The sequence below is a fragment of the Triturus cristatus genome, chromosome 12, assembly GCF_964204655.1.
Source record: "Triturus cristatus chromosome 12, aTriCri1.1, whole genome shotgun sequence".
Classification (NCBI taxonomy): domain Eukaryota; kingdom Metazoa; phylum Chordata; class Amphibia; order Caudata; family Salamandridae; genus Triturus; species Triturus cristatus.
In genome coordinates this window covers 854062629-854134717 of record NC_140595.1, presented here as the reverse complement: position 1 = coordinate 854134717, position 72089 = coordinate 854062629, and the positions used below count along the sequence as shown (strand labels likewise).

The following is a 72089-nucleotide window of genomic DNA, read 5'->3' as shown; positions in this document are numbered from 1 at the left end:
GTGTCGATCCAACTGTTTACCTCGGTGGCATGGAAAAAATGGGTCTAACTGATGTCAGCACGCCCATGAGGTCCTCTTATGGCTCCTATGATGTCATATGGTGTCGCAAACGGAGCCGTGCTATTATGACATAGTCATCGACGTGGGAGAGCTAGGAAAGAATTTCCACGGAATGCTGGCTCAGGGGATATTCACCTAAGTGATCAGGCTAGTCCTTTGGAAGCAACTGTTTATGTTGCCACTCCAGAAACCGAAACCAGTGACCCGAGGGCAAAGGCCCTGCAGATGGCACATGAGGTGTGGAGCCCAGTCATTTGCCCTGGCGGGGCAGTGAAGTGACAAGCACCACTACCCACAGAAAAGGTAACGAGGACACTGAATAACACAGGATCTTCTCTTTGTATCTGGCAGGAACAACAAGGTTAAAATGCCCTAGTTCCAAAATGTAGAATTAGTGCTACAACTGTCTTCAAGAGGATCTGCGATGGATGTCGCTTCTGCCTTCTGTGAACTGGAGGCGGCACATGGGTCACGCGGTACGGTCATACTGCGGTGGGATGCACACTCGTTGACCTCTCATAGCACTGCTCCACACTTCGGGGACAACGCTTTCCATTAGCTGTGTTTTCTGATGACGTGTCGCGCCTTCTCCGTCCAACAGCAGAACCCCTTTAGATCCAAACAGACTCTTCCACTCTCTTACCGGAAGTGAAACCAGGCCACACGGACATTTTCACAATACAACAGTCAGGAATGCACTTTTCGGTAAAAAAACACACATTCCTTCCTCCTAATTTATCAAATAAACGACTCACTGAAGAACAGGGGCCAGCTTCGATCGGTAAACAGCCGTTACAATCACTTTTTTACTTCGCGATACCATTACAACACATGCATTACCACGCATGCGTTGTACATCGCGAAGTCATTACTACGCATTATTTTAGAACACATGGTCATTTACCACGCATGTCTTTACAACAAATTTTGTTGTAAAGGTATGTATGGTAAATGACCATGAGTGCTAAAAAAATGTAGACGATCCACGTCGTTGTAAGGAAACAGAGACTGTTCCGTTTCCTCACAATGACATGCACCGCCCCTCAGAGACAACACGAAGCAGGAACCACAAGGAGAGGGGAACCACAAGGAGTGAGAGGTAAGGGGGATTGGGCATGGGGTGATTGTTACTTTTGTAAGGTTTAGAGTAGTGCAGTGGTGTTTGAGTAGTGTAGGGGGTCGTGCTGAGGGTAGTGTTTTAGGGTATAGGGTAGTGCAGTGGTGTTTGTGTAGTGTAAGGGGTCGTGCTGGGGGTAGTGTTTTAGGGTTTAGGGTAGTGCAGGTGGCAGTGTTTTAGGGTTTAGGGTAGTGCAGTGTTGTTTGTGTAGTGTAGAGGGTCATGCTTGGGGTAGATTTAGGGTTTAGGGTAGTGCAGTGGCGTTTGTGTAGTGTCAGAGTTGTGATGGGGTAGTGTTTTATGGTTTAGGGCAGTGTAGTGGTGTTGGTGTAGTATAGGGGTCGTGCTGGGGGTAGTGTTTTAGGTTTTAGGGTAATGCAGTGGTGTTTGGGTAGGGTAGGGGGTCGTGCTGAGGGTAGATTTAGGGTTTATGGTAGTGCAATGGTGTTTGGGTAGTGTATGGGGTCGTGCTGGGGGTAGATTTAGGGTTTAGGTTAGTGCAGTGGTGTTTGGGAAGTGTACGGGTTCATGCTGGGGGTAGATTTAGGGTTTAGGGTAGTGCAATGGTGTTTGGATAGTGTAGGGGGTCATGCAGTTACTCCGTCACCAAACTTAAAGGAAATAAATCTTTATATATCTGGGCCTAACTACACAAGCACAAGCTTGGCTCTAATTGGCTGCCAACACATCAATCCAGAAAGTGTTGACAGCCATCTTGGTGCAATGCTTTTTAGGTCTCGCCTAGCGATGCAGCGCATGTGCTGCCCACTAAACTAACACAACTGCACTGCCCTAAACCCTAAAACACTACTCCAGCACGAGCCCCTATACTACACAAACACCACTGCACTGCCCTAATCCCTGAAACACTATCCCAGCATGACTCACTACACTGCCTGAATGCCACTGCACAGCCCTAAACCCTGAAACACTACCCCAGCATGACCCCCTACACTGCCGAACACCACTGCATTGCCCTAAGCCCTGTAGCACCACCTCCAGCACGACCCCCTACACTGACCAAACACCTCTGCAGTGCCCTGCAACCTGAAACACCACCCCCAGCATGACCCCCTACACTCCCCGAACACCATTGCACTGCATTAAAACCTGAAACATCACCCCCAGCAAGACCCCCTACACTGCCCAAAAACCACTGCACTGCCATAAACCCTGAAACACCACCCCCAACACGACCCCCTACACTGCCCGAACACCACTGCTCTGCCCAAAACCCTGAAACACCAGCCCCAGCACGACCCCTAAATTGCCTGAACACCACTGCACTGCCCTAAACCCTGAAACACCAGCCCCAGCATGACCCCCTACACTGCCTGAACACCACTTGCCCTGCCCTAAACCCTGAAACACCAGCCCCAGAACGACCCCCTACACTGCCCGAATACCATGCACTGCCCTAAACCCTGAAACACCAGCCCCAGCACGACCCCCTACACTGCCCGAACACCACTGCTCTGCCCAAAACCCTGAAACACCAGCCACAGCACAACCCCTTACACTGCCCAAACACCACTGATCTGCCCTAAAACCTGAAACACCAGCCGCAGTACAAACCCCTACACTGCCCGAACACCACTGCTCTGCCCTAAACCATGAAACACCATCCGCAGCACGACCCCCTACACTGCCCGAACACCACTGCACTGTCCTAAACCCTGAAACACTAGCCCCAGCACGTCCCCCTACACTGCCCGAATACCACTGCACTGCCTTAAACTCTGAAACACCAGCCCCAGCATGACCCCCTACACTGCCCTTACACAACTGCACTGCCCTAAACCCTGAAACACTATCCCAGCATGACTCCCTACACTGCCTGAACACCACTGCACTGACCTAAACCCTGAAACACTACCCCAGCAGGACCCCCTACACTGCCCGAACACCAATGCACTGCCCTAAATTCTGAAACATCCACCCCAGCACGACCCCCTACACTGCATGAACACCACTGCACTGCCCTAAAACCAGAAACACTACCCCCAGCACGACCCCCTACACTGCCCGAACACCACTGCACTGCCTTATAACTAGAAATACCACCCCCAGCATGACCCCCTACAATGCCTGAACACCACTGCACTGCCCAAAACCCTGAAACACTACCCCCAGCAAGACCCCCTACACTGCCCGAATACTACTGAACTGCCCTAACCCCTGAAGCATAACCTCCAGCAAGACCCCCTACACTGCCCGAACACCACTGCCCTAAACCCTGAAACACCACCCCCAGCAAGACCCCCTACACTGCCTGAACACAACTGCACTGCCCTAAACCCTGAAATACCACCTCCAGCACGACCCCCTACACTGCCCGAACACCACTGCTTTGCCCAAAACCCTGAAACTCCAGCCCCTGCACGACCCCCTACACTGCCCAAACACCACTGCACTGCCTTAAAACCTGAAACACCAGCCCCAGCACAACCCCCTACACTGCCCGAACACCACTGCACTGCCCTAAACCATGAAACACCATCCCCAGCATGACCCCCTACACTGCCCGAACACCACTGCATGCCCTAAACCCTGCAACACTAGCCCAAGCATGACCCCCTATACTCCCCGAACACCATTGCACTGCATTAAAACCTGAAACATCACCCCCAGCAAGACCCCCTACACTGCCCAAACACCACTGCACTGCCATAAACCCTGAAACACCACCCCCAACACGACCCCCTACACTGCCCGAACACCACTGCTCTGCCCAAAACCCTGAAACACCAGCCCCAGCACGACCCCTAAATTGCCTGAACACCACTGCACTGCCCTAAACCCTGAAACACCAGCCCCAGCATGACCCCCTACACTGCCTGAACACCACTTGCCCTGCCCTAAACCCTGAAACACCAGCCCCAGAACGACCCCCTACACTGCCCGAATACCATGCACTGCCCTAAACTCTGAAACACCAGCCCCAGCACGACCCCCTACACTGCCCGAACACCACTGCTCTGCCCAAAACCCTGAAACACCAGCCACAGCACAACCCCTTACACTGCCCAAACACCACTGATCTGCCCTAAAACCTGAAACACCAGCCGCAGTACAAACCCCTACACTGCCCGAACACCACTGCTCTGCCCTAAACCATGAAACACCATCCGCAGCACGACCCCCTACACTGCCCGAACACCACTGCACTGTCCTAAACCCTGAAACACTAGCCCCAGCACGTCCCCCTACACTGCCCGAATACCACCGCACTGCCTTAAACTCTGAAACACCAGCCCCAGCATGACCCCCTACACTGCCCTTACACAACTGCACTGCCCTAAACCCTGAAACACTATCCCAGCATGACTCCCTACACTGCCTGAACACCACTGCACTGACCTAAACCCTGAAACACTACCCCAGCATGACCCCCTACACTGCCCGAACACCAATGCACTGCCCTAAATTCTGAAACATCCACCCCAGCACGACCCCCTACACTGCATGAACACCACTGCACTGCCCTAAAACCAGAAACACTACCCCCAGCACGACCCCCTACACTGCCCGAACACCACTGCACTGCCTTATAACTTGAAATACCACCCCCAGCACGACCCCCTTCAATGCCTGAACACCACTGCACTGCCCAAAACCCTGAAACACTACCCCCAGCAAGACCCCCTACACTGCCCGAATACTACTGAACTGCCCTAACCCCTGAAGCATAACCTCCAGCAAGACCCCCTACACTGCCCGAACACCACTGCCCTAAACCCTGAAACACCACGCCCAGCAAGACCCCCTACACTGCCTGAACACAACTGCACTGCCCTAAACCCTGAAATACCACCTCCAGCACGACCCCCTACACTGCCCGAACACCACTGCTTTGCCCAAAACCCTGAAACTCCAGCCCCTGCACGACCCCCTACACTGCCCAAACACCACTGCACTGCCTTAAAACCTGAAACACCAGCCCCAGCACAACCCCCTACACTGCCCGAACACCACTGCACTGCCCTAAACCATGAAACACCATCCCCAGCATGACCCCCTACACTGCCCGAACACCAATGCACTGTCCTAAGCCCTGAAACACTAGCCCCAGCACGACCCCCTACACTGCCCGAACACCACTGCATGCCCTAAACCCTGCAACACTAGCCCAAGCACAACCCCCTACACTACCCCAACACTACTGCACTGCCCTAAACCTTGAAACACCAGCCCCCGCATGACCCCCTACACTGCCCGAACACCACTGACCTAAACCCTGAAACACCACCCCTAGAAAGACCCGCTACACTGCCCAAACACCACTGCCCTAAAACCTGAAACACCCATCCCCAGTACGACCCCCTACACTGCCCGACCGCCACTGCTCTTCCCTAAGCCCTAAAACACCACCCCCAGCACGTTCCCCTACACTGCCTGAACACCACTGCACTGCCCAAAACCCTGAAACACTAGCCCCAGCACGACCCACTATACTGCCCGAACACCACTACACTGCCCTAAACTCTGAAACACTAGCCCCAGCAAGACCTCCTACACTGCCCGAACACCACTACACTGCCCTAAACCCTGAAACGCCAGCCCCAGCATGACCCTCCACACTGCCCAACACCTCTGCACTGCCCTAAACCCTGAAACACCAGCCCCAGCACGACCTTCTACACTGCCCAAACACCACTGTACTGCCCTAAACCCTGAAACACCAGCCCCAGCACGACCCCCTACACTGCACGAACACCACTGCACTGCCCTAAACCCTGAACCACCAGCCCGCACGACCCCCTACACTGCCCGAACACCACTGCACTGCCCTAAACCCTGAAACACCAGCCCCGCACAACCCCCTACACTGCCCGAACACCACTGCACTGCCCTAAACCCTAAAACAACAGCCCCTGCACAACCTATTCTATACCAACACCACTGCACTACCCTAAACCCTAAAACACTATCCCAGCATGACTCCCTACACTGCCTGAACACCACTGCACTGCCCGAAACCCTGGAACACCACCCCCAGCATGACCCCCTTCAATGCCCGAACACCACTGCACTGCCCTAAACCCTGAAACACCACCCCCACCACGACCACCTACACTGCCCGAACACCACTGCACTGCCCTAAACCCTGAAACACCACTCCCAGCAAGACCCCCTACACTGCCCGAACACCACTGCCCTAAACCCTGAAACACCACCTCCTGCAAGACCCCCTACACTGCCCGAACACCACTACACTGCCCTAAACCCTGAAACACTACCCCCTGCATGACCCCATACACTCTCTGAACCCCACTGCACTGCCCTAAACCCTGAAACACCACCCCAGCATGACCCCCTACACTGCCTGAACACCACTGCACTGCCCTAACCCTAAAACACTACCCTCAGCAACGACCCCCTACACTACTCAAACACCACTGCACTACCCTAAACCCTGGAAAAGTAACCACCACCCCATGCCCATTCCCCCTTACCTCTCACTCCTCGTGGTTCCTCTCTCCTCATGGTTCCTGCTTCATGTCGTCTTTGACGGGCAGTGCACGTTGTTGTGAGGAAACGGAACAGCCTCTGTCTACATTTTTGTAGAACTCATGGTCATTTACCATACATACCTTTACAACAAAATTTGTTGGAAAGGCATATGTGGTAAATGACCATGCGGTCTAAAAAAATGTGTAGTAATGACTTCGCAATGTACAATGCATGCGTGGTAATGCATACATTGTAATGGTATCGCGAAGTAAAAAAGTGGTTGTAACGGCTGTTTACCGATCAAAGCTGGCCCCTGTTCTTCAGTGAGTCATTTTTTTGATAAATTAGGAGGAAGGAATGTGTTTTTTTTTTAACCGAAAAGTGCATTCTCGGCTGTTGTTTTGTGAAAGTGTCCGCGCGGCCTGGTTTCACTTCCGGTGAGAGAGTGGAAGAGTGTTTAGATCTAAAGGGTTTCTGCTGTTGGACAGGGCCGGCGTGACACGTCATCAGAAAACACAGCTAATGGAAAGCGTTGTCCCCAAAGTGTGGAGCAGTACCATGAGAGGTCAACGAGTGTGCGACCCACCGCAGTATGACCGTACCGCGTGACCCATGTGCCGCATCCAGTGTACGGAAGGCAGAAGCGGCATCCGTCAAAGGTCCTCTTGAAGACCGTCGTAGCACTAATTCTACATTTTGGAATTAGGGCATTTTAACCTTGTTGTTCCTGCCAGATACAAAGAGAAGATCCTGTGTTATTTAGTGCCCTCGTTACCTTTTCTCCTTTTCTGGGTAGTGGTGCTTGTCACTTCGCTGCCCCGCCGGTGCACACAACTGGGCTCCCCACCTCGTGTGCCATCTGCAGGGCCTCTGCTCTCGGATTACTGGTTTCGGTTTGTGGAGTGGCAACATAAACAGTTGCTCCCAAAGGCCTAGCCTGAACACTTAGGTGAATATCCCCTGTGCCAGCTGTAGGAGAGTAGGATCTGCTTTACATGGGTACCCCCACTTTTTGCTGGTGTTTCACTGTTTTTCGACTTTAGTCTGGCTGTGGCCTTTTAATCAGGACCACAGCCTAGCTGCTTCCTCTCTAAAATGGTTTTCATGTACATTAGGTACATGTCTAATTGGATTCTGGAGTGCCTTATAAGCCCCTATTATATGGTATACTATATACCTAGGGCATAGGTACCTCAGAGGCCTACCAGGGGCTGCAGCATGTATTATGCCACCCCTGGGAAGCACTCCAAATAGACACCACAGGTCTGCTACTGCAATCTGGGCAAAGGTGTGTTTGCACCCCTTATTGTGGTATAGGCTACCTTATACAGACACATATAAACCTATAAGCCACTCCTATGGCAGGCCTTGACAATCCTGAAGGCAGAGTGTTTTATGTGAGAGGGTGCCCAAGCATGAGCTGAGCCTCTCTGCAGCATTCGGAAATATTCCTTATGCCTGTTCTGTGATACAAAGCAAAAACCAAAGGAAATGATGGACGGAGTGTTGAACATTGCAAGCACTCACCCCCAGTCAACTGATCTGGGTTTAATCCATCACCGTTCTTTAGCCCACTCTACCACCCCAGTTCAGACATGGCCATATGCAAATCAGTCTGACCCTGTGCCTCATTGGAACAGTCCAGCCCGAACTGCCAAGCCATGTCTTCCCTGGACCGGAAACAAGCTTCCTAGGACCGGTTTCTGGCATTTCAGCCGTCTTCAGCCAGGCTTGCTTGAATCCAGTGGCAAAGTGAGCAAGGTACTCACGTCTGAGCATACCCTGCCAACTTATGGCAAACAAAGCAAAACCAAAGGAAATGATGGACGGAGTGTTGAACATTGCAAGCACTCACCCCCAGTCAACTGATCTGGGTTTAATCCATCACCGTTCTTTAGCCCACTCTGCCACCCCAGTTCAGACATGGCCATATGCAAATCAGTCTGACCCTGTGCCTCATGGGAACAGTCCAGCCCGAACTGCCAAGCCATGTCTTCCCTGGACCGGAAACAAGCTTCCTAGGACCAGTTTCTGGCATTTCAGCCGTCTTCAGCCAGGCTTGCTTGAATCCAGTGGCAAAGTGAGCAAGGGACTCACGTCTGAGCATACCCTGCCAACTTATGGCGAACAAAGCAAAACCAAAGGAAATGATGGACGGAGTGTTGAACATTGCAAGCACTCACCCCCAGTCAACTGATCTGGGTTTAATCCATCACCGTTCTTTAGCCCACTCTGCCACCCCAGTTCAGACATGGCCATATGCACATCAGTCTGACCCTGTGCCTCATGGGAACAGTCCAGCCCGAACTGCCAAGCCATGTCTTCCCTGGACCAGAAACAAGCTTCCTAGGACCGGTTTCTGGCATTTCAGCCGTCTTTAGCCAGGCTTGCTTGAATCCAGTGGCAAAGTGAGCAAGGGACTGAGCATACCCTGCCAACTTATGGCGAACAAAGCAAAAACCAAAGGAAATGATGGACGGAGTGTTGAACATTGCAAGCACTCACCCCCAGTCAACTGATCTGGGTTTAATCCATCTCCGTTCTTTAGCCCACTGTGCCACCCCAGTCTAACACTGGGGACAGGTGTGAGGAGCACAAGGCCTTGGTGGGGGTTTTGGCTAAAAGCAAACACCAGGTCCCAGTGTCAGCCATATTGCTAGTACATTTCCACTCCATATCAGTTAGCATGGTTCCCGGTGTGCTTGTTGGGCTGGGTGGGAGGAGGAGTATTTGCACTGTTTTCAACTCCCATCAGGCACTGTCCTCCACACAGATGTATGACGTTACAACGCATACTTTTACAACGCATTCACTTACAACGCAATTTTTACAAGGCAACATCCACTACAACGCATTCCATTACATCGCATGACACTACAACGCATTTTTAAAAACTACCTTTACAACGCATTCCATTACATTGCATACTAACTTTACAACGCATACCATTACAACGCATTATATTACATTGCATTTAAGGTAAGTGTTGGATAGTATAGGGGTAAAAATTACTATTCTCACTCCAGGGGGTGCAACAGTAGGGTAAGTGTTGGATAGTATAGGGGTAAAAAATACTATTCTAACTCCAGGGGGTGCAACAGTAGGGTAAGTGTTGGATAGTATAGGGGTAAAAAATACTATTCTAACTCCAGGGGGTGCAACAGTAGGGTAAGTGTTGGATAGTATAGGGGTAAAAATTACTATTCTAACTCCAGGGGGTGCAACAGTAGGGTAAGTGTTGGATAGTGTATGGGTAAAAATTACTATTCTAACTCCAGGGGGTGCAACAGTAGGGTAAGTGTTGGATAGTATAGGGGTAAAAATTACTATTCTAACTCCAGGGGGTGCAACAGTAGGGTAAGTGTTGGATAGTGTAGGGGTAAAAATTACTATTCTAACTCCAGGGGGTGCAACAGTAGGGTAAGTGTTGGATAGTATAGGGGTAAAAATTACTATACTAACTCCAGGGGGTGCAACAGTAGGGTAAGTGTTGGATAGTGTAGGGGTAAAAATTAGTATTCTAACTCCAGGGGGTGCAACAGTAGGGTAAGTGTTGGATAGTATAGGGGTAAAAATTACTATTCTATCTCCAGGGGGTGCAACAGTAGGGTAAGTGTTGGATAGTGTAGGGGTAAAATTTACTATTCTAACTCCAGGGGGTGCAACAGTAGGGTAAGTGTTGGATAGTGTAGGGATAAAATTTACTATTCTAACTCCAGGGGGTGCATACTTACCTTAAATGCAATTTAATATTATGCGTTGTAATGGTATGCGTTGTAAAGGTAGTATGCGATGTAATGGAATGCGTTGTAAAGGTAGTTTTTAAAAATGCGTTGTAGTGTCATGCGATGTAATGGAATGCGTTGTAGTGGATGTTGCGTTTTAAAAAATTCGTTGTAAGTGTACTGCGTTGTAAAAGTTGCGTTGTAAAGGTTGTTCCCCCCTCCACACACCTTACCAGCCAGTCTAAACAGCACACCTGGGACTATGCACTCCCTGATAGTGAATGGAAATGAAATGTACTGGCAAGATGGCTGACACTGGGGCCTGGTGTTTGTAGCACATGATCATGAAGGTATTTGGCTTCAAGTGCAACATCATGTTGCAGTGTCATCCATCTTGCAAGTACACTTCCTTACACTGTCAGGTAGACATGGGCCTAGATGAGCTATTTGGGTTGGGTATGAGGAGGAGTGTTTGTTGTCACTGCAACTCCTGTCACACCTTCCCACACCTCAAAGTACACACCAGCAAGAGTGATGTGCTGACAATGGCTAAAGTGTACATTCAAGATGTCTGACACCGAGAACTGTTGTTTGCTTTTGCCCACAACTTCCATCCTGGCCTTGTGTTCCAATCAGCAGTCCCCAGTGTCAGTCATCTTGCCAGTACATTTCCAATCACCATCAGGGACAGCATGGTCCCAGGTGTTCTGTCTGGGCTGGCTGGGAAGGTGTGTGGAGGACAGGGCCTGATGGGAGTTGAGATCAGTGCAGATTGTCCTCCTCCCACATAGCGCAACAAACTCACCTGGAACTGTGCATACCTCACAGTGAGTGGAAAAGTACTGGCGTAAGGTGTTTGACACTGCGAACTGGTGTGGTGAGCAAAAGGCCCTGATGGGAGTTGTGGTCAAAACAAACACCAGGCACTACTGTCAGACATCTTGAATGTTCAGTTGTACTCACTGTCAGGTAAGCATGGTTCATGGTGGCCTATTTGGTCTGGATGGGAGGAGGACTGTTAGCCCCCACTACATCTACTATCAAGCCCTGTCCCACACACACTCCTCCCAGCCAGCCCAAACAGCACACCTGTGACTATGCAGTCCCTGATGGTGAGTGGAAATGTACTTGCAAAATGGCTGACACTGGGGACTGGTGTGCGGAGGACAAGGTCTTGCTAGGACTTGTAGTCAGAAGCAAACAACAGGCCCCTGTGTCAGCCATTGTGACAGTACATTTCCATTCACTCTCACTGACTGCATAGTCCCAGGTGTGCTGTTTGGGCTGGCTGGGAAGGTGTGTGGAGGACAGGGCCTGATGTTAGAAGTAGTCATTGCAAACAGTCCACCTCCCAGGCAGCCCAACCAGGCCTTCAGGGAGTTTGATGTCCTGATAATGAGTAAAAGTGCACATTCAAGATGGCTGACACTGGAACCTGTTGTTTGCTTCTACCCACAACTCCTGTCAAGGCCTTGTGCTCCCCACACCAGTCCCCAATGTCAGCCATCTTGCCAGTATATTTCCATTCAATCACAGGGACAGCATAGTCACAGGTGTGCTGTGTGGGCTGGGTGAGAGGAGTGTGTGTGGGACAGGGCCTGATGGGAGTTGAAGTCAGTGCAAATACGTCTCCTCCCACATGACCCAACAATCCCACTTTGAACTGTGCTTACCTCACAGTGAGTGGAAAAGTATTTGCAAGATGGCTGCCACTGGGGCCTGCTGTTTGATTTGCACATAGCTCCCATCAGGGCTTTGTTCTCCTCACACCAGTCCCCAGTGTCAGCCATCTTGGCAGTACTTTTCCACTCACTGTGAGGAAAGCATGATTCCAGGTGGTCTTGTTGGGCTTGTGGGAGGAGGATTGTTATCTGTGTACATGTTATGAAATAGTTAAATCTACTCTGATATTGCATGTATTTTGTTTGCAAACTGGCATACAGATCACATGCTCATTTGGGGGAGGCAGGAGGTTCCGCAGATCCTGAAGGTTCACTGAAGAGCCAGGTCTTGAGGTCCTTTAGGAATTTAGGGAGCGATGCAATCTGTTGGACGGGGAGGGAGAGGGAGTTCAATGCCTTTGCCACAAAGATAGAGAAGGAGCATCCTCCTGTCCTGCTTTTCTTGATCCGAGATGCCATTGCGAGGGAGAGCTTGGCCGAGTGGAGATAGCGCTGGGGCACGTGGAACATGAGGCGATGGTTCAGGTTGGCGGGTCGGGTGTCATGGAGGGCATTGTGTGCATGGGTAAGAAGCTTGAAGGTGATTCTCTTCTTGATGGGGAGCCAGTGTAATGTCCGTAGGTGTTGACTGATGTGGTAGTGGCGGGTAGGTTGAGGACTAGTCTAGCGGCGGCGTTCTGAACATTCTGAAGTTTGCGGGTAAGGTTCTTGTTGATCCTGCCATGGAGTGCATTGCCGTAGTCTGCTACTGATGAGGGCGTGTCTGACCATTTTCCGTGTGTTCGAGTGGATCCACTTGAAGGTCTTATGAAGTAGGCGGAGGGTGTGGAAGCAGGAGGAGTTGATTGTGTTGACCTGGTGTCCATTTTGAATTTGGATTCTAGGATGATTCTGAGGTTACATGCGTGGTCCGATGGGGCAGAGGGGTCGAGGGGGGCCACCAAGTGTCGTTCCAGGCATTGGGTTGTTAGCCCATGATGAGTATCTCAGTTTTGTCAGTGTTGAGTTGAAGGCAGAGGTTCTTCATCCATCTGGCAATGGCTTCCCTTCGATCTTGGAAGTTGTGTTTGGTGACGTTGGGTTCGTTGGACAGGGAGAGGATGAGTTGGTTGTCGTCTGCGTACTATGTGATGTTGAGTCCGTGTGCTTTGAGGATGGATCCGAGCGGCGCCATGTAGATGTTGAACAGGGTCGGGCTGATAGAGCATCCTTGAGGGACTCCACAGATGGTTGGAGTTGGTTCTGAGAGAAAAGGAGGGAGTCTGACTCGTTGTGTTCTGTAGGAGAGGAAATAGAGATTCCAGTCGAGGGCCTTGTTCCAGATTCCCGCATCGTAGAGTCTGCAGGCTAGGGTGCGGTGCAAGACAGTGTCAAAGGCCGGGGAGAGGTCTAGAAGAATGAGGGCCACGTCTCTCCTCTGTCCAGGAGGGTGCGGATGTCGTCTTTCGCTGCGAGGAGTGTGGTTTTGGTGCTGTGGTTCCACCTGAAGTCTGATGGGGAGGAGTCGAGGATGTTATTTTCCTCGATGAAGGCAGCGAGTTGGTGGTTGTCGGTTTTTTCCATGATTTTGGTTGGAAAAGGGAGTAGGGAGATCGGTCTGAAATTCTTGAGGTCGGTGGGGTCCGCTGAAGGATTTTTCAGGAGAGGATTGATCTCTGCATGTTTCCAGTTATTGGGGAAGGAGGATGTCTCAAAGGAATGGTTGATGATATGTTGAAGCTAGGGGCGATATTGTCTGCTGCTTCGTGGTAGATGTGGTGGGGGAGGGGGCCATGGGGGCCCAAGAGTGGGTGGTATTCATTATTCTCAGAGCAGTGGGAGGGGGTTCCTCGTGGAAGTTCTTGTCATTGAAGTTGTCATAGATGGTCTTAATTTTGCAGTGGAAGAAAGAGCTGAGTCTGTCGCAGAAGTCCTAGGAGGCAGTGATGTCTGTGGACTTGCTGTTAAGTTGAGCAAACTTTTTGATGATGCCAAAGAATTCCTTGCTGTTATTTGCGTTGGTGGAGATTCTGTCATGAAGTGCTTCCTCCCTGTAGAGTCTGATGAGATTGTGGTAGGCTGCAGTGTCTGCTTTGAAGTTGTCGAGGTCAGTTTGGGTTTTGGAGTGACAGTGATGTGTGTGGATGTGTAATTGATAACATAATTGGACAGTTGAGTAGATATTCACCATGCTGTGGTGCTCCTTGTATTCCATGGATGTCCTCCGGCAGAATGAGAGCACGCACCTTCACCTCCCAAGAAGAGAAGTGCAAGAGTGGTGCAGGAGGGCCACCGTCCGTCTGCTGACTTAAGGCGTGTTCTCTGCCAATCAGCTTCTTGACCCTCCTTCGCACATCATAGTACCTGTTCCTGATATCGTCCATTGTGCACAGGCAAGGTGCTTGAGCGTTCACCTTGTCAACTATCCTCTCCCACATCCTATTTCTCTGGGACAGGGTGGTCTGTTGGACTTGATTCCCACATAACTGTGGCTCTACTCTGAGTATTTCGGGGCAGATTTATGTTTCCTGGCGTATCCCTGCAAATCAGCAGGGATGCGCCAGGAAAGATGCGTCACGCAAGTTTACCCTTGTGCCACCACAGATGCGCCGCATTTACAATGCAGAGCATCATGGCGCAAGGATAAACAGATGCGTGACGCATCTGATGGCATAAGGGCGGCGCATTGCTGGAGTCGTGTCGCAAGAACGACGGAACTCCAGCAATGCTCAGGGGCTGCCCATACCGAACATGCTGTGTCATGCCTTACGCTTGCTTCAAGCAGGCGCAGGGTTTTGATGCAGCAGCGTCGGAAAAGTGACTCAGTGAAATCTTGTAGATTTCACTGCGTCACTTTTCCGAGGCTTTTTCCGATGGAATGCCCACTCTGCATACATTAAAACTGACGCAGGTTTAATGTAGCGCAGGGCTTTACAACGTGACGCATCTCCCTAGATGCGTCACGTTGTAAATAAGGCGCAACATGGCACATGTTTTACGCCGCCGCTGCATCACAGAAGTGACGCAACGGCGGCGTAAATGTCTCGCAAGGGGCTTGTAAATCTGCCCGTTCATCTATAAGTACTTCCAACTCCTTATCTGTGAAACGTGGCTGCTTTGGGGTCATGGTGAGGGTGAAGATAAAGGTGTGGGCGAGTGGGAATGGGTAAAGGAGTGTGTGTTTGAGGGTGTTCTTTCTCCCAAAAAATGTGTGGCAGTAGTATAGTGGTTGATGTGTGTGTGTGTCAGGTCTATTCACACAGGAGCAGAACAACGCTAATTTCCGATGCCCCCAATTGAAACGTTCCAGCAAGGCTTGGGTAATCCTTCACAGGTAAGTTCCAATGGGGGAAGGGGAATTGGACAGAGAAGAGAAATCTCCAAGCCCGCTGTCAGCTTCATTTCTTCTTCTTCTTCTTTCTGAACTTCTGACAGCGCTGAAAACATTTACATTAATGACCGTTAGAAGTGTAATTAAATTTTTAGTTTTAACTTACTCTCTCTATATAAACCTGGCTCGCTCGCCTTACCAGTTTCTGCTTGTGAGATGCTTCTCTTCTTACTTCTCAATTAGTATTTAGGGAATTGAGAAGGTTCCACTTAGTTCTCTTTCTCTCTTGTTTCTTTCTTCAGGAACCACAGGTGCGACTCCCGTATTCAGCTAAACAGAGGAACACTGGTAAGTATTTATTCACTAGTTAACACTATTGTATTATCTCCCTCGGCTCTTGTACTCACAAAATTTGAACTATAGTGGAATTGCCTTTCATTAGTAGTTTAACTTCTTTTTCTTAATATCGTGATTGTATAAATCTTTTAGAACCTCTTTAATTGTATTCAATCCAAAAACCGGTAACAGGTTTAAGAGTCACTACTTCCTCAGCTTGAGGCCTATTAATGTTCTTATACAAAACCTCACTGAGAATTTATACTTAGAAAGACGGGTTAAGCTTTTTCCCAGTTTAGGAAGAAAACTGAAAACGAGCGTTTTCAGTTTCTCTAAGGTGACAGAACCTTTTCTTTTAATTTTTTATACTGTGACTGAATATTAAGCCTGGGCAAAGCACTACGCTACGCTCGCGTAGTTTGCGAAGTTCGCGCTACTTTGCACTACGCGAACTGCACGTAGCACAGTGCGAACACGCGTAGCGTAGTGTTGCGTAGTGCTGCGGTCATTTTTTGCTTGCTCGCGGTCCTCAACGTCAAGTTGGCGACCGCGAGCAAGAAAAATGACATCCCGGCGATACTTTTTCCTTGTTCGCGATCAGCAACATCAAGTTGGCGATCGCGAGCATGGAAAATAAACCTCCCTGCGAGATTCCCAACGCGAGGAGGTCAGGTTTCTCATTGCGAGTGGTCGCGCATGCTCGTGACCGCTCGCGATGAGAAACTACCAGTTCGGGTTGAGAAAACTGCCGCTCGAGTAAAAATCTACTCGAGCAGCAGAAAACTACAGCTCGCACTGTGCAAGATGCCATTTTCAATGATTGCACATTGCCGGTTGCTTGTCCGCACTGTGCAATCATTGAAAACGACATCTGGCACAGTGCGAACAAGGTACTACGCAGTTCGCAAAGTGCTACACGTAGCTCCCGTAGTGCGAACTGCACTTTGCGTAGCTTCGCAAAGTGCTACTTCGCGAACTACGCCCAGGGTTACTGAATATCGTTTATAGTATACTATAGGTATCAATAGTTTCTCTAGCTTCTAGATATTGGTTTGTGGTTTTAATGTGGAACCAAATAGTAATTCTGAGAGGAAATATATTTCAAGAGTTTTCGCAAAAGGTAAAGGTTTAAACACTAACCTCAGCTCTGGACCTTTTACCTGTCGGAATAAACGCGTATTAAATGTATCTTCCGCTTCTACCCTAACTGACTTGCGCGATGCCCCAAACCTCCTCCTCAGTAGAGTTCTTCGGTGAAGTGCGCATTAGAACGTTGGCACGCACTTCACCAGACCGGAGATAACATTAGAAACTAGACCGCTAAATAGCGGTGTTAGAGAGGCAGTTGGCGGCCATATTTGAATTTCGGGTATGCCATAACCCTCGCCAGCTTAAGGGTAAATCAACTTGTGAAAGATTTTGATTAGGCAAAAAGGAAGACACATAAGCTAAGGTCAGGTGAGAGGGAGGAAACCGCCTGCGATCCCTGACAGTACCCCCACTCAACGAGGTTTCCTCCAATCGTGGTTTCAAAGGATATTTAGCGTGGAAGGCTGTGACCAAACGAGGAGCATGGACAACAGAACTTTTTTCCCATGAACGCTCATCTGGACCATAACCCTTCCAGTCAATAAGATAGTAGAGTTCATTACGGACCTATTTTGAATCTAAGATACGTTTCACTTCCTATTCCACCTCATCCTTAATTAGTAAAGGATCAGGAGGAGTGAGTCTACACAAACCTGGTTGAACTGGTTTGAGAAGCGAAACATGAAAGACTGGATGAATGTTAGTGGTACTGGGTAGTAATAATCGATAAGTTACTGAACTAATGACCTTTTCAATAGGATAAGGACCCATGAAGCGAGGCTGGAATTTGCGAGGACCCTTAAGTTTGAGATTTTTAGTACATAACCAAACCAAATCCCCTACATGGAGATCAGGTTCCTTTTTACGTTTATAATAAATAGAGGCGCAGATACTGTTCTAGCTCTTGATTTGTGTGCTCTGTTTGATCATCCGTTTCCGGATGGAAACTGGTGGAGTAGCGATGATCGACATTTAAACCCTTGATATACTCCTTCCAAAACCAGGATACAAACTGGGACCCCCTGTCAGATATCAGAACCTTTGGGATGCCATGCAAACAAATTATGTGTTGTTTAAAGAATTGGGCTATTTGTTAAGCAGTTGGGGTGCCTTTGTAGGGTACAAAATGTGCCATCTTACTAAATGCATCTACACATACTAGGATAGTATTGTAACCATGTGATGAGGGTAAATCTACAAATATATCCAAAGAGACTGTGTGCCAGAGATATGGTGGAGTAGGCATCGGTTGAAGGAGACCTTTAGGAGCCTGTCTGTCAGATTTTCCCCTAGCACAGGTTTCACATCCCAGGACATAGTGACGAGAATCTTTACACATATGTGGCCACCAAAAACGATGCTTGAGTAAATCTTCTGTTTTCAATACGCCCTTGTGCCCGGCCAAAGTGTTGTCATGACATTCTTGCATAGCCTTCATTTGAAGCTCTTTAGTAGGTAAATACAAGGTGGTTCCGTGATAGGGAAGACCGTGTCGAATGAGGCGTTGTGGATCTTCTGAGACCCAATTTTTTATGTCGAGGGTAGTCATAGCTTCACGAACGTGTTTCTCAAAAGGTTCAAGACAGATTGTTCCGATAAACTTGTCTTCAGGAATGATTTGTTGATTCTCAATAACTGAGGTTTGATTTTCTGTATCAAGTCTTGAAAGAACATCCGCTTTGCCGTTCATAGAACCCGACCGAAAGGTGATTACAAAATCGAAGTCTGCGAAGTAAAGGGACCAACGCAGTTGGCAGGGTGTGAGAGTACGAGCAGATCGTAGAAACTTTAGATTACGGTGATCTGTAAACACTGTTACTGTGTGTTTCGCCCCCATCAAATAATGCCTCCAATCTTTGAAGGCATCTTTAATGGCTAGGAGTTCCTTCTCAGTGATAGTGTAATTACACTCCGCAGGATTGAGATTACGGGAGCGGTAAGCCACCGGATGTAGTTGCCCAGTGTCCTTATGCCTTTGAGAGAGTATTCCTCCTATGGCCAGGTCTGAAGCATCTGTTTCCAAATAAAAAGGTTCGGATGGGTCTGCATGGAGTAGAACCAGTGCCGTGATAAAACTTTCCTTCATTAAATTAAATGCTTCTTCTGCGTCTTCCGACCACTCAAATGGCACCCCCTTCTTCAGTAAGCGTGTTAACGGAAGGACCTTTTGGGAGAAACCGTGAATAAATCGTCTGTAGAAGTTTGAAAATCCAATAAAGCTTTGCACTTCTTTAACAGTGGTTGGAGATTTCCAATCCGTTATGGCCTTCACCTTTTGTTCATCCATCTTTACTCCTTCAGGTGATAACGCGAATCCTAAAAATTCCACTGTATCAGTGTTGAATAAACACTTCTCCAACTTGACAAATAGGGAATTCTCACGTAAACGCTGCAGCACGGCTCGAACTTGACCTAGATGTTCTTCCTTCGTGTTTGAGTAGATCAAAATGTCATCTATGTACATGATAGCACATTGATCCATGAATTCGCTCAGTACATCATTGATGAAGTACTGGAAGGCCGCCGGCGCATTGCAAAGTCCGTACGGCATTACCAGATACTCATACAGGCCGTATTTTGTCCTAAACGCCGTCTTCCACTCGTTCCCTTCTCGAAGTCTAATCAGATGGTAAGCTCCTCGTAGGTCTAAACGAGTGTAAATTTTGGCTTCCTTTACCTGGTCAATCAAAACTGAAATGAGAGGTAAGGGGTATCTGTTTTTGATTGTTATCCTGTTGATAGCTCTAAAGTCGATGCAAGTTCTGAGATCTCCCCCCTTCTTCGGCACGAAGAAAAGAGGGGATGAGACTGGGGATTGGGATGGTCTTATAAATCCAATCTCTAAGTTTTTTGCCAAATATTCTTTCAAATGAACATTTTCTTTTTCAGTCAATGCGGAAATTTGGCAGCACGGTAGATTAGCTCCTGTTTCAAATTCAATTTTGCAGTCATATGATCTGTGGGGGGGGTAACACCTCTGCTTTGACCTCATCAAATACATCAGCGAAATCTTGATATTCCTCAGGTATCGCGACCGTTTGAATCACACATACCGAGTTCTCATTTTCACAAAACAAGGCTGCAGCTCTGGGTCCTGGAACATCTAGTTTATTATTGTAGCAATGCGTTGTGCAATAATCTGAATTTAATTTGATTGTACGAGCTCCCCAATCAATTAACGGATTATGCTCAATGAGCCATGGCAAACCTAAAATCAATTGAAATTGGGGTGCATCGATCAAATTAAATTGCAAAATCTCTTGATGTCCTTCTATGGTTGTCATCTGTATAGGTTCCGTGTGACTAGTTATTGGTCCAGAAGTCAAATCGGTACCATCAACTGCTCTGACCTTTTCACTTTTTTCTTTCTTTATTGACTGCAACCCAATATGTCTTGCGAATCCGTGGTCACAAAAATTGCCCGTTGCTCCCGAATCCACCATAACCATGACTCCGGTCAAAAACTCCTCCCTGAATTTTAATGTTACCGACATAACCAAATGGGGAGAGGAGACTTGCAAGGTATTGGCCAACAAATGATTAACTGGAGTTGTTTCCTTAAGCGCACCCACCAGTTCAACTACGCCTACTGGTGGTGCTACTAGTTTTCCTTCTCCTTCACCGAGATCTTGGGTCTTTTAACACACGTTTTAACAAAGTGTCCACTTCGTCCACAGTACATACATAATTTGTTAACTCTTCGCCTTTCCTTCCCCTCTTTAGTTAACGGACCTCTGATAACGCCAATCTGCATCGGTTCTGCCCCTGTAGAACCCTCTGTCATCCGCGTGTTTTCGGATCTAGCACGATCAAAACGGGGGACACTGGACCTGAACTCTCTCCTTCGTTCTCCTTTTCGCTCATGTTGTCGGTAATCTATTTCCAAAACCAAATCCACCAAAGCTGAAATTTCCGTGGGACGGTTAGGAATTTGGGACAAGGCGTCCTTTAACTCTTCACGTAACCCTTGATAGAAAACTGCTGCTCTTTTGTTTTCGGGCCAATTCTTCTCCACCACCAGTTTATTGAATTGGGCTATATACGTGTCACGACGTCGATTCTCCACAGAGGCAGAAGAAGCTTATTCCCAATTCCTTCCCCTCAGAACACACTGCGTTAAGCAGCTGCTCTAAGCAGAGGGAAAGGGGAGTGGACAGAGAAGAGAAAGGCACTCGAGCTGGACCTGAATTCCCTTATCTTCCATTTTCCTGTCTTCTGGGATTCCTAATGCACATAAAGAGGAAAGAAGCATTCAAATACACATAGCAGTCCTGCTCATTTCTTAACAATTCACTTCTTAACTCTATCCTACCAGGTTTGGCTGGAGTATAGGCTCCTCTTCTGTATTGAGGTCTCTCAGTCCCTACTGACCTGCAACTGCAGCTTCCTATCACATATAGAAGACACCACATTAATATCTCTTCACAACTTTTAACCTTTCTTCTTACTAACTGGGAAATTGACGTCTCCTACCTATATGATAGCTGGACCTATCTCATATGGTACTCATCCAATGTTCAGCATTACAGTCTAATTAAGTGTTCTGTTCACCTTGTAATATGGTGTGGATTAATAGCTTCAGGAAGGTACGCGCAAAAAGGGACAAGGAAGGGAAGTAAGGAAGGAAAGGAGAGGGAAGTTCGCAAGGAAGGAAGGATACAAAAGCAATTGTGCTACTCCAAACTTGCAGTCTCCTTAGCGCAGATGATGAATGAATTCTTGGCTTACTTGGCTGTGAAGAATCAGGATATACCAACCTTCGACTCTCAAAATTCCTGGAAGGCTTCAACAACTGGTCTCTCACAATGTGGATATTGCAATGCCCCAAATAAGAATAGGACACTTGTACTCCGCCAACCTAAAAGGGGAAATAATACCCACTACAAAATTATATCTTTGAGGAAGCGCCGCTTCCACTAGTTACTTATAAAGAAGCGCGCTTCGGATTCGGACTTCTCTTCCTCAGATACAAATTGAAGTGCGCAGTTGAGCGCGCTCGCGAGCCGCATCATTCCGAAAAGCCTCCAAGACTAGAACGTCACTTTCGGAGGCTCTGGTGCTTTGTGGGGAACACGGCGGCCATCTTGAAATGGTCTTTTTTGCCGGGTTTACATTAAACCAATAATTCACAGTGGAGGGTTTGATTACTACTCTATGTCTTTTGGAATAACACTTCCCTATGGTAAGGGTATTCACCAGGTTCCTGACAATACGCCACTAATTCTCTGTTACCTTATTTTAATTCTAACAGTTCATTGTCTGAGGCTTGAGAAGCTGTTCTCCTATCGAAGATTTGAAGGAATTCTTTTTTGAAGTCTTCGAGATTGTATAGGACTGGATCATCTTGAGTTACAAGTGGCATTGACCACGAAGCGGCATCCGCACTGAGGTAGGATAAGATGAAGGTTACACGGGATTGTGCATCGGGGAAAATCGTTGGACGGCACATAAAATGCAGAGAGCATTGCGTTAGAAAAATTTGAGCCTTCTGCGGGTCTCCATTGAATCTCTCTGGAGGAGCAAGAGGAATTACAGGGGATAGGGAATGAATGACTTGTGTGGGGTTTAAGGGCAAAGTGCTGGTGTTAGTTCTCTGATTGTCAAAATAAGAAGTTCCTTGGCTAATTCCTGGGGCTGCCCTTTCTGTTTTAAAACTCACTATCTCCTGTCTCAAAATTGTGTTCTCCTCCCGAACTGCCTCAAGGTCTCTTTGTATATTTCCCAGGATATCCCCTAAACTCTTTAAATCTAAACCCTCCGTCATTCTGCTCAGGTGCTTACACCAACGTGGGCACTTCACTCTGTCAGGTCTATTCACACGGGAGCAGAACAACGCTAATTTCCAATGCCCCCAATTGAAACGTTCCAGCAAGGCTTGGGTAATCCTTCACAGGTAAATTCCAATGGGGGAAGGGGAATTGGACAGAGAAGAGAAATCTGCAATACCGCTGTCAGCTTTGTTTCTTCTTCTTCTTCTTTCTGAACTTCTGACAGCGCTGAAAACATTTACATTAATGACCGTTAGAAGTGTAACTAAATTTTTAATTTTAACTTACTCTCTCTATATAAACCTGGCTCGCTCGCCTTACCAGTTTCTGCTTGTGAGATGCTTCTCTTCTTACTTCTCAATTAGTATTTAGGGAATTGAAAAGGTTCCACTTAGTTCTCTTTCTCTCTTGTTTCTTTCTTCAGGAACCACAGGTGCGACTCCCTTCTTCAGCTAAACAGAGGAACACTGGTAAGTATTTATTCACTAGTTAACACTATTGTATTATCTCCCTCGGCTCTTGTACTCACAAAATTTGAACTATAGTGGAATTGCCTTTCATTAGTAGTTTAACTTCTTTTTCTTAATATCGTGATTGTATAAATCTTTTAGAACCTCTTTAATTGTATTTAATCCAAAAACCGGTAATAGGTTTAAGAGTCACTACTTCCTCAGCTCGAGGCCTATTAATGTTCTTATACAAAACCTCACTGAGAATTTATACTTAGAAAGACGGGTTAAGCTTTTTCCCAGTTTAGGAAGAAAACTGAAAACGAGCGTTTTCAGTTTCTCTAAGGTGACGGAAAATTTTCTTTTAATTTTTTATACTGTGACTGAATATCGTTTATAGTATAATATAGGTATCAATAGTTTCTCTAGCTTCTAGATATTGGTTCGTGGTTTTAATGTGGAACCAAATAGTAATTCTGAGAGGAAATATATTTCAAGAGTTTTCTCAAAAGGTAAAGGTTTAAACACTATCCTCAGCTCTGGACCTTTTACCCGTCGGAATAAACGCGTATTAAATTTATCTTCCGATTTGGTGTCTTCTGGTCAGTTCTGTTGTTGCAAAGGTTCATGGTCATCTGTTTTGCCCTTTATATAGGTGGATTGGTGGGTGTGGCTACTGATTTAGATTTTTTTGTTGCATGGCCTATGCTTGTATTCCTAATATTTCCTAGTTGCCTTTTCTGTCACAAACCAACACATTTCAAAGAACACATCATATGCAATACTTTCTGTTTGCGGGTTGAACCGATTCTGATTCATGCCTGCTGTGCTACGTTTCAGTGTTCCCAAACGATTTGGTTGGATCTGGCTTGTTTCTGGACAAGATTGTCAGACAAAATCGGACTCTGAACGTGTCGGTTGGAGTTTACATGCATTGCATCGTACTCCATCGTTCGGACAGCTCACAGTCGAGTCATTGGGAAAGCATTTTGGAACAGAGTCAGTAGGAATGGTTTCCGAACGAGATCGTAACCAGGCTCTTAGTTGGTAATTAATATTAATTATTTAATTAACAATTAACTATGGGAATTGTGTAATTCATTTTAGTTGTGGGTTTTTAGGGGTACACGATGGGAAGTAATTTTTTTAAAATAAATTAATAATTATTACATAATTAATATCAATTCATTAATTGATAATTAATTAGGGTAATTGTTGAAATATTTTTTGTGTTAGTGTTTTGGGTTTATATGGCTGAAGGGTGGGGAGGAAATTAATTTTACGTACTTTATAATTAGTTGTTAAATACTATTAGTTATTCAATTGAAATTCTTTTTAATTTTGTAATTTTAGGTGTGGGTTGTGGGGATTATACGTTTAAAAAGTGGGAAGTTAATTAAATTGTATGTGTTTTAATTTATTTTTTAATTAATAATATTTGTTTAATTGATAATTTTGTTAATTATACAAATATTTTTTTTAATTATTGATGTGGGTTGTTAGTTGTGTGGTGTTATAGGCTAGGAAGTAAATAGACTACATTTATGTAACTATTAATTTTTTTGTTAATAAATATTTTCTAAATAAAAAAATGTATTTATTTCCCAATTTTTTTTTACATTTTATTTAGTATAATATTTGTAGGTATTTGTGATATGTATTTAACATTATAATGTATTTTATTTTTTTATTTTTAAAATGAAATATATTTTTGCTTTTATTTTTTACATATTTATATTTGTTTTACTTACTTTTAAAAAAATTGATATTTTGTTTGTTTATAATTTTGAACTGACTGAAATGAGAATAGTACTTTTTTCCCCTCCGCCATCCAGCACTTTCCCTACTGTTGCACTTGCTGGAGTGGCAATAGTCATTTTTACCCCTGCGCTATCCAACACTTTCCCTACTGTTGCACTGCATGGGATGGGAATTGTAAATTGTATCCCTCCACTATCCAACACTTTCCCTACTGGTGCACTCATTTGAGTGGGATTAGTAACTTTTACCCCAGCACTATCCAAAACTTACCCTACTGTTGTACTCACTAGAGTGGAATAGTCATTTTTATCAAAAATAGTGCTATCCTCCGTAGAAGGGCGTCCCCCATTCGCACTCGGGAAATACTGCGATTTCAATTTTAAACCATTTAAATGACAAATTAAAGTTCTTTCTTGTTATCCAAATTGTCTTTATTTGTTCTTATCTTCTTTTTCAAAAAAAGGCTCATATCCGTATTTGTAAAATCAATACATGATATTTAGGTGTTTCCAAAAACATCGAAATATATTCTCTATGCAAAAATCATGGTGTCTTAAACTGCCCGATGCATTTCAGGCCGTAGCCCTTCCTCGGGGGAAAAATTTCTGTAAATATTCAAGAAACATATTAGTCAGTCATGGTGCAGTGTCTAATAGCCTGCAAATCAGTGAATAACATAAACTGATATGGGTCAAACAATTGTAACAGCAAAAGGCTGTTAAACATACTAAAATTGACAAATGGTGAACACCGCATGCTTTATGTTCCACTTAACTATCACGCAATATGCCCCGGTGAAGAGATAGAAAAAGTGTCAAATAGCAAAATCAGTGTACAGTCGGAGTGAATAGTGAGAAAGAGTGTTCGAGTGAAATCTGAGATCAAGTCTGTGAAGATATGAGTATCAAAAAAAAGATTACGACAACTGACTCAATAAAAGTGCAATGACCGAGTCTGTGAAACGTGGCTGTGATATACATACTATATTACCTATCCAGTGTGCACCAATGGCGTATCGGCAATGTTATTGAGAAATTCAATCTGAAAACAAATGAGGTAAAGCGAAAGTTTAAGCTATGTGAAAAAATGGTCTGAAGCTCAGTGTATCCTAAATCGGGGTGTCAGGTAACTTACTTGAAGATAGTAAAGTAGTTCCAAATAATCTCCTTATGTAGCATGTTCGAGGTCTGAAAAATAAGAATAAAACTGTTCTATAGACAACTGTGTATGACGGAAATCAATTCCAGATGGTCATAGAGCCAAAATTGTCGCTTACCGAAAGTGTGTCCGATCGGTCCAAGAAATGCAGGATGCGGTCACAAACCCGGCTCAATTCGAACGCCGGGAAGTGTGGTGCTTTGTATTGATGTCAGAGATCATTTGACATGTGCAGATCAAACCGTAAAAAATAGTGCCTGAATACCGTTCATATAAATCATGCGAACTGATATATATATAAGAGTGCTAAAATAACTCAGAAATCCGAGTCACATGGCACAGAATGACGATTCTCCAATTATTATGCAGAGAGAATCTTGATTTCATTAAAGACATTCGGAGGCTAGCATTATGCAAATACTTTTATTTGCTGCCCAACATGCAGCCCTTTAAAGAATGTTATTACATCATAAACAAAGGAACATTAACAACATAACAAGTAGGTAGTCCCGGTAACGCTCATCCTCTTTTGTCTGCTGCCCTGACACAGCTAAGTACCTTTCTTACTCCTGTCCTTATTATCCATGATATATTGGTACTATACCTTAATATTTACATGATTTTTTGGCTTATATGTCTTGTTTAAGAGTAAGATTAGATATATTTAGGATACTGTTTGATGTTATTTCACTTACAATCCTCGTTTAATCCTATCTGCCAATTTATGGCGGTTTTACCCCTTTACTGATCTTCTTTTGATTACTGGCATATTACTGGCATACACCTAGAAGTGCTTCTTATATTAAATTTAAAGCGGACCGTCAACTTTTACCAACTAGCGTTGGAAAACATCGATTTACTTCCGTTTAGGCTTTCAATGTCAACGCATTTGTGATGGGATTTATATATTTAAACCTCTCACCATACTGAGGCTTGTTGAATCACCAAACGCGCTCTCCCGTGTCTCGTTACATCTAGATCTCGAGACACGGGAGTGCATCCTCGCTCCGTAGCCAGCGCCTCCCTCGCGCTTAGGTTTTAACCAACGCGTCTCCTCACGCGCCTTCCCCACAACGGAGCACGTCCCCTTACAGCGTCCCCTCCTCGCGCGCCTACCTCTTCCGGTCCCACAGCCGTTACGAGCTTGTTTTTTTTCACAGCTTTTGGTGATATACTTCGACGGAGCCACTAAACTTCACGCGAGGTTTGCTTGAGCGTTACTGCCACCTAGGGGCCTATTTTAAGAATCTTCTATTTTGATTACAGCCACGTGACTCGGGGGACTCCCATGTTGATATTGTCTCACTCTCGTGTCACTTTTCACTTTACTATTTCTGAGTTATTTTAGCACTCTTATATATAGCAGTTCTCATGATTTATAAGAACGGTATTCAGGCACGATTTTTTACGGATTGATCTGCAAGGTGTCCTTCATAAGCATTTCCAGACCTACCCCAGTCAAAGTACCTAGGTCATTGCCACCACAGTGCACTAGTATGAGGTCAGGGTGTTGGAAATGCATAAAGGATTTCACCAATGGCATCAATTGGTGCCACTTTAACCCTCTCTGTCCAATCCATTTAATGTCTACATTTGGCAAACCTAGGTCTTTGTGAATGCCTTTGTTTTCTGCATACCTTTGGCTCCAGAAAATATAGCTGTGTCCCACAATCCACACTCCAAGCATCTTGAAGGGAGGTCTGGATGCACTCAGATGGTCTCTGTAAATGAAATGGCAGTTTGAAAAGTAAGATTTTTCTAAAATGGTGGCTGAGATGCGGTTTTGAAAAAAGACAAGAAATCATTGGTTGTTTGACAACCTTCTACACTGAAAGGTAGGGTGCATGTTTCTGTTTTTTAAGCACATGATTCTTATTGGTTAACAAAAAGTGATTGAAAGGAACATTATATATGATAAGCTGATATGTTGTAAAGTCAAGCACACTTGCTGTCTTGTTTAGCAACATTGTGTGCTGAACTTGTGACCCGTGTGCTCAGTTCAGTGTTCCATGGTAACAGGTAGAAGGCAGATTGGGGGCGGGGTTGAAATTTATGTCATTTGGAAAGGGTTGAAATGTTTAACCAATAGAAATGTGTGTTTTGAATTTATGTGGGAAGGAATGTGATTTGATGTTTACATGTATATGTGTGAAAAATGAGAGGGAAACTTTGCCATTCTTTGGTTTTGCTGAGAGGTGCACAGTGCAGAGATTCTGTATAAGAAAATCTGGTGTGTGACTGATATACTTCTTAATCTACAAAACAACTTGAAAGGTGAGTTATTTAATTGTGAGGGATGTATGTGGTCTATTTTGATTTTAATCAGACTAATGTATTTCTCCTGGTAAAGTGCAGGGAGTACTTTTTTTGTCTACAATCTTATTGACAGTGTGTGTGCATGTAGAAACCGTTCTGTGATGAGCATTTGTGTTTTTCATGTGTTTGCAGACAGATAACTGTACTGTTTTATATTTTGGTACAATTAGAAATCGGTCATTGTTTATGAATTTGCAAAATGAGTCATGTTTCTACACTAAAATGTAGTATTTGTAGATTAAGAAATGTGTTTTGCTAAACTCTAGGGATAGTGTTGTTTGTCTAGGATCACACAGTGAGTCTGTGTGCATTTAGGAATCATTTTGAGAGAAACATTTTGGTACTAATCTGTAGTAGGAGATTTTCTGCAATGTGTGCAGACACCTTAGATCTTGTAGACTAGTAAATTTATTTTGTTCAAGGGATAGTTGTCTGTCTACAATCACACTGTGAGTCTGTGTGTATTTGCATTGTGAGAGAAGCATTTGTTAATATCATGTATTTGCTTGCAGATAATTGTTTTAAAACCTGTCATGTTGTCATGTTTTAGTAGCATTAGAAGCCAGTCTTTGCTTATGCATTGATAAAATGAGTCAGGCTTTGACACTAAAGTGCAGTACTGAAATATGTAGATTGTGTGCAGTCCCCTTACCGCTTCCACAGTAGTGAATGAGTTTTGGTAAACTCCTAGAGATAGTGTTGCTTGTCTAGAATCACACTGTAAGTCTGTGTGCATTTCGGAACTACTGTGAGAGAAGCATTTGGTAACATTGTGTATTTGCTGACAGATAACTGTTTAAAACCTGTCATGTTGTCAAGTTTTAGTAGCATTAGAAGCTAGTCTTTGCTTATGCATTGATAAAATGAGTCAGGCATTGACAGTAAAGTGCAGTACTGAAATATGTAGATTGTGTGCAGTACCCTTACCCCTTCAACAGTAGTGAATGAGTTTTGGTAAACTCCTAGGGATAGTGTTGCTCGTCTAGAATCACACTGTGCGTCTGTGTGCATTTGGAAACCACTGTGAGAGAAGCATTTGGGTACTTCATATGTTTGAATACGCATAACTGCTTAAAAACTTTCCTGTTCTCAAGTTTTGTTAGAATTAGAAGGCAGTCATTGCTTATGTATTCACCCAGGAACTGTCCTTGCAATACTGTAAACATTCAGTTAATATTCAAGTAGTAACAGAGTGAGGCAGGCCTTAGCACATGCATTGATTCAAATGCTTATCCACTATGCATGCAGTCTTCTAACCATCTACACACTTGTCTTTCACACCTTCAATTCCCCAGTCAGTAACCATCCACTTCAAGCAAACACCCTGTCACTCCCCATGTACTCCTCTAGTGACCCATTCAGCAGCATATACTAAACCATTCACTTTGCCAAAACCCAAACACTTATAAATTCACTCAGGCACTCTCTTTGCAGTACTCTCATCATTCAGTCAGTAGCCAAGTACTCATGCAGCGAGCCAGGCCTTACAACATGGACTGCTTCAAACCCCTATCTAGTATGCATACAGGCCTCTAGTCACCTACACACTTGTCTTTCACTTCTTTAATTAACTAGTCAGTATCTATATACTTCAATAAACATCCTGTCACTCATCTTGCACTCATCCAGTGACTGATCCAGTACCATGTACTAATCTTTTTACTGCGCCAAAACTGACAAACTTTAAAGTTTTACCCAGGCACTCTCCTAGCAGTAGTATAATTATTCAATCAGTTTCCAGGTACTCATGTAGTGAACCATGCATTACCACATATAGGGCTACAAATGTCTATGCAGCATGCATGCAGTCTTCTAACACACTATACACTTGTATTTAACAGCTTCAATTCCCCAGTCAGTATCCATGTACTTTCAGCAAACATCCTTGCAGTGTTCCAGTAACTTATTCAGCACCATGTAGTAATGCATTCACTGCGCCATAACTGAAACACTTGTAAATTCATCCAGGTACGCTTCTTGCAATAGTCTAATCACTCAGTCAGTAGCTAAGTACTAATGGAGTGAGGCAGGCCTTAGCACATGGATTGATTCAAACGTGTTTCCAGTATGCATGGAGGCCTGTAACTAGGCCTGGGCTAAAATTTCGTTCCGTTCGCGGAAATTGTGATAATTTGACATTTTCGCGTTCCGCGGAAAGCGCGAAAATGTCAAAATTTCTGCATTCCGCAGCTTTGCTATAATTTGGTTCTTGCTCGCGCTGTAAAATGATACATTCTCGCGCGCGCCCGATCGCCTTACCTGAATCCCTGCGTTCGCCGACAAGTTTTCTTGATCCGGTCGCGTTCTCCATGAGATGTTGTATTATTTTTAGCCATTTGCGCTGTCTCGTGACAGTTCGCGCCCGCAGTGACGTCATGCGTCGCGCGATCACGTCTTTCTTCTTGCGATCATGCACCGCGAGACAACTGAAAACAAGATGGCCGCCCCCGCGAGCAACCGCATGGGTAAGTGGGCGAGCCGCAACCATGCAGAAAATCTCGCGAACATGCAGGAAAAAAACTTCCGCATCTTCACGATATTTCCGCGTGTTTGCGATAATTTTTAACATTTTCGCGATAATTTGCGAAAGTGGATTTCGCAAATTCCGCCCACCCCTACCTGTAACTACCAACACAATTGCCTTTCAGACTTTCAATTTCTCTGTCAGTATCTATAAACTCCAATAAACACTCTGTCACTTTAATTGCACACCTCCACTGACTCATTTGGCAGTAAGTACTAACCTATTCACTGCACTAGAATCCAAAACCGTAAAAAGATTCACCGAGTCACTCTTTTTTGTAGTACTCTAATGATTCAGTCAGTACTCAGGTAGTTTTGCAGTGATCCAAGTGTTACTCTATGGACTGTTTCAAACGTCTATCCATTATAGCCACCTACATACTTGTCTTTCACACCTTCAATATCCCAGACAGTATTCATACAGTTCCCGCAAATACTCTGTCACTCTCCTTATACTTCTCCAGTGACCCATTGAGCACCATGTACTAATCCATTCACTGCACCGAAAGCCAACCACTTATACATTCACCCAGGCACTCTCCTTGCAGTACTCTAATCATTTAGTCAGTATCCAAGTACTATTGGAGTGAGACAGGCCTTAACATATGGATGGATTCAAACATGTGTCCACTATGCATGTATGTCTCTAATCACCTACACACTTGTCTTTCACACCATCAATATCCATGTCAGTATTCATACACTTCTAGGAAACACCCTGTCACTCACCCAGTGTGTCTCCTTATAGTATTGTAATCATTTAGTCAGTTAGCATGTACTCTTTTAGTTAGGTAGGCGTAAGGGCATGAACTGCTTCAAAGTAGTATGCACTATGCATGTAGTGTTTTAACCATCGTCACACTTGTGCTTCAGGGCTATAGTTTCTTAGTCAGTTTTTATATAAAATGGGTTTCTATAGTAATAGAATAGTATAAATTTGAAAGTTATTAATATACTTTTATTTGTGATTCTTTTTTACAGATACTGTTTTTCAACGTTAAAATAGAGAAATCATGCCAGAAAGAAAAAGAAAAGAACAGAGACAGGAGAATTACTTGAAGAAACATCAACCACAAGTATTGAATGTACAAGATAATGTGGCTAAAAAGAAAAAATCTTCTGGTAAGATCACAAAGCAATTTATTAAAAATGTTTGAAGGAGCAAACAGAATGTACAGAACGCTGAATCCACTGAGAATGTTTCAACTAGAAAACAAATCAAAATAAGAGGAAAAGCAAAAAAACAAATGTTTAGTCAAAGGAGACAAAGTATGCTAAAAGAAGGCAAAATCAGTCAAAGGAATTAACCCAAAAAATATTTTACAAGAGAGTAGTACATCATTTGCTGAAAGATGTGAAGAAATATAAAAAGAGAGCTCTATTTTATAAAAAGCAGAAGCATATTGAAAACATTGTTGAAAAGGCTTTTGAAGTAAAAAGGAAACTATTCATTTTAGTATTAAACAAATTTGATCACTAGATAAACCAATCAATTTAATGAAGGCCAAAAGTAGGAGGAAAAGAGTAATTAATAGAAAAAAAATATATGATTTTTTGGGGGTGAATGGAAACACAGTTCCAGTTCAGAGGCTTTCTTTAATGAAGAGAGTTATTTACAGAGCAAAAAATTACTGTTTGCAGTTGACACCAGTGGTAGAGGTTATGAAGTTAGAGATGGTTGTCCAATTGAGAAAGAGAAAATGGTTGAAAGAAATGCAGAAGAAGTGATAGCTGATGAAGTTCTAGGGAGACGTCCTAAACACCCTGTGTATGCATGGGATTGCAGTAGTATTTGTAGTGTACAACAGGAATCTTTTGATAAATTATGTAGTTTTTGACGAGCATATAGTAATAAAAGTGTTAAACAAACGATTAAGGTGTTGCAAGGACTAGACCCTTGCAGAGTGAGAAAAAATACTGGTTTGCAAGGTCATTCTCTGGCTTGTCTTTCTAGGAAAGATTGTGAAAGTGTTTTTCACCATTTAAGGATGCTGGCAGTATATCATACTCAAATGCGGAAGTTAGTGAGAAGATTGTATTATGCGAAAAGTCAGGAACTAAAGTTAAATGAGTTGAACAGTGCTCTTTTGCGTGGCTCAATATCAGATGGAAAGAAGGTTTGTGATGATATTGAGTTTTGTTACTTTGGTCCTCAGCAAGAGAGTGCAGAAACTGACACATTAGTAGAACACAATGTTGAAGACAATGTAGAACCTGTGATTACAAAACATTTTGAGGATGAAATCACAAAGTTTAAGGTAATTTCAGGTGAAAGACCAAATGTTTCTTGTATTTGTGGTCGGCAAACTCACTATAAAAGTTAGACTAGGGGTGTCAATCTGTATTTAAAAAGTGAAATTGTAGATAATGATAAGTGGATGGAATTTGCAACTTATTTGTTGGTAGAGGATTGTTTTGATTTGGGATCTGAGCAGCGTATTTGCAAATATTGTTATAACAAATTAGATGAGAATAGAGCTGTTCATAATAATCTAGAGTTGGTTGCTATTCCCCCAGAGCTGATAGTTTTAAATACGTATGAGTCTATTCTCATTCAATGTGTTCACCCGTTTCAGGCTATTGTTCGTATGGAGCCTAAAACAGGTAAATTACCTCCATCAGAGTTGCAAAGAGGATTGAAAGGAAGAGTTGCGTATTTACCGTTAGATTTAAGGAAAAATATTGAAACTATTGGTGTAGACCATGCAGAAAATGAGCCACTAGTCATTCTAGTTAATGGTGTTCCTACTAAGAATAAGAAAATCTGGCAAGAGTTAGTGGATGTTAGAAAAGTGCAAAAGGCATCATTGTATCTGTTAAAAAATAATGAGTACTATAGAAATGTGTTTGTAGGAGAAGAAGAAATAGATTTAGCAGAAGATACTGAAACATTAACTGGACAAATTGAAAAAGTGGACATGTCCATATGTGAAGAAATCTATGAACATTACAGTGTACATCCACTTCATTCCAAAGAGGTGATGGGGAATACGATTGAGTTGTTCCAAATGAAAAAAGCAACAGGAAGTCCCATGAGTGTATGGGAAGAGAGTTTGGAAGCTCGTTGTTTCCCGCAGTTGTTTCCAACAGGAAAAGGTGGACGATATGATGAACGTCCTGTGCAGATTCCTGCATCTGAATATCGGACAACAAGATTATATGCAGAAGATCCAAGATTTCGACAATGTATCCCTTATATGTTTCAATTTCTGTTTGAAAGTGATTTGTCAGGACTTTCATATGCAGTAAATCACATTTTAAAAACTGGAATGCATCTGCAAAATGTAACTGCAAAGGATTTTATGGATAAAGTGTATCAGAGAGATGATCATTTAGAATCTCAGTTGATTAATCTGATGGCATGTCAGCGTGGGACTAATGAATATTGGTACCGTCGTCATGGAGAAATGAAATGGATGCTACGGAACTTGGGAACTCCTACATCATTTGTTACACTAAGCTGTGCTGAGTATGCTTGGGATGATTTACTTGAATTTCTTCGAGAGGCAAACTCCAATATTAAAAATATCGAATACAAGACACCTGGAGAATTGTTCTCATTGGATCCTGTTAATGTATGCAGATATTTCAATCATAGATTTGAAGCTATGATGTCTTTCATCTTCAACAAAAAGAATCCTCCTCTTGGAGAATTTGTGGATTTCTTTTGGAGAAAGGAGTATCAAGCAAGAGGTGCTCCTCATATACATAAGTTGTTATGGATCAAGGACGCCCCCAAATTTGGAACAGATTCAGATGAAACTGTTTTGTCTCTCATTGAAGATTATGCCACATGTGCTGTACTCAATAGCGGAGAACATACAAGTCTTACGATTCCAAAACCAACGATGTGGAAAATGCTGGCGACGAAAGTACAAGTCAAAGGATAAGTTCTATACCAAATGTCGTTTTGGATTTCCACGTCCTGTATTATCCAAAGGAAGAGTGAACAGTTTTATGTCAGCTATGCGACATACCATCACAAGAAAGTCTCCGAAAAATACCTATAACTTAAGAAGAAGTGAAGAATCAAAATACATAAATGACTACAATCCAGTTATTTTATCCATGTGGAATGCTAACATGGATATTCAGTATGTTGCGGACAATTCCATTGCTGTTGCACGATATGTAACGTCCTACATTACTAAATCAGAAAAGACGGAATTGAAAGAAATATGGGAAGAGATTTCTCACGAGAAGACTCTAAGTAAAAAATTATACAGTTTCAGTTTAAAGATGTTATCGCATTGTGAACTTGGAGCATATGAATGTTCAGAACGGTTATCATCTGCAAGTCTATATTCAAAAGTAGAAGAATCATTTGGGTGAGTCTAGGTCTTGCAGGAATGCAAAATCGGGTACTGAAATCTGTTCAAGAAATTGAATATTTAGCAGAAAAAAAACAGAAAGTACAGATATTTTGAAAACGAATATGTTGGACACATATTACCCAAACAGAAGTCATCATCTTGAGAACATGTGTCTCTATGAAGTGCTGCAAAACTACACTTTTAAACAGAATACTACAGGGAACATCAATGATGGAAAATATGCAGTGATTGGTTCTGAAGGATGTCTGGTGAAACAAAGGAAAGGAAATTTAATTAATCACAGGAAACTGAGGTGCGACACTGCTGATAAAAGGGAATTTTACTATTTAGCCCTTTTGCAAATGTTCAAACCATGGCGCTCAGAACTGGAATTACTTGGAGATTTTCAGAGCTATGAAGATTCATTTAATGCTTGTAAAGAAAGCATACATTGCAGTGCTTTTGCAAATTATGTGAAAATGTTGAATGATGAAATTGATCAAGAAGCTACAATTGCAGCTGAGATTGCTAGAGACAGTTCACAAGACAGTCAAAGTTCTGCTGCACTAAGTCAAGATCCACTTGGACAACCAATTGTTGAAAATGAAGTAGCAACTGCCATGAATGAGGTGGAAACAGCAATGTTTCAAGCTCAAGAAGATGTAATACAGTTAGGAAACTGTGAAAGAGCACATTGACCATGGATTACTTCATCAAAAGAAAGGGTGCTCATGTACATCATTTCAACCTATCCGAATGTATGTGAGTGGTCAAGCTGAAACAGGAAAAAGTTTCTTAATTAAAGTAATTACAAGTTATCTGCAAAAAACAACTGAGTCGCATTTGTCTTGTGTTGTCACTGCTCCAACTCGGTTGGCAGCACATAACATTAAAGGAATGACTTTACATTGTTTACTAATGCTACTAGTAGAGCATGAGAACAAATTGGAATACCACACGCTATCTGGAGAAGCTTGTTGTGAAGTTTCAAGAGTTTTGAAGAAAATGAAACTTCTCATTATTGATGAGGTAAGCATGGTCTCAAACTTGATGCTTGCCTTTGTGCATTTAAGAATGCAGCAAATCCTTAAAACAGAGTATGACGTGTTATTTGGAGGATAACACGTCATAGTTTTTGGAGATCTATTGCAACGGACTCCGGTAAAAGGACAACCGGTATTTAAAACACTGGCACATGAAGATACCAGAAAGTCTCTTGGTAGTGTTGGTAATGTGAACATTTGGACTAATTTTGAATACAAAGAACTGACAACAAATATGCGACAGGCAAATGATGCTGAATATGGAAGTATTCTTCAAGATATAAGAATTGGAATCCTTACAAAACATGGCAAACAAGCTTTGGAAAGTCGATTACTTTGCAATGTCTTTCCAAATGAAAATGTGGTTCCTGCAAAAGTGTACATGAAAATTGCTGAAAATAAATCAGTGATCTGTTTAATGCCAACACTGCGCGAAGAACTATTGAAACTGGAAAATGAAGAAATTATAAAAATGGAAGCCATCGATAAAATAGAGCATGAAGGAATCACTATTATTTTGACGGGAAAGTTGAAAACAAAACTGGATTCTTTAGAAAAACAAAATCTAAAACAGTTGGTTTAGAAAAGACACTGTATGCATGTGTAAACTGTCGGGTAATTTTAAAGCGTAATTTGGATGTAGAAAAAGAGTTAGTTAATGGCGCAGTGGGTAAAGTGGTAGATTTTGTTAATTATCCGGAAAAAAGAAGGAATTGAATTTTTAAAGATTACATTTGATCAGATTGAAGATGTTAAAGAAATTGGTCGTTGTTCAGTTTGTTTTTTGCTTGTTAAAGATTTGTATGTCCGTAGGAAACAATTTCCATTTTCTCTGGCATATGCAGTGACTATTCATAAATCTCAAGGATTAAGTGTAGACAGTGCATTGGTGAACATTGGACCTACTGTATTTAAAGAGGATATGGCATATGTTGCTTTGTCGCAAGCCAGAACATTATCTGGGTTGTTTTTGATTGATTTTGATGAGACAAAGGTTACTGAAGATGCAAACTGTGTAAAAGAGTATAATAGGTTAAGAAGGGTGTATGCTCCAAATTTAGGTCAATATCCTGTATTTGAAAAGCGTGTGATTGGTCGAAAAAGAAGGATTGAGAATATCTGTTCTGAAGGTGTCGAGAAGGGAATTGAACAAGATAATGTTGTGATTGTAAGTAAAAAGTAATTGGACACTGTTGAAGAGGTTGTTGGTTATCAGTTTGAAAATAGTTCAGGTGTCAACTGCTATGCTAATGTAGTGGTCAATGTTGTTTTTTATCTTGAAGGTTTGCAAGAACAAATTATGCAGAATCGGCAAGAAAGATTTTGTTCTCTGTTGCATTCTGTTTTTGAAAGATTGACAACAGAGACAAGTAAAATACAATCTGTTTCAGATGTTCGTAATCTTTTGGATGTGTGTTCTGGTTCTACACAATTTACACAAAATATCCAACAAGATGATCAGGAATTTTTAATGTATATGCTTACCATTTTTGAAAATGAAGGTGTAGAAATAGAAAATATGTTTGCCCTTTCTTACAAATGGGAACATCATTGTAAAAATTGCATGTATACATGTTCCACTAATGTAGACACTGATTGATTTCTGTATTTAACATTACCAGACTGTAAATCAGTGTCTTTTAATAAATTAGTTAAAGGTGCAAATCAAAACATGGAGTGTAGCCAATGTAAATCAGAAATGTTATCCACATTATTTTTAACAAAATATGGAAAATACATAATTTTAATGATGCAACGTTGTACAGCTGATGGAAGAAAATTGGATACTTTAATGAAGCAGTTTGTAGCAACACAAGTATCAATATCAGGAAGGACTTTTGTAGCAATTGCAATAATTTTCCATGATGGTCCTTCCACCACATCTGGACATTACACTGCCTATCTAAAATGTGACAAAGGCTGGACACATTGTAATGATTCCCAGTTGGTTTTTAAACAACATTTGCCTAGGGAATTACCAAATTCCTACCTAATATTTTTAAAGTCAAAGTTTTAGGAAGATAATTCACTCTCTGAGAAATGTATTGTTATCATTTAATAGGACTACCGTTGGACAATTTACATAAAAAGGAGTGCAAAAATACCATTTGGCCTCAAGGAAAGGTATATGTTTGAAATATGGACTTTTTTGTGCTCATTGACTCGGTGAATATTTTTAAGCGACAACATTTACAGTTTTTATAAGTTAAACTTATAAAATTTTGTTAGCCATAAGCATTTTATATATGTGTGATTTGTATCTTGTGGTATTTTACTGAGAATAGCATGTTGGGTTTTTGAAAACAATCTTTTTTATTGTTTTTTTTTTGCCCGCTGTTAAGTGATGAGTACGATTGAAATCACTATTTCTAGTGAAATTCAATATATTCTGAGAACAGCAAAAAAGGCAAACAAATTACTGCTGTGTTGTAAAAAATGTATTATTACATGTTATAACTATTTTTTCTTTTCTTTACAGATCCTAATTCTAAAATAAGCAGTTTACATACATTTTTATTGTAAAAAAAATCTGAAAAAAATGTATACCATTTTTAATTTCTATTACTGTGAAGGTAAGTTTAACTAAGTATAAATATGCAGAATGGGCAGATCTGCAAGAACCTACAAAGATTGAACAACTTTTTAAAAACACTCTGGGGCAGATTTATGTTTCCTGGCGCATCCCTGCAAATCAGCAGGGATGCGCCAGGAAAGATGCGTCACGCAAGTTTACCCTTGCGCCACCACAGATGCGCCGCATTTACAATGCAGCGCATCGTGGCGCAAGGCTAAACAGACGCGTGACGCATCTGATGGCGTAAGGGCGGCGCATTGCTGGAGTAGCGTCGCAAGCACAACGCAACTCCAGCAATGTTTAGGGGCTGCCCATACCTAACATGCTGCGTCATGCCTTACGCCTGCTTCTAGCAGGCGCAAGGTTTTGACGCAGCAGCGTCGGAAAAGTGACTGAGTGAAATCTTGTAGATTTCACTGCGTCACTTTTCCGAGGCTTTTTCCGATGGAACGCCCACCCTGCATACATTAAACCTGACGCAGGTTTAATGTAGTGCAGGGCTTTACAACGTGACGCATCTCCCTAGATGCGTCACGTTGTAAATAAGGCGCAACATGGCACATGGTTTACGCCGCCGCTGCGTCACAAAAGTGACGCAATGGGGGCGTAAAAGTGGCGCAAGTCTAACATAAATCTGCCCTCTGTTTATACCGATGTAGTTTTGAAATCTCTCTGTTACCGGATATTATGTGACCTGCAGAAAAACAGATTTGAGTGGTTCATAATATTTCCCATTGTACCTATCGAAGGACCGCAATCATTTCAATCATTCTTGTTTGAGCATCTTTGCAGACAAAACTCTGTGCTTACCTTCTATCATTCAAAAGCAATTTTAAAACAGAAATATGTCACTTTTTGTAACATAGTTATTGCGCAAGACACTCTTTCATATTTACAAAGAGAGGAAAAGACGGTCTGTGTACTTTTTCTACACCATGTAAACACAACCTCATCATACACACCACTTTGCGTTGAAAAGTTGTTCTATAAGTGTTGTTGTGCATGATTGCCACATCTCCAGATTTATCAGAAATCATAAATCTCGATATGTGTGTGAATGCTGCACCATTCTCTAATTAGTGTACGAAAGCACAACAAAGAGAATTGTTTTTTTTTCTCCTCATTTTTAAATCTTCAATGCATGCTAAAATGTTCAGCATACATTGACGGAGAAAAGTGCGTTTATTGATTGTTTTTGTGCAGGAAGGTGTGTCTTTCTGCACAAAACCATGGAGCCACTTATACACCAACAAACAGACACATATAGACATTCACACAGTTTAGTCACTAGTCTGCAGTAAGATACATTTAATGACTCACTTATACAGTCAGTTACGCATCTAGAAAATCATCCATTCACACACTTGTACACCCACTCATTCTTCAACAGGCCTTTCCCTATATATATTAAACATATTAAAACTTTACAGACACACAGACTCACTGAATGATGTCATCAGTGATGTCATCAGTGATGTCATTTGAGATGTCATCAGTGATGTCATCAGTGATGTCACTGACCATTTCATGAGTGATGTAATATGTGACATCAACAAAAACCACCAGAGCACATCATGTGTGAGTTACTCTCATCCTTTGTGCAATCTGCACTCTTCTTCAATGAATGTTCTTGTATTAAAGAGTCCCCAATCAATAAGGATCATGTAGTGTAGATCAGTCAGATTTTATTCCTTTATATGACATAGTGTTCCACAGCCGACGCACGTTTTGCCCTATCAGGGCTTCCTCAAGGCTCCCTAGCAATGTATTTCACACCCTATTTGTCTCAGTTAGTGTAAGTTCCCAAGAGTAAATAGTCCAATATCCAAAGTACTGCAAGAAAAATACTTAATGTAAGATTCACGTTTAAATCTCCGCATATCTTGTATCCAAACCTAGTCCTCTGTATTCACCCTTGTTATGGAGCCATAATACGTTCCATCGCGGGTAGACTTATATTCCGTGTCCAAGTGAGTATATGTGACAGTGAGAGATTGGAAGAGTTCCTGTATGAATAAGTATGTGTTTCTATAAGTGATTGTTTAAAAGACTAAGTATGTGTAGTTCTCTGTAGAAGTAAGTGTGGTGGTGTGTGTATAACTGCATATGCAAGTAAATGGATATTTGATTCTTTATTAGCATGAGTGACTATGTGTGTGAGTAACTCTATGGATGAGTGGCGTTGTGTAACAGGATGTATAGGTGTATGAGTACATATGATGAGTGAGTACATGTATGAGTGACTGTATAGGACTGTTGGTGAATGAGTGGATGTGTATGTGGATCTTAGAATTACTGAATAGGTTGTTGTAACTGGTATTGGTATGTCCATTGTTTTGAAAATGTTAGTTTCTATTTTTGAATGTGTGTATCAAAGGTTATATTAGGATGAGAGGAGGTCTGCCACTCTATCACAAGGATGATGTCATCAGTGATGTCATTTGAGATGTCATGAGTGATGTCATGAGTGATGTCAATGACCATGTCATGAGTGATGTAATATGTGACGTCATCAGCAGTGCATTGCGGGTGCGCGAGTTATAGTTAGCTGAACTAACTATAACGGGGGAATTTCAATGGTTTTGTTCGAGTGAAAAGTCCAGCTAACTATAACGCCCCTGACACCTATGGTTTATTCAGTGAATTTCTAAGGTTTTTAAAATGCTAATTCCTAACTATAACGTGCCTGAAACCTATGTTTTTTTCAGTGAATTTCAAAGGTTTTTTAAATGCTAATTTCTAACTATGCCTACAGAGATAAGACATGTGAAGAAAGAAGAGAAAATACACAGAAAGAAAAAAATGAAATGCAGAAAGAAGCAACAGAAGTCCTCAAAAACGAAGAAAAGTGCAGGAAGAAGGATAATGTGCAGAAAGAACAAAAAGAAGAGCAGAAAGAATCCTTGTTGCAAAATCATCCTGTACCCTCAACTTTTTCAGACGGATACTGGTGGTAACTGAGTCTGACTAACCAGTCCTAGAGCCAGTGCTATGTTAAAAGACACTTAGAATACAGTGAAAACACCTACATACACTAGGGAACATTATGCGTTGGGGTCCCCCTGTGATTAGCATGACCTCCTCTGTAAGCCCCTAGTACATAATAGGGCAGGGGGGTTAAAACTACCTCTTAAAACAGGCCACAGGGCGTTTTTGCACACGTTAACTCAGGCCCCGTCCCCTCCCTTCACCACTGTGTAAACACGCCCTGTGTCCGTTTTTAGTTGGGAGATTAAGTTCATTTGAATCCTGAGGGTCCCTAGGGTCCAACTAGCCCACTAGGTACCTCCAGTAAGTGCCACAGAGCTGCGTTGCGGAGAGGTGTAAAAAGTGGCACAGCCTGGACTACCTCTCTGCAATGCAGCTCAGTGGCGCTTACTGGAAGCACTTGGTGGGCTAGTTAGCCCCCAGGGGCCCTCAGTATTGAAGGGAAATTATATCCCCAATTTAAAACGTGCCATAGTGCGTGTTTGCACACGTCACCTAAGGCCCCGTCCCCTCCCTTCACCACTGTGTAAACGCACCCTGTGGCTGTTCTAAGTTGAGAGATTAAGTCCCCTTGAATCCTAAGGGTCCCTAGGGTCAAACTAGACCACTAGGTACCTCCAGTAAGCGCCACAGAGCTGCGTTGCAGAGAGGTGTAAAAAGGGGCTTGGCCTCAGAACACCTGTCTGCAGCGCAGCTCCCTGGTGCATACTGGAGATGCCTGTTGGGCTAGTTGGCCCTCAGGGACCCTCAGTATTGAAGAGGAATTAATTCCCCAACTTACAACTCGCCAGGGGGCGCGTTTGCAGAGTGCTGCAAGGAGGGGGCGTGGCCTCCGGCACGATGCCAGTCTTTTATTTATTTTAATTTTTTAAGAAGGGTGGCTGTGTGGCCCCCCTTCTTTTTCTAATTTATTGGCCCTGGGGACCCCATCCCCCAGGGCCTGCACCCTAATTTTTTTTGTTGAAAAAAATACATTTGGCCCTCCCAAGGCCTTAATCGGCCCCGGGGACCCTAACCCCCGGTTCATGGCCTTTTTTTTTTTTATTCTTTAGGAGGGGGGCTGTGTTGCCCCCCTCCTCAGGCCACTTATGGCAACGGGGACCCCATCCCCCGGGCCGGCCTTTGGTATTTATTATTTTTAAAAAATATATATTTATAGAAACACCTAGGACATGCTGGACAAACTGTATGTACCTATCACCATGACGATTTGCGTGATATTCATTAAAAGGTGACTATGCATACAATGTGGAATGTATTTACACCGCTAGTGAAGCTCTGACGTGTCTGACGCCCTACCGTGCCTAATCCCGGCGCCCCCGCCGGTGGGTACTCTCCAAGTAGACACCCTTGTCGTTTATTTATACAAACATGGGTAGCTATTGACGGGCACATTTAATATACACGCACACCAAGCCATTCAAAGGGGATTCGACAAAAATTCGACCAAACTATGCAAGAAACCCCCCTCACGGTTAATAAAAAACACATCCACCGCCGGATGTGTAATACTTTTTATTTTACTCTCTGGAAAGGAGACAAACCTCACTTGAGAGTCACAGCGTGCTCCTGGCTGAGCCCAATGCTGTGTTACACCCCCCAGTGCCCGCCGATTGCCTCACACCTCTGTGTTGTATTCCACCAGCTAGTGCGTCTGCTATGACACTCTCTAGCCCATGTGCACTGTAACACCACCCCGTGAAAACGTCATGCCACACTTGCCTTCGCACAGGTTATATTGCCCCATCTAACGTGCCTTCCTCGATGTGTATGTTATAACGCACAACGCTATGCCATACATATTACAATCTGGGATCCCTATCTTTGTCACAGTGCATATGCAACGTTACACTCCCCAGCACATATTTTATATTACAACTTTAGAGACTAGTTATGTTACACAACACTGCCCTGTGCATATTACACTCCAAGGCGCATATCGCATAGCACGCGCTAGTGCCTGTGCTATCTCGCGCTCCCCAATGAATCTGTCATTGAGCACAATGTATTGCATATTATATTTCACGTCCCGGTTCATCTTATATCACACTTTTTGGTGCATAGTTTATACCATATACTACATCTAGTTTTCATTTTCAATCGTGCTCTCAGGACTATGTTCTATATAACACTGCGTCCACCTACCCTTTTCACGGGCATTACATTTTGCGATGGGGGTGGAGGGTCAGGGGGTGTTTCTGCCAAGTGAGCCCGGAGTCACAGTCACAAACGTCCTCTTCTTCCTGAATAAAAGTGAGATTATGCTGCATACTTGTTCATATTTTAAGTAGTTCGCACAGACACACATTTTAAAAACAATAAAGTTCCTATTACCCACCTTCTCTGAACAGTTAGCTTGCTGCCCCATCCACCTCCTCCCTATCCTCTGTTGTCTGAATCCATGGACTAGCCTCCTCCCTCCTGCCATGCATGGTCTGATGTGCTGCCACTGCCCTCCATTTAGCATGATGTACCAGTCCACTCCTCCTGCCTTCCATTGCCCAATTATATGGCCCATCATTGACCTCCTGCTTAGCCTCTGTGCTTAGCTTGCTGCCCCTATTCTCCTTCCACCTGCCCTCCGATGTCTTTGTGCATGCCCCTGCTCCATCCTTTTTGCCCACTATGTTCCATGGACCTGCCACTCCTATCTACTCTGAGTGTTCTGTTGAGCTGCCACTCCCCTCCCACCTGCCTAGTATTGTCAGATGACTGTAACCTGTCCCTGCCACCTCCACCCTGCCTGTCCACATGCCATGCCCCTATCCCCTTCCTCCTGTCCTCCATGGTCCATTTTACTGCCACACCCTTCTGCCCTCCCTGATCTGTTGTGCTGCAACTGCTCCTCCTGCCTGCCCCGTGTGGTCTGTTGTGAGGCACCTTCCCCTGAACTCTCTTGTCTGTGTCCAGGTCCTGACCCTCCCTTCTATCCTACATGGTCCTTTGTGAATGCCCCTGCACCCTCCTTCATGCCCATCATAGCCATTGTGCTGCCACTAACCCTACCGCTTGCCATGCATGGTCTTCTGAGCTGCCATGGCCCTCCCACCTTCCCTGTGTGGTCAGCTAGCTGCCCCTGACCCCCTCCCACCTTCCCTCCATGGTCTGTGTGTATGCCACCATACTCTCATCGTTGCTCTCCATGGTGTGTCTTGTTTCTAGTGCCCATCCTGCCTGACCTCCATGGTCATCTTGCTGCTCCTGCCCTGCCACCTTGCCCCCAGCCCTCTGTTTCCATGTGCAGACCCCCTATTCCCTACCTCCTGGCTTGTCTGTTCCATTGTAATGCCCCTGATCCGTCCCTCCTGACCTTTATGGTCTGTTATGCTGCAGCTTTCTCTCCTGTCTGTCCATTATGGTCAGCTAGCTACCATTGCCTCTTTCCCATCTGTTCTCTGTTGTCCATGTACATGGTCCTGTCCCCTCCCTATTGCTTTCTATGGATTGTTGTGCTGCACTCCCGTCCCGCATGCGCTGTGTGGTGTATTGTGCTGCTGCAAACCCTGATGCCTGCCCTGTAGGGTCAGTTTGGTGCACCTCTCCATGTCCCTCCTGTCCTCTGTTATCCGAGTCCATGTCCCTACCCCATTTCCTGCCTGCCCACCATGATTCAATGTACCATACTTGTGAACATTTTTAACTTGGTAAGAGGGAGATTTTGAAAAAAAACTGGGGTATTGATTTTCCCCTCTGAGTTACATTGAAAAAGAGGAGATTGTAGACAGGAGACAGATAAAAAAAAAGCCCATTTGAGCTTAAAAACATTGGACGTTTCCTGGCTGAAACGGGTCTGTTGGCATGTATGGTTGTACTACCACTGCCTCTTCCTTCTGCCTACAATGGTCTATTATATTGCCACAGCCTCTCTTGCCAGTCCAGTATTGTTGGTGTGTTGCCCCTGCCCCCCTTTCCACTGCCCTCCATAGTCTGTCGTGCTGCCACTGCCCTTCCTGCCTGCCCAGTGTGGTCAAATTGTTGCCTCTGCACTCTCCTACCTGCCTTCAATTTTCAGAGTCCGTGCCCCTGGCCTCTGCCTCTCAACAGTATCCCAATGAACAACTAGATTGCTAACATTCTATATTTATTACAAAAGTGTGGAACGCCTGGCGTCATCTTGATGTAATCAAAACTGTAATACCTAGAGTATTTCCTTTAGAAATTACATATATGAGAGGTTCTTATTTGCATCAAAATTATGGTTAGTGCTCTAAAAAACTAAAATGAGGACATATTTTCTGAGTTTTCAAATAGCGACAAAGAACTTTAAATTATTTGTAATCTTTATGTTCTTTTATCCAGTTGACCACTTGATTAAATGTTGCACCTTGGCGAGAGGATGTGGTGTTACTTCCAGAGCTGCAGACTTTGCAACTGGGGAACCAGGTTGGAGTTTCTGCTTCAGCTCAACATTCTGTGATTCTGGTCAAATCACTTAATCTCCCCATGTCTACAACCAAAATGAATTTGATCTTGTGTGATGTAACCAATGCTCATGTAAAGCATTCCAATACCTGACACGTCTGCACTATATAAAACTGCAAATACACAAAAAATAAGTGTTTTGCACACTTCTGTCATTGGGCTACATGTGGGCTACATCTGGGAGATATTTGTGCTGCATTTAGGCTCTTTTGTGTCTGGTGGCAATCTTGGGAGATTTATTTGTTATGAAGTTTTCTAATTTCCTCATTTACTGCAGTCTCCTCAGTAGGAAATGCTTTCAGTTTTTTACTTTGAATCCATCAAGAAGGTATTCAGATATGTCACACATTTGCCATAAATTCTGAATGTTAGCACTCTAGTTGCTCATTAGATCACTGTAGTAAAGCTACTGCTCACCACGGAAGTCTGCTGCTGGTATTAAAAGTGCATGTTTCAGTCTGCATATCAGAATTTTTTAATGAAATAAAGAGGATTTGAGAAGTCACTCAAAATATGCCCTAATTTTTCATTCTTCAGCACTAATCATCATTTCTATGGCAAAAGGAACCCCCTCATTGTGTTCCTTTTTAAATTAAATGTTTTAAGTGTTACCAGTTTATTCCAATCAAGATGGCTTCAGGTGTGCCATACTTTTGTCATAAGTAAGACAGTAAGCGCTCTAGTTGTTCTTAAGAACACTCTGGGACATTCTGTCATTAGGCTATACTTGGGCTACATCTGGGTGATATTTGGGCTACATTTGGGCTCTTTTGTCTCTGGTGGCCATCTTGGGAGATTTATTTGTTATGAAGTTTCCTAATTTCCTCATTTACTGCAGTCTCCTCAGTGGGAATACTTTCAGTTTTTTATTTTGGTTCCATCAAGAAGGCATTCAGATGTGTCGCACATTTGCCATAAATTCTGAATGTTAGCACTCTAGGTGCTCATTAGATCACTGTAGTAAAACTACTGCTCACCAGGGAAGTCTGCTGCTGGTATTCAAAGTGCATGTTTCAGTCTGCATGTCAGAATTTGTTTATGAAATAGAAGAGGATTTGAGAAGTCAAAATGTGCCCTAATTTTTCTTTCTGCAGAACTAATCATAATTTCTATGGCAAAATGAACCCCCTCATTTTGTTCCTTTGTAAATTAAATGTTTTAAGTGTTACCACTTTACTCCAATCAAGATGGCTTCAGGTGTGCCATACTTTTGTCATAAGTAAGACTGTTAGCGCTCTAGTTGTTCGTTAGAACACTCTGGGACATTCGGTCATTGGGCTGTACCTGTTCTACATCTGGGTGATATTTGGGCTACATTTGGGCTCTTTTGTCTCTGGTGGCCATCTTGGGAGATGTATTTGTTATTAAGTTTCCTAATTTCCTCATTTACTGCAGTCTCCTCAGTAGGAAATACTTTCAGTTTTTTACTTGGTTCCATCAAGAAGGCATTCAGATGTGTCACACATTTGCCATAAATTCTGAATGGTAGCACTCTACTTGCTCATTAGATCACTGTAGTAAAACTGCTGCTCACCAGGGAAGTCTGCTGCTGGTATTCAAAGTGCATGTTTCAGTCTGCATGTCAGAATTATTTTATGACATAGAAGAGGATTTGAGAAGTCAAAATGTGCCCTAATTTTTCTTTCTGCAGCACTAATCATAATTTCTATGGCAAAATGAACCCCCTCATTTATGTTATAGTTAGCTGGACATTTCACTCGTAAAAAACCATTGAAATTCCCCCGTTATAGTTAGTGCAGGCAACTATAACTCACGCGACCGCAATCCTCTGCTGATGACATATGTGTCTTTATGAAAAAAAAATATTTGTAATATATGTATAGCTAAAATTTAATGGAAGAAGACATGGGCAAATAAGTGTCTAAATACAGTATTAGCATCAGCAGAGGATTGCGGTCGCGTGAGTTATAGTTGCCTGCACTAACTATAACGGGGGAATTTCAATGGTTTTTTACGAGTGAAATGTCCAGCTAACTATAACATGTGTGAAACCTATGGTTTTTTCAGTGAATATATATATATATATATATATATATATATATATATATATATATATATATATATATTACCTACTGGCGGTCGCCAGTAGGTAGTTATAGTTAGGACCCCTTTTCCATAGGAAATCCGCAACATTCTATTTTGAATAACTTTGGCGCCGGTCGATGAATCCTCGCGAATTTCTCAAAATAGGTGGGGCGCTACGCTCCGCTCCTACCCTGAAAGTCTCGGGGGGATACGTCAAGTGGGGGCTGAGATAAAAGGGGGGTCCCAAAACGCATTTTTCCCATGCATTTTTCCATAGGACCTTTAGAACGAGCTACAGCCCGAATGGCTGAACAGAATTAATAGAAATTTGGCAGAGAGGTAGTCCCTATGTCAAGGAAGTGCCTTTTGTAGGTTTGGTGTAAATCTGTTCAGTAGATTCTGAGAAAATAGCCTTTAAATCAATATATATATCTGAGCCCGCTTACGGTACGCTTACCGTACGCTTACGGTGCGCTTACGGTACGCGTACGGTGGCGTGCGCGAGCGCGATTCTGATTGGCTGTTAGATCTTAGTAAACATTCGAATCGGCCGAAACCAGGAAGCGGCGGCCGCCATTTTGTGTGTTTCACTCAGAAAAAAAAGAGTGAAAACAAGAAAAGGGGGCAATGAGGAGAGTTACAGACCCCCTTACATTTGTGAGGGGGTCAAAGAAGGACTGTAAAGTAAAAAGAAAACATTTATGGATTTTAAAAAAAATCACGGGGTACGCGTACGGTAAGCTTACGGTAAGCGTACGGTAGAAAAAAAAAATAAAAAAATAAATGAAATTCAGATTTAAGTGTTTAGATATTAGGGGGCTCTAAAAAGAGCCGTTGTGTTTATGAAATGATTTTTTAGTGGTACCTACAAGTAAGTACCGATGCAGAGTCTAAGGTTCAAGAGGAAGACTCTGTTCCCTTCATCATTGAAGTGCACACCATCTCCTCTATAAATGTCTTGCATGTCATAACGCAAGTTGTTGTGGTAAATGGCACCCATACCATAGTCACGGAGGAAAGCAGAAACAGATTTGTTGACGTGCTTTCTTGCTTTGTCAATCTGCGGACAGAAATGATTGGACCAGTTCCATTTTTGCCTTTGGCATATGTTGGAAAACACAAAGGCAGTTTTAGGGAAAAGTGAAAACAGTTGTGCAAAGGTGTCCTTCATAAGCATTTCCAGACCTACCCCAGTCAAAGTGCCTAGGTCATTGCCACCACAGTGCACTATTATGAGGTCAGGGTGTTGGATTTGCATGAAGGATTTCACCAATGGCATCAATTGGTGCCACTTTAACCCTCTCTGACCAATCCATTTAATGTCTACATTTGGCATAGCAAGGTCTCTCACCATATCTGTTTTCTCTGCAAACTTTTCACTCCAGAAGACATAGCTGTGCCCTACAATCCACACTGTGAACATCTTCAAAGGAGAACTGGATGCACTCAGGAGGTGTCTTTCAGTAGAATGGCAATATGAAAAGAAAGACAGTTTGGAAATGGAGGCATACATATTTTTTACAAAACAAAAAGAACTGATTGGCTGTTTCATACCATTCTAGAATAAAAACTAGGCTGTATGTGTAAATTAATAGAAGCATGTTTTGTATTGGTGCAAAAAAATGTGTTACCAAAGAACAGTACTATGGATTTGCTGTTAGGTTTGAAAAGTCAAGCACTCTTGCTCTGTGGAATTGAAACATTGTGTGGCGAACTTCTGACCTAACTCCACACAGCAGTGTTCCATGAGCTGTTGCTATGGTAGCAGGCAGAAGTCAAGTTGGGGGAAGGGTACTAGGCAGAAGTCAAGTTGGGGGCAGGGTACTTTTGGAAAAGGGTTGGTTTTCAACCAATAGAAATGTGTGATTACATTTGAAAAAAAGGGGGAAGCACTGAGATTTGAAACTTACATGTATATGTGTGGAAAAATAGAGGGAAAATTTGCCATTATCTGGTTCTGCTGAGAGGAGAGAGGTGAACAGAACAGAGATCCTGGCTCTGATAATCTGCTGTTTGAGTGCCACATTTCTTTCACAACTAACTAATTTTAAAGGTGAGGTTAGAGTTTGAGAGGAGATGTATATGGTAAATTAAGAAATGAATAATAGAAATGGAAATTCTTTTTGTTGAAGTTGCGTTTATCATTTTCTGTTTTGGGAGAAATTTAAATGTGAGGAACATGTAAAATAATATGGACTATGTTTTCACGATAAATTAAGGTGTACTGGAAAAAAAAAGAATAGTTTAAGGGTTTGAGGTTGGACTCAGTAATGCAAATACATTCAGCATCACTAAGGCTGGTTGCCCTTGCTGGAATGTAGGCAGCCACCCAGGTTACACATGGTGGTGGTCTGAAAAAGCAGTTTGGACATGTGCATTTAAAAAAAACAAAAAAGTGGATTCATAATGTGTCAGTCTGTAAAAGTGATTTTCACTTGCCAAAAAAAAAGAGCAGTAAGTGTGCTTTCAAATTGGCAAAGAAATTTCGTTTTGGGACTAATGTGAAAACATGACTCTGTGTGGAAATAGGAATTACAGGCAGAGATTTATTGCGTTTTTCTCTGGTGATTTCACAGTTGCATTAGTAGGAAAAAGGGGGAGCGTTTTTTGGGGGGAAGAAGCAGACTCTTAGCACACACCCATCTGCTTGCCATGTATAATCATGCACAGTATTTACAAGCGAGTGGGGTTTTCAGGTTTCAGTCTGTAATGCAAATACATTCAGCATCACTAAGGCTGGTTGCCCTTGCTGGAATGTAGGCAGCCACCCAGGTTACACATGGTGGTGGTCTGAAAAAGCAGTTTGGACATGTGCATTTAAAAAAAACAAAAAAGTGGATTCATAATGTGTCAGTCTGTAAAAGTGATTTTCACTTGCCAAAAAAAAAGAGCAGTAAGTGTGCTTTCAAATTGGCAAAGAAATTTCGTTTTGGGACTAATGTGAAAACATGACTCTGTGTGGAAATAGGAATTACAGGCAGAGATTTATTGCGTTTTTCTCTGGTGATTTCACAGTTGCATTAGTAGGAAAAAGGGGGAGCGATTTTTTGGGGGAAGAAGCAGACTCTTAGCACACACCCAGCTGCTTGCCATGTATAATCATGCACAGTATTTACAAGCGAGTGGGGTTTTCAGGCAAAAATATTTTTTGAAAAATATATAAATATGTGTACTTTATTATAAAATGTTTTAAAAATATTAATACTTTTTTCTTTTTTTTCAGATTGATATAGAAAAATTTCGAAAACTAGAACCATTTTTAAAGCTATTTTTTTAAAAAACAAATGAATAAATATTTTTTTGAGTGGGTATGGTAAGTCAATAATAATAATTGTAGTCTCTCAAGGACCTTGTAATGTGAATATTGATTTTTAGTGTTTTTTTAAAAAAAAAAAAAAAAAGTACGCGCACCGTACGCGTACGGTAAAAAAAAAATAAAAAAAGTTTTAAAAAACATATGTAAAAAAAAGATGAAAGATAAGGTTGGCTCTTAAAAGAACCGTTGTGTTCATGTAGGGACAGAGGAAAGAAAGAATGGGAAAATTATTCAAAGCGACAAGTGTGCTGATCTATTTTGTTGTTCACTAGGGAAACACTGGTCTCCCTATGGCAAATTAGATCTTGACAAAAGGCGCATCGAATATCAACCCTCCGAAATCGAGGGTTCATTTCCAGAGGGCCAGCAAAAGGAGATGCTCCCCCCACAGATGAAGGGCTCACCTGACCTGCAGAAGAAGGAGTCAGCTCTGCAGATGATGGTCCAGGCTGAGCTGCTGTGGATGTACTTGCTTGTCTTTCTGAAGAGTTACCTCCAAAAAGATGACCATGTGTCCTTTTGTGTACATCCTTGAGGTGTCTCTTCATGGTATGATTCCCAAAGGAATACTTCCTGTCAGGATTACCTCTTGAAAGTACACGCTGACACAGCTTGCAAGTTACTAAGGGTGCATTCACCTTTTGCTGGCCTTCAGGAAAAGTAAAATAATCCCATACATAAGAGGGCTTTTGTTTCCTCGCTCTCTGCCTCAAAACAGTGCTGCTAGTGCTAGCCTCACTCTCAGAAGAGCTCTGCTGTTCTGCCATCGTATCACAAAGACAACCCAGCTCCTTCTCCTAAGGGATCACAAGCAGAAATGAGGGGAATGGGTGTGGTGTAGGAGAGTTCTAGAACTGAAAGTAGTTTCAACCAATCAAAAGTTGTGTTTCATGATCACATGACCTACCGTACGCTTACGGTGCGCTTACGGTACGCTTACGTCAAAAGTGCGCATGCGCGTAAAAAAGACACGCGCTTGCGCGCATGCGCATAACAGACACTACCCGACACTTCCGCGTAACGTGCGCGTGTAGCGTACGCGCGCACGCATCCCACGCGGAGTACGCGCGGCTACGCAAATTGCGTAACTATACGCAAGCAGCGTAGAAAAATTACGAGCGTTGCGAAAACCGTACGCTTACCGTAAGCTTACGGTACGCGTACTAAAAAAATAATAAAAAAAAAAAAAAAAGTACTGCAAATAAATTTTACATGTTTATTTTAAAAAATATATTAAAAAAAAACATATTAAAGAATTTTAAAAATTTAGCCATAGTCTTTATAAAAGGTAAGAAAAATAAAATAAAAATAAGTTAAAAAAAATAGAAGAAAAAAAAAACAATTAGCATTTAAAAAACCTTGCAAATTCACTGAAAAAACCATGGGTTTCACACACGTTATAGTTAGGAATTAGCATTTAAAAAACCTTAGAAATTCAGTGAAAAAACCATAGGTTTCACACACGTTATAGTTAGGAATTAGCATTTAAAAAACCTTAGAAATTCAGTGAAAAAACCATAGGTTTCACACATGTTATAGTTAGCTGGACATTTTACTCGTAAAAAACCAATGAAATTCCCCCGTTATAGTTAGTTCAGCTAACTATAACTCGCGCGCCCGCAATGCACTGCTGATGACGTCACATATTACATCACTCATGACATGGTCACTGACATCACTCATGACATCACTGATGACATCTCAAATGACATCACTGATGACATCACTGATGACATCATCCTTGTGATAGAGTGGCAGACCTCCTCTCACCCTAATAAAACCTTTGATACACGCATTCAAAAATAGAGACTAAAATTTTCAAAACAAAGGACATACCAATAACAGTTACAACAACCTCTTCAGTAATTCTAAGATCCATATACACATCCACTCATTCACCAACAGTCCTATACAGTCACTCATACATGTACTCACTTATCATATGTACTCATACACCTATACATCCTGTTACACAATGCCACTCATCCATAGAGCTACTCACAAACATAGTCACTCATGCTAATAAAGAATCAAACATACATTTACTTGCATATACAGTTATACACACACACCACCACACTTACTTCTACGGAAACTTACACATACTTAGTCTTTTAAACAATCACTTATAGAAATACATACTTATTCATACAGGAACTCTTTCAATCTCTCACTCTCACATATACTCACATATATAAACCAATAGTCACATATACTAGTTTTAAACATATGTAGTTACTCATAAAGACACTATTGAGACAGTCATTCACTCACTAACACACCCATACACACACGCATCCACCCATGCAGTCCTGCACACATGCTCTGTTCAACACATACAAACAGTGAGTCACTCATTCATGCACCTATGCACTACGTCATACCCCCCACCGAACCATGCAGACACTCAGACTAATACTCAAAAAACAAACTAATAACCTATATAGACACCCATGTAGCTACTCACCAACCCATGCAGCCACTTATACACAAAGTGAAAAAATGATACAGATATTTACATATTTAAATATTACTCACTAAGCCATGTATTCACTATGATACACTTAATCAGTCAGTTACACAATCAATTTTTCAAAAAGAAATCATCCATTTAGACAGTAATATACCCATTTATTCTTCTATCAACCTTGAGATATACATATATAAAACATATTTAATTTTCAGAAAAACACACATTCACTGGATGATGTCATCAGTGATGTCATCAGTGATGTCATTTGAGATGTCATCAGTGATGTCATGAGTGATGTCAGTGACCATGTCATGAGTGATGTAATATGTGACGTCATCAGCAGTGCATTGCGGGCGCGCGAGTTATAGTTAGCTGAACTAACTATAACGGGGGAATTTCATTGGTTTTTTACGAGTAAAATGTTCAGCTAACTATAACATGTGTGAAACCTATGGTTTTTTCACTGAATTTCTAAGGTTTTTTAAATGCTAATTCCTAACTATAACGTGTGTGAAACCTATGGTTTTTTCACTGAATATATATATATATATATATATATACTACAATGTCTTGTATAACTATATTTATGACCAAAATGTTTTTCACAATATTTTTGTACTTACCAGTCTAAGTATTGGTAGTCAAACTGTGAAACTCAAAGCCATTGGGCTTGAGACTCAAACCATCAGAAGCTAGATTCTGCAAAAATCTCAAGACCTGTCTATTCAGGCAAAGAAAGTAGAATTGTCTGGCCCTTAGATAAACCTGACTCTACCTGACAACCGATATGGTGCCAATTCTCTAGCGGGGGAACACTCCTTGGAGTAACCATGCACTTTATAAATGCTGTAACAAAACATAACATAACATGCCAGACATCTGGATATGTTACCTAATGGCCGCATTGTATCAACACTTGGTCGAGGCCAACTTGGATACTTCATCCAAACATTCATTTAAGGCTCCAAAGACACCGATCTGCATTCCTTTCCAAGAAATGGCTGGTGGAGTCATTTTATAACACCCAATGAACTGTATAAAACTATGTTAGACCAACTGTAAATCGAGACATTCCTCAGACTCTATGCCTGTAACTGTCCTACCAGCTGCGCTCTTTAATTAAACAAATTGTTCCTGTTTTGCCAAATACCTCATGTCTCTTGCTTTTTTTCAAGGTATTTTGTGTTCAAGCAACATGTGAGTTACTTTCCAACACTTGCAACACCTCACTGGCGTGTTGGAAAGTTGCCTGAATGTCATGCCAAGCAGAGCTCTGTGATGCTTTGCATTGTATGACATCCATGGGGCATTCATTGCATGCCATATGAGTGCCCCCACACTGCCTTAAATAATTTTTGATGCAAAACTCTCTCTACTAACAACTGCAAGATGGTTTTGACCCCAAAAGTACCCTTCCTTGAGGCAGCGTCAAAGGAGGAGAATCTTTTTTTTCTTAAATACTTGCTCAGTACAGCCATGCATACAAAGTAGGTAAAGTTTAAACTAAGCATAGTTGGGGAGAGGATGTGGCCTGACGGCTAGAGCGGTTGACGTCTAAGCTGGGAGCCCTGGTTCGAGTCTCAGCAACAATGCTCAACATCCTGTGATTCTGGGCAAATCACTTAATCTCCCCGTGCCTAAAAGAAATGTTTTAAAAAAAATGAATGTGTCCTTGTGTAACGAAACTGATGCTATGTAAAGCACTCTGATACCCGATATCTTCGGGTCTAGTTCGCGCTATGTAAAACTCTACAAAAAACTACAAAAAAATTGTATTGTATTTGTGCCACCTATGGTGACATCACAAATACAAATTTGTACTATGGTACAAGGGTGTGTGCATGGCTTACGGAAGCCTTATTATTAACCGGCACTTGAGACAAGAGCAGCAGAAGACAACAGCAGTGCCATATCTTAGGTGCTGACCAGGTCTCTCCCACATCAGGTGACATACTAGCAAATCGGACCTCTGAATTGGGCTAATTTGGATGTTTTTCTCTGATATGAGGCATGCACTGTGTATGAATGGGTACTCTGCACCATTAGAAGCTAGTAGAGTGTGACCAAACACAAACTTTAGAAGTGGGCCCAGATTTACAAAAGTGTCTCAGAATGCAGCGCAGCACCCAATGTTAGTGCACTGCATTATGTGGCAGACAGAGAGCTACAGAGATATGGCACTCTCTTCCCCTCTCCCTAGGGCTGGCCCACAATCTGGCTGCTGAGCACCGCTCACACACATTTGCATGTTGGTGCAAGGGTACTTGTGTGATCCTAGCATTGGTTTTGTACTAAACCATACCCATCCAGCCTAGACAAGCTGTAACACTTTTCCCTGTTTGTATGTGTGCTGTACAGTGGAAAACACATGCAAAGTTCTACTTTTAAGGCCTGTTTTCAAGTAGTGTTATTTTTTGGTGCAAACCCCTGTCTACTACTGGTAGTAGATATGGGTTTCTGTCAAGAACAATGGGTGGTTTCACAGGAATGCCCATCTACACCCATGGGTCACCCCGTTTGATGCCCTGCATGCTGCCTTGCATTACTTTTTCTCACAAACCAATGCAAATACCAATTTGCATTAGTTTGTAAGTCCTAAAAGGGATTCTGCGTCGGGTCTGCATTAAAAAAGTAACATAAAACAGTTGTAAAACTTTTGAAAATCTGTGACATATTATGAGCCGTATGGGATGTCAGTTGCAAAACTCTGTGGAAAATCATTGTCCTGAGGAAGGTGGGTCAGATCGCGTATAGAGCCTCTTGAATGCGCTATCTGAGCAGGTTTGCGACCCTGGCGCATGCGCACACGGGAAATCTGCATCCAGGGGATAAAAGAAGGCAGGTCTAGAACCCTAGAAGGAAGGCAGAAATGGCTCTTTGTGCAGGATGAGCTGGCCCTGAGCTGTCAACAGTGACCCTCACTGACCGCTGCTCGGTTTCAGTCGTCCGGTTCTTCTCCACACTCTGACCTGGGGACCCTCAAAGATCCACAAATGTGAACTCTAAAGTGCTTTAAGCAAAATCAAGAACCAGAAAGTGTACCCTGTGTGACGTCGATTCTGTTATTGAGGTGGAGGGCGTTCACTCAGCTGACCCCATCACTGACATGTCACGTGTGGTGCCGCAACCCGCGTGTGCGCAACCCGAAGTCATGACGTATTCAGACTTCAGTTCACATGTGATGGCCATATTGATGTACACAACGACAAATCATTACAATTATGAAAATAATAACAATGACAGTCATAATAGGAAAAATAACATTAATATTAGGATTAATATTAATTTTAATAAATGTAGAGCACGTGATTTAGATTATTATAGAATGCGCAGTGTATTGTTGTTGTTATCATCATTATTATGATTTTTAATATTATTATTATCACTATGGTTATTATTAATAATATCAGTCATAATAATAATAATAATAATAATAATATTAATAATAATAATAATAATAATAATAATAATAATAATAATAATAATAATATTAATAATAATAATAATAATAGCACTGGGAATTATAATAATTTACATAATAAATGTAAGGCGTGGTTTTATATTGTCATTATTATTATTATTGTTGGAAATATTAAATGTAGACCAAGTGATGAATGTATCATTGTTTTTATTGTTAATATCATAATTATTAGTGTTATTAATATTATTGATAACAATAATAACTATAAATGTGAAGCACGTTATACTATCATTATTTGTAGTAGGAGTATTCTTGTTACAATGATTAATATCGTTTAGTTATATTATTAATATTATCATCGTCTTCAGCACTGACGTCTTTGTTAATATTACAAGAATTACTGTTTCATGAAAACAGAGTGGTAATTGGAGATCTTCTGGGAAGAGAACTTTCCCAATTATATCCATTGTTGGTAAACTATTCGAAGCTTGTTATCTCTGTAACATTATTAGGTTTAAGGCTTTGGTGACACTAACGAGTCTGGCGTGTCCTTGCGGGATCCCAGGTCTCTGTAAATTAAGCACCCGGGACAGAGACGCGCGCTCCTCCCTCAACTTTCCTAAGGTGTCTCCTGAGGTGTCTCCTGAGGTGTCTCCTGAGGTGTCTCCTGAGGTGTCTCCTGATGCTAATTAGCATCAAACTTTCTCCACCCCCGGGGGCTGCAACTGCGCTCATCCCAATTAGCAGCGAAGACTTTCTACCCCAGCCCAGAGGGGATGGCTGAGCTCAGAGGGTGCCAGGGGACCCCAGAAGAGATGTCTCCTTTCTTTTACTCTTTTGGCCACAAATAAAGTATTTTTCCATAAAACCAATTTCTCGCTGGACCTAGGAGACCAAGTCAGGGGCTCTGATGTCAGATTTTCAACGTAGATTTTCAAAGCCCCCAGCATTGTGTCATACTGATGCAGGCAAGCAAATGACACGTGGAATTTAGGATTCTGTACACGTCTGGATATTACAGATTCTAATCTTTGCATTCTCAGGATCTTTAATCTGGCGCAGACTGCGTGGGTCCCCTTCTGTTACACAACATGACCTGGTGGACACAGATGGGTTATTGAAGACCCCATGAGACTGTCCTTCTGCATACACACATGCATCTGTCGTGTGGGTCCCATCTGTTACACAACATGCCCTGGTGTACACAGATGGACCAGTAATGATTCCAGGAGGCTGTCCTCCTGTAGACACATGTCTGCAGTGACAGTGTGGGTCCCCTTCTGTTACACAACATGACCTGGTGGACACAGATAAACCATTAAAGACCCCAGGAGGCTGTCCTCCTGTATGCACATGTGTGCATTGGCTGTGTGGGTCCCCTTCTGTTACACAACATGACTTGTGGACAAAGATGAACCATTAAAGACCCCAGGAGGCTGTAACATATGTACACCTGTGCCATGGTGCGTGGGTCCCCTTCTGTTACACAACATGACCTGTGGACACGGATGGATCAGTAACGACCCCAGGAGGCTGTGACATATGCACACCTTTGCCATGGTGTGTGGGTCCCCTTCTGTTACATAACATGCCCTGTGGACATAGAATGACTAGTAATTATTCCAGGAGGCTGTCCTCCTGTAAACGCATGTGTTCCGTGGCTGTGTGGGTCCCCTTCTGTCACACAACATGACCTGTGGACACAGATGGACCATTAAAGACCCCATGAGGCTGCAACATTTGCACATGTGTGCCACAGCTGTGTGGGTCCCCTTCTGTTACACAACATGACCTGTTGGACACACATGGGTTATTAAAGACCCCTTGCGACTGTCCTTCTGCATACACACATGCATCAGTTGTGTAGGTCTCCTTCTGTTACACAACATGTGCTGGTGTAATAGATGGACCATTAAAGACCACATGAGGCTGTCCTCCTGTATACACACATGTGCAGTGACAGTGTGGGTCCCCTTCTGTTACAAACATGACCTGTGGGCACAGATGAACCATTAAAGACCCCAGGAGGCTGTGACGTATGCACACCTTTGCCATGGTGTGTGGGTTCCCTTTGGTTAGATAACATGCCCTGTGGACACAGAGGTGCCGATTCCGATCCTGGAGAAACCGGGTACGAACCGTCGGTCAGAGCGTTTTCTCCGTCCGACTCGTACCCGGGAAAAACACCATACAAACATGCAAGTACGATTCATACGGAAACACCATTTCCATACGAATCGTACAAAACACCGGCCGACACAAAAATACATACAAATGTGAACCGGGACAGCGCATACGCGACATGCGGACGGAGTTAGGCAGCTTTTTACGTACCAGCAAGTACGATTCATACCGACAGCACTCCGGACGGCAATATTTTGACGGCACCCAAAAAGTGCCGGAAAAGCGAAGTACGCCACGAAGCGTGAGGAAAAGGGGGCCCGGTACATGCCGAACACCCCCCCAGCCCCCCCGTATGTATGCGCCAGACCCCCAGCCCCCCCGCGGATGTACGCGCCGGACCCCCAGCCCCCTGCGGATGTATGTGCCGGACCCCCTGCCCCCCCCCCGTGGATGTATGCGCCGGACCCCCAGCCCCCGCGGATTTATGCGCCGGACCCCCAGCCCCCCGTGGATGTACGCGCCGGACCCCCAGCCCCTCTGCAGATGTACGTGCCAGACCCCCACCCCACCATGGATGTACGGTGCGTACCCCCACCCCCGTATGTACGGTGCGAACCCCCACCCCACCCGTGTATGTACGGTACGTACCCCCACCCCACCCGTGTATGTACAGTACGTACCCCCACCCCCGTATGTACGGTGCGCACCCCCACCCCACCCGTGTATGTACGGTGCGTACCCCCACCCCACCCGTGTATGTACGGTGCGTACCCCCACCCCCGTATGTACGGTGCGGACCCCCACCCCACCCGTGTATGTACGGTGCGGACCCCCACCCCCGTATGTACGGTGCAGACCCCCACCCCACCTGTGTATGTACGGTGCGTACCCCCACCCCCGTATGTACGGTGCGGACCCCCACCCCACCGCGGATGTACGGTGCGTACCCCCACCCCCGTATGTACAGTGCGAACCCCCACCCCACCCGTGTATGTACGGTGCGTACCCCCACCCCCGTATGTATGGTGCGGACCCCCACCCCACCCATGTATGTACGGTGCATACCCCCACCCCCGTATGTACGGTGTGGACCCCCAGCGGATAGCATTCTTAGAGCTGACCAAGATGAGCAGGATTTGAATCATAGTGAGCTGGTGACATGTAGCGGTTCACTGGTGGTGTTTGCTTAAGTGTAGAAACAGGGCAGCAGACAGATTTGTTTCTCATGTCATCGAGCATATAATTCAACACTTTGTTTCTCTCCCCAACCATCTCCATCTTCCGTTAGGTGTCCCTTTAGGGTTGCCAGACGGTTTAGGCATGGCATTCACAAGTTTTTAGCATACAACAAGTACACAGACCTGGATGCGGTATGCAATGTTCACTTTAAATCAAATTCATATATTTGTTAATCACAATATAAAACACAATCTGTGTGTTACTGCATTCTCATGCATATATTTATTTCTTCATTGTATATTATTATTTCATTGTGTTTGGTACCATACTTCTAGTACCTTATGATCATTCCTTACAACAAAATCTTTATATCATAGATTTTTTTTTAATACAAAATATTAACATAAACATGAAAACATATTATTTGATGCATTACACAAAATATTTATATCCTATTCATTTTCATGCCAGATGCATTTCGGGACAGCAAGGTCCCTTCCTCAGAGGCATATCTGAAAACCCAAACAAAATGTCAATGTTTAAACAATTATAGAATACGTGGAGTTTCATTTACGGCCAACAAACCTTTGTGTGTTGAAGGTTCTCATGAACCAATATTATTTTTTATCCCATGCTTAACCTGATCAATTCAAGACTGCTGGTGTACACAATCAGGTTTCTGTTTAGGTATTCATGCAAAATACTGATCATGCCTTAGAGACCTTAGACAAGCTGGCGTTATTTTAAATCACCCGGTGTGTGCCACTCACATACTCAAGTAATAACTCATATTCTATCCAGTCTGACCTCAAGTAGTTCTACTCCGGGTAAGATCCTTGACAATAACAGAGCCAATCGGTCTAAAAACAATCTATAATCAGAACATGCCAAAAAAGTGTTTTAATATTTCTGAAAGAGGTCCTTTCAGGCAATAGATTACCCAAAAACAACCATGTCACCATAAACGTGCACTTGCTAACCTCCAAGATGAGAGAGTATTCCAATCAGATGTATTCCTAATATTTCCTCAGTCTCTGTGTCTGCAATAGACAAAACAAATCCATATTCAGCCAGTTGCAACTAGATGTGCATGCCTTTATGTGCATATGAATAAACCTCTCCAATCCTAAAGACAAACTTCCCACTGCCCGCTCACCGGTAATAACAATGCGTAGTCTCCACAAGCCGATTCACCTCAGTCCGGTCAAGTGACTTGTGTTATCAACCATGTTGAAGTAAGCCCGCATTGCTAGCAGAGACGGCGGACTTCGTTCGTCAGTTGAACCAACTCACTTACTCAGTCATAACCACCATATTGAAATATTCAATACAGGTTACAATGTTCGTCCCACCCGACTCCGAAATGCCTCAAGGAGCTGTAAACTATCATTTCTGCCGAACAATCAGAAAATAAAGCGAATGTTAATTTGTGCTATGATGAAACTTACCGAACAAATCACCAAGTTGCTTCAGCTATATTGCGATTCATTAAACGACCATTGCCTAAAAAACCACAATACAGAGCTATGAATTCAACTTACGGTAACTGAACCACATAGAATGAAGCTCAAGTTGTTAACAATACAAACAGACCCCGTTCGTCTTTTAAGCGAGTTCATAACCTCATAACTTGCACCATCTTTGAATAAACATTATCGGTTAAACGCTCCTCAAAGCCGAGTTCAAGATGCCTGATATGGCTGTGTGCTAACTATTATAAACTCAATAAAAACGGACTATCAAGAATCAAAATGATGTAACTTCCCACAACATAAAAAGGTCAAACCGGCTATATTGTGAATCAAAGTGTGACAAAAGTATGTCAATCCACCTTACATAGAACTAAATGCACATCTGCTTGCCACGTTCCAGTAAGTTGAATGGACATCCTCTATCGGCGTGCTGTCCCAAATTCAATCTATGTCCCAGTTTGCACAAATGTGTGAAACTCAAAACAATGAAAAAATTTCAACAAACTTTATCAGTCAAGTGGTCATAAGATCGTGCTGACAGTACCCTCCACCAAAATGTAGCCTACTAAGTTGAAGTGAAAATAATGTATTAATGATGTATTGAGTTATGCACTTTATGTAGATATAGTGTATGTCCACCATGTGGATTGTGGCTCATCTGGCCTATGTCTAACCAATCAAAATCCTGTTGTGGATTGAGTGTAGAAAAAACTACACAATCATATAAAACAGCTCACGTCAATCCTATCGTTCAGCACTTTTGGTAGTAAAGTATCCAATCAATTGATCCAATAGATCTCGCTTTGGAGTAGCCTCTTGTTGTTGTCAACTCCAGGTGACATAGTTATAGACTCAATTATTTGATATCTCAATAGTGAGATGGAATGGTTCACTTCCTGCCAATGTACTGCTAGACTGGATGTCTTATTCTTGGTCCTTATCGTACTTTTATGTTCACTGAGTCTAACTTTGATGTTACGTTCTGTTTTGCCCACATAGGCCTTGCCACATTGGCATTTAATGCAATACATGATGTTGCGAGTGTTGCAATCTGCTGTATGCCTTAACTGTATATTTATTCCTGAGATAGGGTGTGTCAAATTATTCCCCATGATAACATTATTGCAATGTACACAATTAAGGCAATTTACAATGGTAGCAAATAGTATATTACATTTTGTGCATCTATACAACTTTCCCTTAAAGAAGAAAAGGCTATAGTGACATTAAAGTTAACTATGCTTTCACACCATAATGTATGTTTAACAAACCTCTCAAATTCCCCAGGAAAAATCACGGTTAAAATGCACTTATGGTTACAAATCAAATATTGAAAGCTATAATTCATTAAAACAACCATAACTTGCTCCTCTGTCATGCACTGCTTATGACCTCACATTTTATATCAAACATGAAAGATTAAATTACATAATTGATGACATCACTGATGACATCTCAAATGACATCACTGATGACATCTAAAAAGACACCACTGATGATATCACAGGTGACATCTCTGATAACATCATCCAATGATAACATTACTCTGCCCATTTCAACAAAACTCTGAATTACATTTTTCACTACTGTAAGGCCTACCTCTCCCATATGATACCCATTGGTTCCTTATTAAATTTAATATTTGCTAACATTTGTTAGGGAACAGGTAAAAATGGCATGTTTGGTCTCAGATGAATTGAAGTTTAAAATCCTCTGTAAAGGGAAAGTCTGATTTTAAGTCACAATTCTGAAAATTCTAACATTTTACAAAGATGGCATTTTCTTCTCCTATATGGTGCCTGCTGCCAGTGTCCATGGTCACATAGCTCTTCTGTTGGGCTTTGTGCATTCCTCTCAGAGAGAGAGACAATAGAGCTTCAGAGTGGGCAGGATGGATCATCCTGACAGTATAGGTGGGGGCAGGGCTGTTCCATGCTCCACTTGCACTTCATTGGGGGCAGCCTCCAGCACACACAAAGAAACCTAACATCAGCCTTTTGTGACCCTAGAGTTTTTATAGCCTTGACAGTGGATGAAAGGAACTTATCAGTACCAGATGTGGTTTTAGGCCAGGGTGTTCCCCCCACTTCAAAGGCTGGCACCAGGTATGAATATTGGGCCGTCAGACCAACTCATCAGTACTCATCTGGACCTGTGGAAGACTCCGGAAGGAGTGCCTTTTTCTCCAGGGGACTGTCCTGTGGCTAGAGGCTTGCTTGGGCTCCTAAAGAGTATTGCCATGCTGCTAGATGCCTTCCTGGACCTATGGAGGAAAGTCCTGCTGCTTAAGGCCTGCCTTACGGAAAGATAACTGGATCATCTCATGGTTCTCAGGCTGCCTGAGTGACTCCATGGGTCAGTTGGCTGAACTCCTGTTCTGAGCTACAGCGGCAAAGCAAGCTCTAGAGGCTTCTATGCAACTGTCTAGCTGATCTGGTGCACTTGTCCTACCTGGACCTGCAGTTTGACCTACTTGAGCCCTACTGGCCTCTGCTGGAGTGAGTCCTGACCCCCAGAGGTGCCTCCCTAGGTCCTGGGCTCTTGGCTGTCATTTGAGAGAACTGCCCCTTGCCTAAAGGAAGGTTCCATTAAAGTTTTCATGAAGCAACCAAAGCCCTGCAAAGCCTCACTGCAGAGCTTAAAAGCTTAACTGGAACCAACACAGAGTGATGCAGAACCTCACTGCACAGCCTGAAGCTTCCTGGGAATGGATATAATTGCAACCCAAAGCCCCTCCAAGCTACAAGCTTCATCTGAATGGACACAGAGTGATGCAGAACCTCACTGCACAGCCTGAAGCTTCATCGGAATAGATATAATTGCAACCCAAAGCCCCTCCAAGCTACAAGCTTCATCTGAATGGACACAGAGTGATGCAGAACCTCACTGCACAGCCTGAAGCTTCATTGGAATGGATATAATTGCAACCCAAAGCCCCTCAAAGCTACAAGCTTCATCTGAATGGACACAGAGTGATGCAGAACCTCACTGCACAGCCTGAAGCTGCATTGGAATGTATGTAATTGCAACCCAAAGCCCCTCCAAGCTACAAGCTTCATCTGAATGGACACAGAGTGATGCACAGCCCTGCAAAGCCTAAAGCTTCCTTGGAATGGATATAATTGCAACCCAAAGCCCCTCCAAGCTGCAAGCTTCATCTGAATGGACACAGAGTGATGCAGAACCTCACTGCACAGCCTGAAGCTTCCTTGGAATGGATATAATTGCAACCCAAAGCCCCTCCAAGCTACAAGCTTCATCTGAATGGACACAGAGTGATGCAGAACCTCACTGCACAGCCTGAAGCTGCATTGGAATGGATGTAATTGCAACCCAAAGCCCCTCCAAGCTACAAGATTCATCTGAATGGACACAGAGTGATGCAGAACCTCACTGCACAGCCTGAAGCTGCATTGGAATGGATATAATTGCAACCCAAAGCCCCTCCAAGCTACAAGCTTCATCTGAATGGACACAGAGTGATGCAGAACCTCACTGCACAGCCTGAAGCTGCATTGGAATGGATATAATTGCAACCCAAAGCCCCTCAAAGCTACAAGCTTCATCTGAATGGACACAGAGTGATGCAGAACCTCACTGCACAGCCTGAAGCTGCATTGGAATGGATGTAATTGCAACCCAAAGCCCCTCCAAGCTACAAGCTTCATCTGAATGGACACAGAGTGATGCACAGCCCTGCAAAGCCTAAAGCTTCCTTGGAATGGATATAATTGCAACCCAAAGCCCCTCCAAGCTACAAGCTTCATCTGAATGGACACAGAGTGATGCAGAACCTCACTGCACAGCCTGAAGCTTCCTTGGAATGGATATAATTGCAACCCAAAGCCCCTCCAAGCTACAAGCTTCATCTGAATGGACACAGAGTGATGCAGAACCTCACTGCACAGCCTGAAGCTGCATTGGAATGGATATAATTGCAACCCAAAGCCCCTCAAAGCTACAAGCTTCATCTGAATGGACACAGAGTGATGCAGAACCTCACTGCACAGCCTGAAGCTGCATTGGAATGGATGTAATTGCAACCCAAAGCCCCTCCAAGCTACAAGCTTCATCTGAATGGACACAGAGTGATGCACAGCCCTGCAAAGCCTAAAGCTTCCTTGGAATGGATATAATTGCAACCCAAAGCCCCTCCAAGCTACAAGCTTCATCTGAATGGACACAGAGTGATGCACAGCCCTGCAAAGCCTAAAGCTTCCTTGGAATGGATATAATTGCAACCCAAAGCCCCTCCAAGCTACAAGCTTCATCTGAATGGACACAGAGTGATGCACAGCCCTGCACAGCCTGAAGCTGCATTGGAATGGATATAATTGCAACCCAAAGCCCCTCAAAGCTACAAGCTTCATCTGAATGGACACAGAGTGATGCAGAACCTCACTGCACAGCCTGAAGCTGCATTGGAATGGATATAATTGCAACCCAAAGCCCCTCCAAGCTACAAGCTTCATCTGAATGGACACAGAGTGATGCAGAACCTCACTGCACAGCCTAAAGCTTCATTGGAATGGATATAATTGCAACCCAAAGCCCCTCCAAGCTACAAGCTTCATCTGAATGGACACAGAGTGATGCAGAACCTCACTGCACAGCCTGAAGCTTCCTTGGAATGGATATAATTGCAACCCAAAGCCCCTCCAAGCTACAAGCTTCATCTGAATGGACACAGAGTGATGCAGAACCTCACTGCACAGCCTAAAGCTTCATTGGAATGGATATAATTGCAACCCAAAGCCCCTCAAAGCTACAAGCTTCATCTGAATGGACACAGAGTGATGCACAGCCCTGCACAGCCTGAAGCTTCCTTGGAATGGATATAATTGCAACCCAAAGCCCCTCCAAGCTACAAGCTTCATCTGAATGGACACAGAGTGATGCAGAACCTCACTGCACAGCCTAAAGCTTCATTGGAATGGATATAATTGCAACCCAAAGCCCCTCAAAGCTACAAGCTTCATCTGAATGGACACAGAGTGATGCAGAACCTCACTGCACAGCCTAAAGCTTCATTGGAATGGATATAATTGCAACCCAAAGCCCCTCAAAGCTACAAGCTTCATCTGAATGGACACAGAGTGATGCAGAACCTCACTGCACAGCCTAAAGCTTCATTGGAATGGATATAATTGCAACCCAAAGCCCCTCAAAGCTACAAGCTTCATCTGAATGGACACAGAGTGATGCAGAACCTCACTGCACAGCCTAAAGCTTCCTTGGAATGGATATAATTGCAACCCAAAGCCCCTCCAAGCTACAAGCTTCATCTGAATGGACACAGAGTGATGCACAGCCCTGCAAAGCCTCACTTTCCAGCTGAAAGTCTCATCGGAACCGACACCAAGCAACACAAAGCCATGCAAACCCTCACCACAAAGCTGCAAAGCCTTGAAAAGCAACACTGCAAAGCACTCACACCAACAACATCAGATACAATTCTCAGTGGGCTACACTTGCTTCTGTGCCTGACCTGCACTCCATCGCTGTTCACCTGAATGTGTGACCTTGTCTGGGTCCAGTGTGGCCAGATACCTATAATTAGTGCTTTGCGCTTCTTGGCACAATTTATATTACACCTTTAAAATGCAATACCTTGAGTCCTTCTGACTAGTTTCGTGTTGTATTGTTCACGTTTTATTTAATTACTGTAGGAAAGTGCCTCTTTTGAGATGGTAGCCCCCTACTTTTTTACTGGTATCTGGTGAAGCTTTGACTGAAAGTGTGCTAGATTCCTGCTAACTGGGTCTCCAGCACCTGTGTTCTTTCCCCTAACTGTACCATTGTTCCATAATTAGCACCCCCTTTAGGCACCATGTACTTCCATTGTAAATGGCACCTCTGGTACCTAGGGCCTTGGACCTAAAATGGGCCCTCAAGGGATGCAGCATCAATTGTGCCATCCTGAGGGGCCCCTCGCCAAGCTCATGCAAACTGCCACCACAGCCTGCGTGCCTTTTTGCAAGGCAAACGAAAGAGTCAACATTGCACACACCCCTTTGCGCCTTGCCAGCAAAACACAGCATGTGGTATAGGTAAGTCACCCCTAAAGCAGGCCTCACAGGCCTAAGGAAGGGTGTGCAATATGTGGGCATATCTGCATGAGTAGATATGTCACTGGAATATCTAACCTGGGCCTTAGAGATTACTAGTGCACAGGGAAGCCATAAAGAGTACATGGACTGGCCACCCCTCACTAAGAGTTGCCTAGCTATATGTTGACTTGTCTATACCCCAGGGTGTTTGATACCAAACACCTTGTCTTAATAAACCCACACTGATGCCAGTGCTGGACATATTGATAAATGCGCCAAGAGGGACACCCTAAAGGTTCCCCCTGAAAACCTACCAAATACTAGTGTGTGGACCGGCTGTTCTTGACCAGCCAGTCAGCATAGACAGGTTTCTGACCTCTTAAGGCGAGAGCCTTCACTCTTGCAGGCCAGGAACAAAGCTTGTTCTGGGTTGAGGCATTCACTCCTCCTCCAAGCAGAATGAGCATTCCAGGGCAGGAAGCTCAAAGGCCCTGTCGCTTATGTTTAACGGTGGAGTGGTGTGGCTCACTGGTTAGAGGCGGCAGACCCGGAAGCAGAGGTCGGTCAGGGACCAGGGTTCGATTCCCGACGCGGCAGGGTCTTGGGCCAAGGTCAGCGGACTCAATAATTCTCGCCTCGGTGCCTACTCTAATCATGGATCACACTCAGCAACTCTGGGCAATAGCTTGCTTAATCTCCACTAACGGCCCCATCAGCGCCGGGGATGCTTGTCTTCACCTTGGAGATGCCCAGTAGGGACCATCTCACAGGGAAAGCCAGGATGGGTTCCCCAGCGGTATACAGCGCCGGGACGCCCCTTTGCTGGGGCAGCTGTGCGCTTTACAAGTATACAACATTTAACATTTAACATTTAACCCCGGTCCTCTCCAGATAGTGGAGGTGCCCACTCCCCTGCCCTGACCCCACTTTTTGGTGGCAAGACAGGTGGGAAAATTAGTAAGATTAGGGTGTGTGCCCACATTCAGCTAGCACCACAGCTAGGATGGGCCAGCTGTTGGGGGCCCCACTACTTTTTAGTGGGGTCATGTTGTTTTAATCTGAATTAGCATTCTAGGTTCAGAGTTAGGTAGGTAGTCTATTGGCTCCTACCTGTCACTCCCCATAAACGTCCCTAAATTGAGTTTTTAGGCGGCACTCCTGAACCCAAGAACTCAGATTCGATGAATCACCAGAAGAAGGATGAAGAAGAGTCTCTGCCTGGAAAAAACAACAGAAAAACTTGCTGTCCTCAGCCTTCACTCGACAGACAATCGCAACAGAGTGACTCGTCCTGCAAGGCTGGTGGGCTACCAAAGCCATGGGTAGCCTGGCAGCACTTTGAAAGTCATTGACAGTCTCACTTGGAGTAAAGGAGTTACTCCCCTGCAGTCTGCAGGTACCGACAAGCATAGTCTGGTCCATTGTTTTGCAGCTCCATGGCCCGGCTGATGCTGCAGATGACCAAGAGAGGGTACTCCTGCTCTAGAGGGTCAGATCTGTCTTCCCACCCAATGAGAAGACACTAGGACCAACTTGAGTTGTGCAACACCCCCTGCACCAAACACCTACAGTGAGAGTCCAGTCTGGATTCTAACTTCAACAGGACCAAGCAGCCATTGAGAGACATCATCATCACTGAGACCACTTTGGGGATGGCCAGCTGCTTTTGATTTTGACCCTTCCAGCTATTGGTCCCTAACCACGAGGCGCATCTTTGTGCACCAGACCCAGTTGACGTAGACACACAGCACCCAAGCCATCTGACCCAGGTCCTGTTAAACTGGCTGTGCCCTTTTGCTCCAAAACCCTTTGCGACCTAAGCCCCCATTTGGGAGCCCTCAGATTTGTCCATAAGTACCCCTATGAAGCCTGTTTTTGGGTGCCCCCCTTCACCGTACCTCATCAGCATCCTGCACCCGGTAGAACCTGGACAGTTACAGAAGGACTGCTGTTAGTATTTGGACATTGGCCCACTGCAACTCCGAACCCTGAAGGTGAACCCCTAAAACTGACTGTACCTACCTTTATGCATCATGGACTTTTACTCACATAAGATAGTATTCTGGATAAAAGTACACAGGTTTAAAGAGTATACTTACCTTTGAACTTAGTTCTTGGTTTTAAAACATAAATAAAAATACGTATTTTTTTTTTAATTTGGTCTCAGATTTATTCTTTGAGTGTGTATTATTTGTTTGCCTCTGTGAGTGTAACACATACTTAGCACTATTCTTCAGTAAGCCTAAATGCTCACCCATACTACCACAAAAAAAGTGTTTGTATTATCTACTTTTGTCTCTGTAAACCAATAAGGGACCCACTGGACTCTGCACAGTGTACTTCATTTATGTACACTATATAAGAGGCAGGTTCCTATAAGAACATTTACTCCATTTTTTTAAATTGGCTTGGGATTTTTATTGTGTTGTGTTTTAACTTTATTACTGTTTATGTGCTATGTAAATGCTGAACACGGTGCCTGTAACTGAAGCTTGACTGTTTTTGTGCTAGGCTACGAAAGGGTTAAATACAGGTTAATTTAGTGACTTTTCTGGGTCACCCAGGAAAGGATTGTGGTTGTTGCCTGAGTAGGGCTTTTCTCCCCTCAACCATTAACCCAATCTCTTGCATTGTTGTTCAGTGGTTCCACTCAGTGATTTTTTTTAACAGTAAAATCCCATATAAATAAGTTTATACCAGATTCAACTTGATTGATTCTTATGCTTTTTCCAAATTCAATTCCATTCCACCAGACGTTTTGTACCTGTAACTCTGCCTGCTAGCACGGAAGTGGCTACAAAAGGTTCTTTGGAGGAAAAGAGAATGGGTCCTGAAGTAAGAATTGAAGAGCTGGACATTAAAGGCAAGCTGCTCTCAGTTTATGAGTTGTGGAAAGTTTCATACCAAGAAGCAGCTGAGAGAATTCGACAAATTGACAAAGACATTTTTTTACACGAATTTGCAAATTGTAGATAATGGTATGAATATGTTGTCATGATGTATGTTTCAGTAAATAAAATAGTTTCCTTCATATTCGATCTAATACAAGATGACATGAGCATGGCCAGGCTAAATTTAGAGCTATAATTCAATTAAATTGAGCACTACAAACTGCATCCTAGGCATGTTCCTTGGCCGTTTCTGAATCTTTCAGAAACATTTGAACCATACACTTTGACTTTTACACAGAGGACCATGGAAAAAGAATTAAAATTCACATTATCAAAAATTGATCAATTAGACCAAATACCCTTCTCAGCAGCTGTCACCAGCTGTAGTGTGGCTTTGGCACTGACGGATTGTGCTTCCTGTTACAATCCTTCATATCTATGACTGCCAAAAGGATCATTCCTTGGGATTGTACAAAAGAATTTGTAGAATGTAGGTTCAATTTCTACATCAGAGGTAGACACTACCATTTGAGGACAAGTGTCTGAATAAGACAAAAAGATTTGTGTAAGTGTGTGAAGCTGTAAATACCCTCATCGGGTACTTGCTGCTGTGGGATTCAATATCTCTTCATTGTCTTTGCAATGGATCATTGCTAGGATTATTGAGTTTTCTTTCAGGGACATTGTTGATAAATGGGTCATATCTGCTTTTAACAAATTCTAATTGTGAGTGAGGGGGGAACCTTTTCATAACAGTATCAAAGATGATCAAATGCTGTGGATTAAACTTCTGCCCCTGCCTGGTAATCTCATCGAAGATGTCCCTTGACCCAGAACACGAACCCAAAACATGCATGCTGTCGAGCTTGTTGCTGTTCTGCTCCAGAAGGACATGGATTTTAACATTTGATTTACAAACCACTTGCACCTCTTCAGAGATACAGACACTGCTCCGGCCACAATACCCAACAAACTTTGCTGACCTGGTTCACCAAATGTTTAACACACACAGTACAAATGGTGCTTTG

The 72089-nt window shown here is 43.3% G+C and overlaps 1 long non-coding RNA gene across 1 annotated transcript; it reads left to right on the top strand.

The window, feature by feature from the left end:
• Positions 1–15654: 15654 nt before the first annotated feature.
• LOC146783092 (uncharacterized) lies at positions 15655–71127 on the top strand. Its single transcript, XR_014972021.1, has 3 exons — positions 15655–15696; positions 22966–23011; positions 70924–71127. It is a non-coding gene; the product is annotated as an uncharacterized LOC146783092 (long non-coding RNA).
• Positions 71128–72089: the final 962 nt, after the last annotated feature.